This window comes from Rhineura floridana, chromosome 5 (genome assembly GCF_030035675.1).
Source record: "Rhineura floridana isolate rRhiFlo1 chromosome 5, rRhiFlo1.hap2, whole genome shotgun sequence".
Classification (NCBI taxonomy): Eukaryota; Metazoa; Chordata; class Lepidosauria; order Squamata; family Rhineuridae; genus Rhineura; species Rhineura floridana.
In genome coordinates, this window is record NC_084484.1 from 153701237 (window position 1) to 153773325 (window position 72089).

Genomic DNA, 72089 nt, shown 5'->3' on the forward strand with positions numbered 1-72089 from the left:
TTAGTCATCCGAGTAACTAGACGAGCTACTGGCCTCCGGGGTCAAGGCATTTGTAAACTTTACGGTAGTCCCTGGAACAAATTTGAACTGCGTTTTCACCTCTACCGTATTCATCTTAAATATTCTCTGTGCAAAAAAATGCATGATCCATAATCTATTTAAGGCAATGGTTCATGCTTTATGACGACTTGGTACCACTGGAGAAGACCATGTGGAATCATCTTAAATCCTAGCATTTCAGTTTGAGTTTGTGTTCTGACACAGTTTTACTGCTGGTATGTCTATTATATGGATTTTACTTTGTGTTTTTTAAAATAAATGTTGCGTATTTTGTAATTTTTTGTACACCGCCTTGTGAGGGCAATTACCCTGAAAGGTGGTGTGTAAATCTTGTGATAAGTAAAATAGAAACCAACCAAAAAGCAAAGACCTCCCCCACTCCACAGTAAAAAACAAACCAACGAGCAAAACTGAATTCTAACATCACAATGGTTGGGAAATGTTAAAAAACAAAATAGTAAGTGTGACTTATTCGTCCACTCCGGTGCTTACAATGCTTCATATCCTCCTTCTATGGCTATTTAATTGAGATTGTTCTACGGCGTGTTTGATTCGGTTACTACGATCTGGGAACGGAGGAAGAAAAACAAAGACGTTTCTTTTTATTATGAATTTTTGCTTTAAAAAACACCACCACCACAACTTGGTGGTCTCACGATCCAGCCAAAAGGACGTATTTTAACTCCCTTTGATCCCGACGGGAGAGATGTAACGCTACGATCCTAACCCCACTTACCTGGCCGTTAGCTGCGTTAAATTAAGTAAGACTTACTTCTGAGAAGCCGTGATTAGGAATGGGTTAACCTGCAATCTTCTATCTGCCTACGTGAGAGTAAGGCGCTTTGAACTCAATGGAACCTACTTCTGAGTAGCTGCGTATACCTTCACTCTCCCATTGTAACTTAATGTTAAACACCCATTTATCTCTCCCGTTGTGATCGAAGAGATTTAGAAATGCTTCCCTTTGGCCGGATGGTGTCCTTTGCATAGTTTGAAAGGCAGCAGGGACCTGCCGCCTGCCATAAACTAATGCCTCCTGTTGCTCCAACCCCCTTGGAGAAATATACCAAAGTGGGGTATGTTATCGGTGTGACCATTTCATGCACATGTTTAGATTAAGCCACACATAGTGACATCCAATGTCGTTGCTGAAATTAGGCACAAGGGATGAGATATTTGATATCCTTCTGCTTGGATTCAGAATTCTCTTCTGTCCTGGGGAAAATTCAACGTTAGTTCATCTTGATTTGCATGCAGAAGGTTCCAGGTTCAATTCCTGACATCTCCAGGTAGGGTTGGGAGAGACTCCCTGCCTGAAATCCTCTGTGACTTCCTTGTGTGCTTTTGCCTCGCTGTGATGTGTCCTTGCCTGGATGGGAAAGTGTGTGTGTGTGTGCTCTGTTTTTGTATGGCTGGAATGTAGCCTACTGTACTAATGAAAGAATCACATCTATTTCCTTGCCCGCTTTTTCTTTTGGCCCCACCCACCACATGCACGTGGGCTCAATTGACCAATGATGTGACTCAGTCCAAGACCCCTTTGTATGTTCTGGCCCTGAGATGTACCCTGATACATCACCAAGCTACTGAGAATTGGTAAAGCACAGTCAGGCTGGTTAAATTACCCATCTACTGAGGTACGTCAGAGCTGATGGCATAGAGCTGATTTCTGCAGGATGTATGGGTAGATGTCATGCAGTGAGATACATTTGCTTCCTGATGGTAATATTCTGCTAATATATGCTGTCCAAATCTCCAGCTCCTGTAATGTAATGTCAAATGCCCATAGTAATTTCAGTGTGTCATGCTTTGCAGCCTTGGGCTACAATCCTTGGCACAGCAACTTGGGAAATAAACCCCAGTGAACTCAGTGAGACTTACAACTGAGTGCCTTTTACTGATGAATGAAACCATTAACAGAAATCCTGTACAGGTCTACTCAAAAGTCACTAAATTCCACTAAATTCAAAGAGGGTTACTCAAGGCCCAAGTAAGTGGGTGTAGCACTGCATTGTTAGAAAGCAAAGCCAAAGCTCCCTGCCACCCTCATTTCAGTGATACAACAAACCCAGATGGCCTCAGAATGTAAAGTGTGCTTTACTTTTAACTGTCAGGCCCTACTGAAATTAACCTTTCCTGATTAAGCAATTACAAGTATATAAACGGAATGCAGGGATATTTACTTGGAAGTGAAAACCCTCTGACTTGAGTGATACTTACTTCCAAAATGTGCATGACTATTAATTATTATTCATGTATAATGCAGTATCAGTGCACATAACGCCTGGGCTTACATAGACTGACATAGACCACAGATCCCTGCCGCAAGCACCTTACAATCGGAAAGATGTTACCGAAACAGAGGAAGGAAAGAACACAGGCAAATGTAGCTTCAGTTGATTAATCCACTGATTAAACGGATAAAAGTTGACAGCCCAAAAGAGATATAAAACTTATGCATGTACATTTATATATAGATAAAGAAAGATATTATTACTTATGAAGCACCGTATGGTAAACACTAAAAAAAAAGTTCTTGCAGTCCAAGGATCGTGCTGCTTTTCTGAAATATAGGACACATTAAAAAAAATTAAGAAATACAAAGTCAACAAGTGAAAACATAGAAAGTCAAAGCACATTGCCCCACATAAATTCACTCCCTCAGCTCACATTTAAGCCAAGCCAGAATTCTTCTATCTTCCATATATCCCCGAGAAAATATAGAATGGATCTAGTCAGCCTCATCCATAAACCATTTTAGCTGAGATCGAGGGAGGCAGGCAGGTTTGATGTCGTCTGCAATAGAATCGCTTGGAGGAGAGCCCATTTGGTCAAAATGGGCGTCAGAAGGGATTGAGATCCAATTCTGTGTCGCCAGCAGCGATATCGCGGTCTTGCTTTGCTCTTTGGCCTGGGACTCTGCAACCCGACCGGTTCACACTATGATTCCAACTGATAAGTCGTCGGGAGTAGGTTTCATCGGAAGGGGTGATGTTTCATCTTCCAGAGCAACGCGTTTTGGGATCAGAGTGTGAAACCCACAAACGCCAACATCACATTTCCTTCCAGGTAATCTGCATTGAAAACAAACCTCCATGTCAAGATGTGTAGTCAAAGAACCAGTGTTAGGGCGCAAGTGAATGAAAAACAGACGATCAAAGGCAGGGACAAACAAGCCGTCTCTTTTGTGTACTTTTCGTTGCTCCCAGGTTTTTTCATTCTTACTCCAGGGAGCACTTTGGCCACAGGGATGGACGCATATCTGGGCCCTCCCTGCCTTTGCAGATGGTGACAGGACCTTTGTCGCGCAGGACCTTTGGAGTTGGTAAACTTGGTCTACCGTTGCCCGGGAGCTGGTTGTAACTAAAGAGATCTTCCTCCAGGTGGAAGAGAAGTAAAGGAAGAAGAACCAATGACTCCGATAGAATCTTGATCCAGAGCAATGATGATCCAGAATACAATATTTAAACCCAGTTCTGCCCCCAACCAAAAAAAAAAAAAAGGAAAAGGAAAAGGGAAGTAATTAGAGGTGTTGTAGATATCTGGAATCACACTTTTGCGAAAGTCAAGATGGTTTGTTTACTACATATTTATGGAAATTTTTTATCCAACTTTGTTTTCCAGAACTAAATGCTGGATGATTTTAATTGTATTTTTATTAATTCTTTTATTTCCCCCAAATAATCCAGGGAACTGCAGATCAACCCTCACAGAGCTACAGTTCCCAGCATCCTTCACAAACACTTCCCAGGATTCTTGTGTATCTTTGAGGGAAGTCATATGCTTTAAATGTGCTTTAAATGTATGGTGTGGATGTGAGCATCTGTAAGATATATCAGGGGTATGTGTGTATGTGTGGTGGCGGTACAGAGAGAGTCAGAGCCTTTCTTGTGATGGCCCCATCCTGATGGAACACCATTCAGAGGGAAGTAGGCCTGGCTCTTCCCTTCCTAAGTATTTTTAAATGGCCCTTAAAGGTCTGGTTTAACTGTTCCTGATGTTTTCATTTTGATTTGGAACGTTTAATGCTGATGTTTCAGTTAGTTGTATTTTGTGTTTTATGTACATTTAACTGCTTCTTTTTTGTTATCTGTCTTTTTACCTTTAAAGGTGGTATAAAATGTTTTCAATAAAGAAAATTTAGCTTTAAATGCTTTAAAATGCTCTAAATATAAACAAACAAACTCTATGAGTAGCTTAGGCTGACAGAGAAAAAGAGAGTGACTGTCACAAGGCTACCCAGAAGACCTTCAGGGCCTAATGAAGATTTGAACCTGGGTCTCCCAGTCTTAGCTCAACACTCCTACCACTGCACCGTACTGCCTTTCAGTTTCTGAGCATGTCTCCAGATTCTGTCTCTTTTCTGAGGAGTTTTCTCCAGATGGTCTTTTTGTTTGTTGAATTGTTGACTGCTGTTCTGGGAAAGATTTCGTGCATGAAGGGCTCAGCGGTAGGGTATCTACAGCTTAGAAATACAAAGGATTAAGCGGCATATAAATGTCTTCAATAAATAAATAACTGCTTTGTGCGCAGAAGGTCCGAGTTTCAGTCACCTAGATTCAATGGCTAGCTTCTGCAGGTAGGGCTGGGAAAAACTCTTTTCTGAAAGACTGGCAGGAGAGCTGCTGCCAGTCAGTGTTGACAATACTGAGCTAGATGGTCTGACTCAGTAGAAGATAGCTTCCTACGTTCCACTGTTCATATTTTCCATAGTAATCTGAATTTGTACATTGGGACTTGTTGACTCTTTTACATCTGTGGTCGAAATACCGCAATCATATTAAATCATATTAAAGCTCTCCACCCCATCCCATGGGAGGCAAGAACTGAAACCTTCATAGGATTGGCATCCCATCTTAACCACACCTGCAGCCCGATCCTCTGCTTGTTTATTCCGGAGCTAGACAGTCCCGCTGAGAGACTTGCGGGGCAATCCTATGCATGTCTACCAAGTCTCACCGAGTTCAATGGGACTTACTCCCAGCAGGTAAGTGCGTATACTGTTGCAGCTTATACAGTATCTCAAGTCAGATCGCGCGCCTAACATTACTTTTTTTTTTTTGCACCTAGCATTACTTAACCCTTAAATGGAGAGGAAACATGCACAATATCAGATTGTTTCATGCCCAAACCTTTCTTCGCTCTCTATATGGAGGCAAGTAATTAAAAAATACAACAAAACCCAATACACTTGAATGGCGACCCCACGTGCAGTTGCCATAAAGCGTGCGGAGGCCCTTTGAATACAATATGTCCAGATCTCTGTCAGTTTAATGGCCTTGTTTTCCAGTTTATTGCTTCATCAAATGCACATATACCTATAGATCTGCTTTGTTCGTGCTTATCGGGAGAGTCGATTACATTACACGGCTTTCGCGGGTCTGGTGTAAGCCTTTAGTCCTGAGGGAGGTGTAGTGGAGTAAGTGTTTGGTTGGGGGGGGGGCTTTATAAAGAAAGCTCTAAGGCTTCCTCCCCCCGTTCGCCAAAGAAAACGAACAGGCACTTTCGTCGAGAAAGGGAGCATTCTGTACTGATGATCGCCATTCATTTCAATCCCCCCCCGTCTAGGCTGGCTAATTCCAGAGGATCAAGTCCTGCTATGGTGGGACAGTTGAGGTGATCTCTTCAACTGACCTTAGATGCATCCCGATCCTAGGCATGTTGACTTCTTCCTACATTCAGCACGACTTACTCCCAAGTAAGCGTGCATCGGACCGCACGAGTGCAGGGAGACTTGCTCTCGAGTACCACGCTGTAGCGCTGCAGCCTTATTCTGTTAAGTCCACCCCGCTGAAATCAACGGATCTTCCTCGAGTAAAGTTGGAGGCTGATTGTTTTATGGTGGAACCAAGCTTTTTCTGGCAGAACAGAGACTGGGGCAGATAAATATGAAATAATATTAAGAACATAAGAACATAAGAAGAGCCTGCTGGATCAGGCCAGTGGCCCATCTAGTCCAGCATCCTGTTCTCACAGTGGCCAACCAGGTGCCTGGGGGAAGCCCGCAAGCAGGACCCGAGTGCAAGAACACTCTCCCCTCCTGAGGCTTCCAGCAACTGGTTTTCAGAAGCATGCTGCCTCTGACTAGGGTGGCACAGCACAGCCATCATGGCTAGTAGCCATTGATAGCCCTGTCCTCCATGAATTTGTCTAATCTTCTTTTAAAGCCGTCCAAGCTGGTGGCCATTACTTCATCTTGTGGGAGCAAATTCCATAGTTCAACTATGCGCTGAGTAAAGAAGTACTTCCTTTTGTCTGTCCTGAATCTTCCAACATTCAGCTTCTTTGAATGTCCACGAGTTCTAGTATTATGCGAGAGGGAGAAGAACTTTTCTCTATCCACTTTCTCAATGCCATGCATAATTTTATACACTTCTATCATGTCTCCTCTGACCCGCCTTTTCTCTAAACTAAAAAGCCCCAAATGCTGCAACTTTTCCTCGTAAGGGATTACAATTAAATATTAATATTAGAGCACATGGACCTAATATTAAGAACCAGCTTTGCAGTTAGGAAACCTTAGATGCTGCACTTAATGCTCATATGGAGGTCCTTCTCTTTAGATCAGATGTGCGGGACTTTCAGTCCTCCAGATGCTGCTGAACTACAACTCTCATTATCTCTAGCCATTGGCCATGCTTCCTGGGACTGATGGGAGTTGCAGTTCAGCAATGTTTGGAGGGCCAAAGGTTCCCCACACCTGCTAATGCAAATTTCATCAAATTGTGGTCAGTCAGCTCTGCTGTATTTGGGGGTCCTCCTGCTCATTCTGCTAAGTGGAGCCCTAGATGCCTGCCCTAAACGCCTGCCCTGATGGCACTGCTCATAAAAACAATATGGAAGACTGCTTCTCTGGTTGAGGCCCAAGGTCCAGGCAGTTCAGCATTCTCTTTGCAACAGTGACAAGCCATATACTAAGCAGCAGAGGTGGGGGACCTTTTTCAACCTGAGGACCACATTTCTTCTTAGGCAACTTTCCAGAAGCCACACACCAATGGTGGGCGGGGCCAGAGGCAAAAGTGGGTGGAGCAATGAATGCATAGTTTACCTTTGTACAGTCAGCTAGTTTATAGACGTACTCTCACACACCTGTTTATCATCCATCCAGGAAAATATGAGATGTGATCAGAGTTCAAGGACACATTTCAGCCAGGCAAAAACCCTCAAGGCAAAACCCTCCCAAAGTGGTTTATATTAGGACCATAATACATCAGATAACACAGTCTAAGAGATGAGGACATTGAAACACTAGCAATTAAAATAATGCCATGCACTAAAAAGCAGTTTGAATTAAAAAAATTTTTTTTTTAAGTTTCCAGAGTCTGTAGGAGGGAATCACACAAGCAAGGGGCTACTATAGAAAAGGCCCTGTCTCTCTGATGCCTGTCAGTCTAATTTATCTAGATGGCAGCCCACAAGCAAGGCCTCTGAGATGGATTTCAAGGCCCAGGCAGCTTCATATGGATGCATGCGGTCCTTCAAATAATCTGCTCCCATAGGCCAAACCTTATGATGAAAGGTTGAAGAAGTTACCTATGTTTGGCTTGGAGAAGACAGGATTAAGAGGTGATGTGATAGCCATCTCCAAATATTTGAAGGGCCGTACAGAGATGAAGAAACTTTTTTTTCTGTTGCTCCAGAAGGTAGGATCTGAACCAATGCTGTCAAATTACAAGGAAAGGAATTTAGACTAAAGTTTAGAAAGAACCTCCTGACTGTATAAGCTGTTCCAAAGTGGAACAGATTGCCTTAGATAGAAGACAGTGGACTCTTCTTGGTGAGAGATTTTTAAGCAGAGGTTGGATGGTCATCTCCTGTCAGGGTTGCTGTAGTCATGGGTTCCCTGCATTGGTAGGGGGTTGGACTTGAGGACTTTTGAGGTCCCTTTCAGCTCTTATGATTCTACAATTACCACGGACTCTTTGCTGCAGATCAATTTCATATTAAAAATACACGAAAGGATTCAAAAGCTGGCAGTCCTATCTCTTTCCCTCAGCCTTGCCCTACTTTTCCCACATGTTAACTCTGTGAAATGGTTAACAACATCTAGATAAGGACTCTGAGGAGCCATTTCTCCCACTGTGGGCACTTATGCATTTTATACACAGGAACAGAGAACTTGTGGGCCTCCAGAGGTTGTTGGACTCCAACTCACATCAGTCTCAGCCAGCATGGCTCATAGTTGGGGATAATGGGAGACCCACTCCAACAACCTCTGGAGGCCTACAGGTTCCCGATCCCTATTTAACTGTCATAAGTTCTCCCAAGGAACTCTGGGGATTGTCGATTGATGAGTTGTTTATTTTATTTATTTATTTAATTAAGCTTATATACCGCCCGACTAGCAACAGCTCTCTGGGCGGTGAACATTAAAAATACAATAAAAATAACACAAAACTGTACACAAAACTGTACAGTCTAAAATCAAAATATAATAATTTAGAATTAATAGGAATTAAAATGCCTCAGAGAATGTGCTGAACATTCTCTGTTAAGAGAACCCTGGTCATTTCTCCACACAGGAGGAGAATTCCCCAGAAAGAAGCAAATGATTATTAAACCAGTTCTCAGGTGCCATGTTGGTATGTCCTTAAAGCCTTCGTAAATGGTACAATTTTGTTAGAGGGTAACCATGGTGGTTAAACCAGTTTCACTTGGTTTAAATGTATAGTGTGGATGTGCTGTCAAGGTGTGCTCCGTCACTGAACTGCATTATTTGGTGGAATTCTTTTCTCAGGTATCTCCCCTTAACTCTCTTCTCCTCTTATAAATTGGGTGAGCACTCCTTCCCCACATCTTCATTGATCATCTAAGCCAGCCTTTCCCAACCAGTGTGTCTCCAGATGTTGTTGGACCACAACTCTCATCAGCCTCAGCCAACATTGCCAATGGTCAGGAAAGATGGGGATTGTAGTCCAGCAACATCTGGAGGCACACTGGTTGGGAAAGGCTGAAAGCTGTTGCAGTCACTTTACACGAACATAGGAAGCTGCCTTATCCCAAGTCAGACCATCTAGCTCAGTACTGTCCACACTGACTGGCAGCAGCTCTCCAAAGGTCCAGGCAGGGAATCTTTCCCTACTTGGAGGTGCTGGGGATTGAATCTGGCACCTTCTTTATCCTAAGCACATAAGGGCATAAGAAGAGTCTGCTGGATCAGGCCAGCGGCCCATCTAGTCTAGCAGCCTGTTCTCATGGTGGGCAACCAGATATCTGTGGGAAGCCGGCACACATGCTCTGCTGCGGCACTACAGCCCTCCCCCTGAACAGATGGAATGAGATATTTTCCCCATTACAAAAAAACAAACATGTCATTCCATTCCCCCCCCCCCATCAGAATGCCGCTGGAGAGATTGGGGGCTGAAGGGGAAAGGACGGGTCTTCCCTCCACATCAAAAACAGATAAACCCGACCGACATGTAACTAAGTCAAGGGGGAACAGAAGTATGCATTGAGCAGTAAATACATCACTTTAGGAACGGTTATTTGAATCCAGTTTTCATTGGAGTTTCCACCTGCCATCTCAAGAATCTTGGACAGTTGATTCACACCTCTCGATCCCTCCAAAGATGTAAAAGTCTTGTTGGTGTTCTTCATTCAGAAGACTATTTGCAACTCGCCATTCGTTTCCTCCACCACAACCCCGTTGAAATCAATGGAAGCTGTCTGGAGCAAGCAGAGGGTGGACTCTGGTTTTGTGATCTGCATTCAATGTTTGTTTGTTTGTTTGTTTTAAATTGTAGGAAGCATTTATTTCAGCTGGTTAGTTGCCTTTGGTGAAACAGCTGAAAGAGAGACAGTTGATCAAGTTTAAAGCTTGGAATGTATAAAGATACTAGAGATATGCAGGTATAATGATAGGAAGCTGTATATATACAGTGCATAAGTGTACACAGATGGTTAAAGATATGTGCTTTGAACTTTATCTATAACTTTAAAAATCTTAACATGGCTTCCTGTCTTAAAAGCATACAAGCATATCCTTGCAAATCGCTTGCTTGCAAGTAAATCCCATTGAAATCAATGGGGATCTTACTTTGATTTATTTTATGATTTTATTTATTGCTGAAACGCAGATCCTTCTCTTCCTCACAAAGCCCCAGGGCGGGTTACAACACTGGGGGGGGGGAGTGAAAGGTGTGCGTGTTTGTGCATTTGTGCAGTACATTTCCAAATTTACCCATAAAATATTATTCATAAAATATGATTGATTGTGATCTAAAGATTTCTCTACAGCTGCCTTTCTGCCAAAGCATGAGGTTCAAGGCAGTTCACTCCCCCACAAAACAAAAACAAAACAAAAAAAACCGAATGCAACTAATATTACAAGATCTACAACAAAAACAAATAAACAATAAGAAATATGATTTTGAAGAACGTGGCTCACCTCCCCAAAATATTCTACTTATTTTCCGTAAGGCTTATCTTGCATTAGACACATACAGGCTCAGTGATGTACATTTGTGTCGGATTGGGACTTGTGGGACTTAAACGTGAATGAAGCTGGGTCAATGGTGCTGCTCGCTATTGCTAATGTCATTTAGATTCGAACCATACACCAATCCTTAAGTCTTAAGGTTTACATTTGGATAACTTTGGTTGGATCTGCTGCCAGTGTCAAGTCACTATTCCACCTCTATGCGTGAGTGCGTGCGTGCGTGCGTGCGTCATTCCATGCTAGTCCTCCTCAGAGTAGACCCACTGAAGTTAACAGACCCTACTAAGGCCGCAATCCAATACACTCTTACCTGGGAGTAAATCTCATTGAACCCAGTGGAGCTTATTTCTGAGTAGACACGGATTGGATTGCACTGTAACAGGTTTATTCATTTCAATGGGTCAATCTGAGCACGATTTAGTTAAATCCAACCCTATATCTATATAAAACCTCACAAGACTCACCACGGGATCCTATGCCTACTTATGGCTGAAGATACTTGATCCTTAGGCTGCACTCCTTTGCATCTCTGTCTGGGAATCAGCCCTTGCTTACTTGCGAGGAAACACGCAGAAGATTATGTTGCAAGGTTGCAGTCCTGTGACCCTGGGCCTTAGAGAACACAGTGGGACTTCCCAATAAACACGTGCAATAGACAGGACCGAGTTCAATTAGATTTATCGTGGCATAAGCTTTCGAGGTCGAGAGCCCACTTCGTCCACGGAACCAGAGGCCACATTAACAGCGCAATCCTTCATGCAATGAGACTTATTTCTAGTTAAGCGTGCACAAGACTGCTCTCATTTAATAGCACACTCCTCTACATGCCTACTCAATTCAGTGGGACTTTCTCTTAGGCAAGTGAGAATAGGATTTGCAGCCCACAGTGCTACAAGGCTTCTTTTTCCATTTATTTTGGCCGGATCGTGCCCTTTTTTCCTAAGTGCCCCCAAGGGGCTTTCACCTCTATGATCTCCGCTTTTGCCGGTTCGACGCAGACCGCTTTCCTAGCCGGGGTCGCGGAGGAGACGAGGGGGCTGGCGCTTCTGTCAACCAGGCTGCGATGGAAAGGGGAAAAGTTTCCACCGCCACGGGCAGTTTGAGCAAAAGATTTGGTCGCTGTGTGGGTATAAAGGGATGCAAATATCCAGCGCCTCCCTGCATTGTTCCCAGCTCAAGGTGAAAAGTTAAAGCATAAAAGCAATGAGTGAATCTGATAGGGATTGGGGGGGGGAGGGAAAGGGGGTCCCTGTCGCATCTTCAAAGGGCAAACTGTGTCTGCACCACGACGCACTGGAGGGCGAAAGGAGAACGCTCATATCAAAGTGACATTCTGGTATCTGCTTCGCACAGACGCTGCGATCTGGATTGGGCTTAAAATGTGCCCGAAGCCGTTCATGGGGTTAACAAAATAAACCAGGCCAGCGTCACAATGACCCGGAATTTCTCTCTCTCTCTCTCTCTCTCTCTCATATTGGGCCGATTGAAAGTACCACCCTTGGTTTGTGGATGGATGGATGAAAAGACATCTTTTTCTTCCTTTGGTATCGTGGGAAGGTCAACTTCTGCGCCAATTTCACTGGATATCGTTCGAGCGTCAGTCAGTTTTCTACTTAAAATTATACTCTTCTGTAACTCTTCTGTAAAATTCTTCTATAATTCTTCTGTAAAATTATACTGTTCTACACAACAATCCACCCTTCAATATAAGAGCACCAAAATGTATATAGTCAGATAAATCTAGTTAATCCTCACCTAGTAAATTGCTTTAAATGGTCGGAAATTGATCAGCTTTTGATTCTCTTACCGTTTTGCCCCTAGAACACTGATTCTATGCCCCCCTCTCATTCCCCCCCACCCATTCAATCTATCCGACTGGAAATTAAATTGCCTGTCTTTAAAATCTGCCTTGATTTCCGATTGCTTAAAAAACACCGCCACTCTTTCCCTGATCCTTAGTAACTCATCGATTCAGAGAAGTGGGAAACCGATGGAAGTTGATTGGTGAAGTATCGACTCGATAACTTTGTACCGTGGAAAATATATAAAGACAGCCTTCAGGAACTTTTAACTAACAAATAAAATAAAATCGTTTGGTCTATAAAAAAGCCTCAACCCCCCCTCCTCCGCTTTCCTAAATGTGTCCCAGGTTCCACCTTTGACGAAGTGGTGGCGGCTGGACATTTCTTGTCACATAAAACCCCCCTAAAGAAATCAAGGTAATTCTTTGACGTTCTGGATTCACTTTTTGGGTGGTGGGTGGCGCTGGTGTTTTTGTGCCTGCCCGCCTCCTTCTCCGACATTAGGCTGACACTGGGTTATTAATCAGTAAAACGGCTTTAAAACCAGAAGGGAGCCCTGGAACAACAACAACAAAAGTACTTTGGAACCGACAACGGTAGTTTGGGCACTCTCCTTCTAAAGTACCCAGGTCGAAGGCTTTAACCTCTTTACATCCCGATGAGAATGAAACATCTCTCTATATTTATTTAGGCCGACACAGGTCCTGCATTTTAGTCCTTTGGAAGGCCTCTGCCAGTTCTTAGCTCGGTCACCTTCTGAAGTCTTTTTTTATATAAAAAACCCTACACATCAAAGAGAGGTATCATTTCATTTTTATTTTTATTTAAAGGTGCTCTTTGCAGACCGCGCCAGTCCTTCATGTGTGCTTCCACCATCACCTCCCCCCTTTCTCTTTTGCAAGTTCTTCGGATTTCAGTTCTTTGAACCTGTGATTGGAGGTTAAAGTGCACCAGGTTGCAATGGGAGAGAAGGAAGCTCTTAAACAATAAAGGTTTGAATATGTCGCTGTGATCAGCTCGCTGCCCTCTCCCTTATCTTTTTAAATGCAAATCTTCTTCGGAGGGCTAGTAGTCGCTATATTACCCCGGTGCCTCCCTCCCTCCATCCCTCCCTCTCTCCACGTCACCTGCCTCTGGTGGTGGGCCAGGCCAGGCCAGGCCATTCCTAAGAGAGCCTTGTCAACACATCGCTCATCCTTCTGAGCGCAGCGCGGCTGCCTGGCCAACGGCGCCGGCTCCCCTGAGGGACGCCAGCCGGCGCTCTTCGCTTCTCTGAGCCCCGAGGAAGCCTCAGCCGCGGGCTGGGAGCCGACCCTCGCACCACAGCCAGGCACCCCACAGGAACGGGGTGGGAAGCCCATCGCTGGCCCCCTCCCAGCAGCATGTGGAGAAGCGTCGCTCGCCTCTGGCCACCATGTACGTGAGCTACCTGGTGGAGAAAGAGGCCCCCTCCATGTACCCGGGTTCGATGCGCCACGCCGGGGGGCTGAACTTGGCCTCCGCGCAGAACTTCGTGGGCGCCCCGCAGTACCCGGACTACAGCGCCTACCACGTGCCCGCCGGGATTGGGCTGGACAACGCGCAGTCTCCCGGATCGCCCTGGCCAGGCACCTATGGCGGGCCCCTCCGCGATGACTGGAACGGCTACGGGCAGGGGGGTGTCCCGGGGGCGGCAGCCAACGCAGTGCACGGACCCGCTGCGGCAGGCTTAGCCTACAGCCCGGCCGGAGACTACCATCCGCACCTCCACCATCACCACCCTACGCAGGGACCGCCGGCGCCCCCCTGCTCCGGGGTCCACTCTTCCGGAGGGCTGATGCAGTCGCTCAACTCGCCTGAGCAGCTCTCCCCTGGCGGCCAGCGGCGAAACGACTGCGGCTGGATGAGGAAACCTCCGGTGGGGGGACCCGGTAAGAAAGAACGGGCTCGGGGAGGGGAGGGGGGTTCGCTTGCTGAGTGCCCGGAGAGAGGTGTTGGGGCTCAGGCCTGCCGAAGAGGAAATGCGCACACGTGCCTCTTTAATCCAGGCGCCGGGGGGCTATTCAGTGGGGAGCAGGCGACGCAGCGCTCTGTACCAGCTCAGAGGCACGCTTTGCAGGTCTGGGAAGGGGGATACAAGAAGAGAGAGAAAGGGGGAACAACATTGTGAAGCCGGGGGTTGGGATTTCCGTCATCCGGTAGTCGTGCGTGTGCTTGTTTGCTTTTCGCCTCCTGTTCCCTTGTAAACCCGCACCATTAAATCGAATATTTACTGCCAAGGGCGTTAGGAAGCCACAAGCCACGCTACTGCCCATTCCATATAACCTTTCTCGGAAGTAAGTCCATCTGGCAGCCAGGATCCTCCGCCCTTTCACTTTATTTATACCGCTGCCCCGAAGGCATTAGCGCGGACGTTGAGGCTGCAAAGCTTGCTCCAGTTCACGCGGGAGTAAGGTCCAGAGAAAGAAGCAGGACTTCACTCCTGAGTTGACAAGGCCAGGAGACGGCTGAATGCCCCATTCAGTTCTCTGGCACAAACTTGCGCCTTAAATATTGGAGTGTGTGAGGACAGGTGATACGAAACATCGGCTGCCAGTTCACTAATTGAGAGTAGGATGGGAGAGAGAACAACTGGCACATTCATTCTCCCTTTTGGTTCGGATCTGGATGTAAAAGGCTGCGATAAATAAACAAAGCAGGCTGCAATCCACAAAACTAGAATGTTTGAGAGAGACGCCCTGTTGAAATTTTCCCCGGGGTAAAGTTTCCAGACTTCAAGGTGCTCTGCAGAGCTCTTGAAAGCAACGGGTGCTTTGCCCTTCAGTGAAGCATGAGTCTCAAATCCACCCCGTCCGAATGGATTTGTTGACTGGAGGTCCTGTTTTTTTGCATTAGGTGCAGGAGTGAAAATGCGCGTTCACGGTCGAGCTTCCGGGACGCGCTTTTTGGGGCCCTCCAATACCTTTCAACCAGCTCACAGAATGAGCCGGGATTAGCTTGCTGTCATCAGAACATTAACAGGCTACCTTTATGTCAATTTCAGCCTGGTGAGTTCCTCTGGGATTCTCCAGCTGGCTGTGGGAATTTCTAGACTGTACAAAATCTCCAATCTCAGTGGAGACAGGCATCTTTACCGCCCAAGCCAGTTAAACTGAATCATGTGGCTACTAAATCTGCCATTCCAAGCACACACACAAGGAGAGAGAGAGAGATGTCCTGGGGAATCTATCCTGTTGCAATTAATGGAACTTTCCCTTTCATTGCGCTTCTCAACCTCGCGAGGTCAAGCAACATATAAATCCAGACACCGCCGCTGAGCTGAAATTTGTGGCGGGCAGAAACTGTTGCTTCGAAAGGCTGTTGAAATTCCTTACCCCGCCCTTGCTCGCAGGGAGGCCAGTGTTACTTGATGCGCAAAGATCTGTGATCTTAGTAGGCTAGGGTCCCCATCCAGCTCCCTAGGACAGAGACATATATGTACCCTCTTTTGCCGCTGGATTTTGTGACGAAGGGATGAAAAGGAGCGTGTTCCAGATCGGTAGGAGGGCAAGGATGAACGTGAGAGAAGGGATCCCACCCATAGTTAAGCGCGCTGAAAACCCACTTAAAAGCTGTAGCCCTAAACACACTTCCCCACAGAGCAACATCTTATGCATTTTTACTCGGAAGTAACTCCCGCTGCGTATAGGGACTGTAGGCTGAACAGGAAGCTAGTACCATTGAATTCTGTGGGAGTTACTCTGGAGTAAATGTGCTTCGGATCATACCATAAGGGTGGTATGGGAATCTCCGCATGGTATGATAGCCTCCAGGGGGCACGAGAAAATCTACCCCCTCCGAGGAAGGGGGAGCAACAACATACAGCGCCGGCGCCGGCTTGCTGGAGCCAGTGTGCGGATCTCTGCTTCCAGCGCCTTAAATTGTTGGCGTTCTTTAGACAGCTCAGAAAACTCTTCCGGGAGCAAGGACCAAAGCCCTGGAGCTGGAGAGGGCCTGGGCGGACGTCCTCTCTAGTGATATTTGAAGCCCCGGGACTCGATGAGTGTGTGGTTCAGGATCTGAGCACGGCGGCGGGTGCTCCGGCCCAGCGACGCGTAATCATAACAAGCCGAGGATTTTCTGGGATTTTCCCGTTCGTGTGAATCGTTCCAGAGGCCTCTCTGCAGACATGGGTTTCGGGCAGAGTGGAGGAGTCTCCGTTTGGAAACTATGGCGCATTTGAAAAAAAGGGGTGGTGGTAGTGGAGAGCATTTTTTTCCTTATAAAAGCAGACAGTTTATTTGTTTCCCATTCTCAATGTTTAAAAGAAAACCACTAAATAGAGATTGCGAATAACAGGGAAGGCAACGAGCCGCAGTGAAAGCGTTCAAGATGACCTGTTGAGACTCAACGGTGTAACTTTCTTCCAAAGGTTTCAAACTGGGCCGATTCGCACTGGATTGAAGTATTTGCATTTAAGCGTATATGTTTTGGGATTCAGTGGGACTGGGATCGGTTTAAAATTTAAACTCTCCTGCTAATCCGAAACAGCGTTGTGTAGAAGAGGGTTTCATGAAAATCCGTGGGATTTACTCCTGAGTAACGCCTGTAGGATCCGGATTCTATCCTAGGACTGTGGGCTGAGCTAGTAAGTTATACAATTTCCTTGAGCGGTGTTTTGAAGGCTAACTATATTTACCCGTCCAAATCCCGCGGATAAAAGAATCGTTTCTACATTCACTGCAGAAATGTGCTTAAGATGGGGGGGGGTCATTCCCATGAACGGATAAAACAATGCAAGATCGGAGTGCCAGTGGGATACTGAGGCTTTTCTATTCACTTTTTGAAAAATTTCCTTAACCTTACTGGCTTTGAAAGGTCCAGCGTTTGCTTTAGTGGGAATTGGATGTATAAAGTCAGAGATCCAGGAAGTCGCAGCCTTACTTGGGAAGTAATACCCATTTGATTCTAATGGTATTTTGTTCTTCTGTCAACGCGCTGCTTCTAGGTACGGCTCCGATCGTAAGCCAAAACATACTCGGAAGCACCTACACTTGAAACGAACGGTAAACTAGCATCGACGACTGGGAATTTCTCTTGCGCAAGCCCCGTTAAAAGGAATCGGGGTTTGGCAATGGTTCTGCGCAGCTCCCTCTGAAATTTCAACGAGGCTTGCGCAGAAAAACGTCCGGTGATTGTTGTTATGGTGTTTAAAGCTGTAAGGGCAAAAGGACCCGGAACCACATTGGACTCAAAATTCAGTGGGGCTAGACCAGCCGGCCCCATCGTTTTCACTGAGGTGCAAGTCCGCTGCCTGGCTAGCTGGCCTATACCAACTTCGAAATGCGAAATACCGTGATGGAATACTCCTCCATGCAAAAAGCAAATGCCTGCAACACAGAAACCTAGCATGTCGGAAAGAAAGGCTTTGGCCAGCCTTCCCCCTGACCTGCTAGTTTACTTTCGTAAGTTATTTCGTTAGTACAGAGAAGCATGCCACGATGAGGACCCACGCCCGCAGGTTGAAGTGGTACAGCCCAGACACAAGTTTTGTAAGAACTGTCTTAGGCCATAGAGTACAGATGGGGAACCTATGGTCCTCCAAATGCTCTTGGACTACAACTCTCATCACCGGGGGCCATTGGCCATGCTGTCTGGGCCTGATGGGAGCTGGAGTCCAACAAACATCTGGAGGACCACAAGTTCCCAGCTGCTCAAAATCCACATAAGTTTGTAGTGCAGAGATGGGGTCGCGTTCAGCTGAGTCCTACTCAGAGTAGGACCCATTGCAGTTAATGAACCTAATACAGTCAGGTTTATTAACTTCGGTGGGTCTACTCTGAGTAGAACTAGCCGTGCATATCACCCCGCGGGCTCCCCAATTCGCTGAAGCCACCTGGTCTCCTGATGAGGCCCAAGACATCGTTCTTGTATGCACAAGGCTGATCTGGAGACCGTGGGAGGTCAGCTGGATCTAGCACTGTTCCCGGATTGAAAATCCTAAGGGGCGCCCGCCTCCTCTCCCTTCTCCGCGGCGACGCACGCGACGGCTTTCTGGAAAGACCTCGCCTCATCGGCTTCCAGTCGAGCTGCGATCAAGACTTTCTCTTGAGTGGAAGCGATGGCTTTTCCCGCGGCTGCCCGAGGCCCGGTTACAGCCACTTAAAAGATTTGTTTCTTTTTTATAACCAATTACAGTCCTATAAATCATCGGGCGGTGCGCCTGGTTGGCCGTGCATTGGTTTCTGACTCAGTGGGCGCATACCTTTATATTCCCATCTCAGCCAGCTCCTCCGCGTGGCTGATAATCCTCGGCGAGGAGACGCTCCGTGACTGGGAATCTCTTCTCTGCGGCCGGTCAACACGCATCCCCGGCCCCCACTTGGCCAGACGGCCGGATATGAGCGAGAGGGCCCCTTGGTTTACCCAAGAGGGATGGATCCTCTTCAACTCCAAAGCCTGCTTATGCAAAAGGGGCCCCATTCTAAGGAAGGAAGCGGGACTCCAGCTAAGTAGGACTTTCCGTTGCCTCTGACTGTGCCTACTCTAGAGTAAGCACCACTGAAGACAGTGGGACTTGGGGAAGGACCGTGGCTCAGTGGAAGAGCACATGTTTTGCATGCAAAAGTCCTAGGTTCAATCTCTGGCGTTTCCAGGTAGGGCTGGGGAAGATTCAGGTATGGTTCCCTGAAACCCTGGAAAACTGCTTGGGGACGATACTGAGCTAGATGGACCAATGGTCAAGGCAACTTTCTGTGTTCTATATACTTACTTCTGCTTAGGACCGGCATGTTTGCCACTTTCTCTCTCAGCTGCCATCATCCTTAATTATTGGCTGTGGTGGCTGGGGCTGATAGGAGTCACAGGCCATGCAACAACCTCTGGAGAGCCTCAGGTTTCCCTTTCTTGCCTTAGTGAAGCACGTTTGGGTTTCCTTGGTCTCTGCTTCCAGAGGAACAGCCCAGTTAGTATAGGATAGGCTTCTTCGGTTTGAGGGTTTCATGTTGCACTTCGGTAACACTTCCATGGGAGTAAGTCAAAATACAATTTACTTCCAAGTAGACAGGCATTGGATAGCACCATCCTATAGAGATCCAGTGTGGTGTAGTGGTTAGAGTGTTGGACTAGGACCTGGGCGACCAGGGTTCAAATTCCCACTCAGCCATGGAGCTCACTGGGTGACCTTCATCAGTCTCACCCTATCCTACTTCACAGGGTTGTTGTGAGGATTAAATAAGGAGGGGGAGAACCATGTAAGCCCCCTTGAGCTCCAAGGTAGGATATAAATGCAATAAACAAACAAGCATATCCCTGCCTAATTCTCCAAACCAAAGAGCTTCCCTGTGACTGGATCATGCCCCTGAAATGCTCTGGGGCTGCAATCCTATATCTGCCTACCTAGGAGGAAGCCCCACTGAACTCACTGAGACTTACTTCTGAGCAGACATCCCCTGCCCCAAGTGTGTGTGCATATGTGTCTAGTCTGCACCAGAATCTAAGCAGGTTGGAATTCAAATCCATTAGTGTCACCTAGTTCACATACATCTCACCTCTGCCATGTACTTACAAACCCAACTTTTGCAATGTGGGAATGCATTTTAACATGGACAATAGTACTGGTTGACGTTGTAGGCCTACATTATTCCTGCCATATATGGAGGGTGTGTGTGAGTGGGAAAGTATGTGTTGTTCGGTGCTGTATAAATGAATTCCTGGGCTGATGGGAGTTTAGTCCACAACACCTGGAGGGCACCAGGTTGGTGAAGCCTGACCCACAGCATGCCCTTATACGTGGCGATTAAGAACGCCCTACTGAATTCAACGCGATTTGCTCTTTAAGAAATGTCCTCAGGATAGCAACCAGCTCGGATCCGAATGCCCTTCAGAAAGGTCGCCAACCAGAAGAGGGTCCTCTAGGCTCCCCTTTGCCCTTTACACCCTTGTGATGTTAATATCGTTCCCCAGGGCCCGCGTCGCTCGCTCTCTTTTCCCTTTCGCAGACCCTCATCTGCCATGAGGAGGGGGCTTGAAACCTGTCTCACTTTGATATCTACCTTCCTCGCTATTGTTTCAGTTTTTTCTTTCTACCCTCCCCCATCCTCCCCTCACCGGAAAAGAAGAGAAAGGAGGAGGAGGGGGCAGAACTTTCGCAGTCAATATTGAAATCTGCCATTCCCTTTCTCTTTCCTGGGCGGGGGAAGGGGGGCGGTGGCAGAATGGGAACAGGCCTTTGGGGAGATTGCAAAAGTCTCCAGAGCAGATCAGCGGAAAAATATCTCTCTTCCCCTCCCCCACCGCCCACTTCTCCCCCAAACAACCCAATCGGCTGATTTTCTGTAGACCTCTCTAGGAGGTATAACGGGCCCTTAGGTGGCTCCCACATGGAGATCACAGAACTGAGAAAATATATGTATATATTTATATATACACACACAAACACACACTTTAACTACCTATTTACATAATAAAATACAAAATCTTTTTTTTCTCACAATGCAGTCTTTCATGGTCTACACATAAGTAATCCCCACTAAATTCAGTGGGATTTTTTCTCAGATAAATGGATATTTATTTATTAGAGGAATGCAATGGTAAACCCCCTCTGAATACCGCTTACCATGAAAATCCTATTCATAGGGTCGCCATAGGAATCGACTTGCAGACTGTCCATTTCCATTTTTCAAATGGGTGTAGGATTGCAGTCTGTTTTTTTAGATTAACACTTACCTGGGAGTAAGCCTTGCTGAATTCAATAGGACTTAATAGGAATTCAATAGGATTTACTCCTGAGCAGACATGGTTAGGATTGTAGTTACGATGCTAGTCATACTTAAAGCTAACCCAATGGAATCAGTTGAGTAAAGTAACTCAGTCCATTGATTCTAATGGGTCTATTCTGAGTGTGACTAACATTAGATACCCTTAATATATATATATATTTGGTTCACTAAGTGCATAAATGTCAATCCAGTCAGGAAGAAGTTATTAAGGTTCTTCTGTCTTGAGAATCTATCAAAATATTTGAAAACGGTTGACACATCTCCATTACCACATAATCCTGGAAAACTTTCCAGTGGATAGGGCCCATTATTTTCTCTTCCTTATGCTCTACCGAGTTCCTAAAGGCTGAGGTTCCTCCTCGCTTACTCCCCCTGCACACAAGCAGAAACGCGAGGCAAAATCCTCCCCCTGAGGAAAATGGCTCGGTCTCTTCAATTTTGGCATGCCATGCCCCAGGTGTTAAAAAAGCATAAAGACTTGGGGTTAAAAACAACAACAACTCAAACAAGTAAACAAAAACGTGGCAATTCTGCCAGTTCATTCTGCTTTAATCTCACCGTCAGTCAAGGCATTTTTTAAAAGTAATAGTTGTGTGTCCAAACGGACACCCACTGAACACGAATGGACACATTAAACGTAATCAATGAGGCAAGAGCACAAATTCAGATCGGATTCTAAATAGATGGGGGGGAAGAGAAAATCTGCTTTGCAGAAAGCTAAAGCATTGCTCTTTTACTGCCAAATATAAAAAGGGAATAAAAATACTTTCTTTTATGTCTTCTGTGATTCAATGGTTTTAGTTTTTGTTTTCATTGCAGTTTTTTTAAAAAAAAAACACCTTTAAGTTACTGCAAAAATAAAAATAAAAACAATCCTTATCTATTTGTTTATAATACCAGAACAATAACCAATTTTATAACCAATTTTTCTAAGTTCTGAAATTAGAGATTTAGAGGCGGTGGTGGCGGCGATGATGATTTTGCTCGTCAATTCACACGTTTACGGGTGGGTGGGTGGGTGGGTGGGCAGGCTAGTAAGAATCTTGCTGGGCTAGTAACGTGTGTAAATGCATTTGCAAGGCTGTATCCCCTCCCTTTTTAAGTCCATAAACTACTTGCAACTCAGTCCAAGGGTCCTGGCTTGTACATGGTAGAGAAGCTACCCCACGCGAGCCATTTGGATGGGGGAGGGGGAATGGACACCCACGGGAACAATTCCTTTCAAAATGCCCTGCCTTCAGTTAGCACGATCCTGGGAGGGATTCACTGCGAAGAGCCAAATTAATGAACGCTCTCTAGTATCAGCCTTCGCCAACCCGGCACCTTTTGAACTACAACTCCCATCCGGACTGAAATTGAGGGTGGGGGAGTCGAGGTCTGGGGCTTGTAGCTTTTATGAGAAGCCCCCCCACCCCCACCTCCACCTCCAATTCCAATTCGCATTAAAGGCGCACAACCTCTTTCTAACCCCTTTCTTCCCACGGACTCTCTCCCGCGCCTTCCTTTCCCGCAGTGGGGAGGGGAAAGGCGCTGGATGTCTCCATTCAAATGCTGCCCTAGGAGCTCGCCGGGGCTCTTATGCTCATATGCACCGCGGAGGGGGGCGGGCAGGGGGAATGAAAGCGCCTGCCGCCCGTTTGTTCCGGAGGGAGACAAGGCAAACAGGCTGGGCTTGTGATCCAGGGGCGTTCCGGAGGCTCTTCGCTTTGATAAGATCGCCTTGTAGGCCATTGTTGGCGCTCGTGTTTTCCATTCAGCGGCTCCGGGGAGTTTTCTCTGATCAGCCCTGTCTTCGTCCCAGGGAAGCTTTTGTCTGGGGGCTGCGCGCGACCCCTCCTTGTTTCACTTAACCCACGTCAGCGCCTGCTGGCCCTTACAGGCAGAAGAAGCTCCTATCTGTTGGGCGTGTGGGGAATGTTTAAGAAGAAAACCAGTTAAGCGAGGAGCCGGAGAAAAGCCCAAAGGCTCGGCGCCAACAGAAGCCCTGCAGCCCGGCTGGCAGTGAATTTGGAGCGGGGATTTAAGATGATCACCGCGCGATTGCTCCTCCTGGTTTGGCCACCTGAACTGGGAATGGATTCCCCAATGAACCGCACAGTCACTTTTTTAGGAGGAGAAAAATGTAAAAAACCTTGTTGGCTTAACTAGGCATGGCTTAGTTATGCATGGCTGAACTATAGAGAGGCGTCGCTACTGAAAGAAGCGCTTGCAAATAGATGATGGTGGTGATGACGAATTGGCAAGTTCTTGCGTTAGCGTTTTTGAAACGAGGATGATTTTTTAAAAGGTGTATCTCAAATTCACCAGTCAAACGGAATTGAAATTTAGAAATGGTTGAAATCATATATATATTTTGCCAAAATGTGCATTTGTTTATGTATCTCTACTTGAAATTGGCCTGGCCTAAATGACTGTGCCTAGGGCCATACTACCCGGAACACACCAGATCCCGTCTGATCCCAGAAGCTAAGCAGGGTCGGGCCTGGTTAGTACTTGGATGGAAGACCGCTTGGGAATACCGGGTGCCCTAGGCTTAGAGGAAGGCAATGGTAAACCACCTCTGAATACCTCTCACCATGAAAACCCTATGTACGCTAATGCTAGGAGCCTGGATGGGAGAACTGCTTGGTCTTAGAGAAGAGCATTGATATAGTGAGCATAACGGAGACCTGGTGGAATGGAGAAAACCAGTGGGATACGGTTATCCCTGGATATAAACTATATCGGAAGGACAGGGAAGGACGTATTGGTGGCGGAGTCGCTCTACACGTGAAAGAAGGCATTGAATCCAGCAAGCTGGAAACCCCAAAAGAGGCAGACTCCTCCACAGAATCGTTGTGGGTGGTGATACCATGCCCCAGGAGGGACTTAATACTGGGAACGATCTATCGTCCCCCTGATCAAAATGCTCAGGGAGACCTTGAGATGAGATATGAAATTGAGGAAGCATCCAAACTAGGAAATGTGGTAGTAATGGGTGACTTCAACTACCCGGACATAGACTGGCTGCATATGTGTTCCAGTCATGACAAAGAAGCAAAGTTTCTAGATATTCTAAATGACTATTCCCTAGACCAGTTGGTCATGGAACCGACCAGAGGGACGGCAACCCTGGACTTAATCCTCAGTGGGGACCGGGACCTGGTGCAAAATGTAAGTGTTGTTGAACCGATTGGGAGCAGTGACCACAGTGCTATTAAATTAAACATACATGTAACTGGCCAATTGCCAAGAAAATCCAACACGGTCACATTTGACTTCAAAAGAGGAAACTTCACAAAAATGAGGGGATTGGTAAAAAGAAAGCTGAAAAACAAAGTCCAGAGGGTCACATCACTCGAAAATGCTTGGAAGTTGTTTAAAAACACTATATTAGAAGCTCAACTGGAGTGCATACCACAGATCAGAAAAGGTACCGCCAGGGCCAAGAAGATGCCAGCATGGTTAACGAGCAAAGTCAAGGAAGCTCTTAGAGGCAAAAAGTCTTCCTTCAAAAAATGGAAGTCTTGTCCAAATGAAGAAAATAAAAAAGAACACAAACTCTGGCAAAAGAAATGCAAGAAGACAATAAGGGATGCTAAAAAAGAATTTGAGGAGCACATTGCTAAGAACATAAAAACCAACAACAAAAAATTCTATAAATACTTTCAAAGCAGGAGACCATCTAGGGAGACGATTGGACCCTTGGATGATAAGGGAGTCAAAGGTGTACTAAAGAACGATAAGGAGATTGCAGAGAAGCTAAATGAATTCTTTCCATCTGTCTTCACAGTGGAAGATATAGGGCAGATCCCTGAACCTGAACTAACATTTGCAGGAAGGGATTCTGAGGAACTGAGACAAATAGTGGTAACGAGAGAGGAAGTTCTAAGCTTAATGGACAATATAAAAACTGACAAATCACCGGGCCCGGATGGTATTCACCTGAGAGTTCTCAAAGAACTCAAAGGTGAAATTGCTGATCTGCTAACTAAAATATGTAACTTGTCCCTTGGGTCCTCCTCCGTGCCTGAGGACTGGAAAGTGGCAAATGTAACGCCAATCTTCAAAAAGGGATCCAGAGGGGATCCCGGAAATTACAGGCCAGTTAGCTTAACTTCTGTCCCTGGAAAACTGGTAGAAAGTATTATTAAAGCTAGATTAACTAAGCACATAGAAGAACAAGCCTTGCTGAAGCAGAGCCAGCATGGCTTCTGCAAGGGAAAGTCCTGTCTCAGTAACCTATTCGAATTCTTTGAGAGTGTCAACAAGCATATAGATAGAGGTGATCCAGTGGACATAGTGTACTTAGACTTTCAAAAAGCGTTTGACAAGGTACCTCACCAAAGGCTTCTGAGGAAGCTTAGCAGTCATGGAATAAGAGGAGAGGTCCTCTTGTGGATAAGAAATTGGTTAAGAAGCAGAAAGCAGAGAGTAGGAATAAACGGACAGTTCTCCCAATGGAGGGCTGTAGAAAGTGGAGTCCCTCAAGGATCGGTATTGGGACCTGTGCTTTTCAACTTGTTCATTAATGACCTAGAATTAGGAGTGAGCAGTGAAGTGGCCAAGTTTGCTGACGACACTAAATTGTTCAGGGTTGTTAAAACAAAAAGGGATTGTGAAGAGCTCCAAAAAGACCTCTCCAAATTGAGTGAATGGGCGGAAAAATGGCAAATGCAATTCAATATAAACAAGTGTAAAATTATGCATATTGGAGCAAAAAATCTGAATTTCACATATACGCTCATGGGGTCTGAACTGGCGGTGACCGACCAGGAGAGAGACCTCGGGGTTGTAGTGGACAGCACGATGAAAATGTCGACCCAGTGTGCGGCAGCTGTGAAAAAGGCAAATTCCATGCTAGCGATAATTAGGAAAGGTATTGAAAATAAAACAGCCGATATCATAATGCCGTTGTATAAATCTATGGTGCGGCCGCATTTGGAATACTGTGTACAGTTCTGGTCGCCTCATCTCAAAAAGGATATTATAGAGTTGGAAAAGGTTCAGAAGAGGGCAACCAGAATGATCAAGGGGATGGAGCGACTCCCTTACGAGGAAAGGTTGCAGCATTTGGGGCTTTTTAGTTTAGAGAAAAGGCGGGTCAGAGGAGACATGATAGAAGTGTATAAAATTATGCATGGCATTGAGAAAGTGGATAGAGAAAAGTTCTTCTCCCTCTCTCATAATACTAGAACTCGTGGACATTCAAAGAAGCTGAATGTTGGAAGATTCAGGACAGACAAAAGGAAGTACTTCTTTACTCAGCGCATAGTTAAACTATGGAATTTGCTCCCACAAGATGCAGTAATGGCCACCAGCTTGGACAGCTTTAAAAGAAGATTAGACAAATTCATGGAGGACAGGGCTATCAATGGCTACTAGCCGTGATGGCTGTGCTCTGCCACCCTAGTCAGAGGCAGCATGCTTCTGAAAACCAGTTGCTGGAAGCCTCAGGAGGGGAGAGTGTTCTTGCACTCAGGTCCTGCTTGCGGGCTTCCCCCAGGCACCTGGTTGGCCACTGTGAGAACAGGATGCTGGACTAGATGGGCCACTGGCCTGATCCAGCAGGCTCTTCTTATGTTCTTATGTTCTTATGAATATATCAAAAAAGATTCATAGGGTTGCCATAAATCGTAATCGACTTGAAGGCATGTAACAACAACAACAGAGTGTAGATCCCTACATTTGTCGCAGATTTGACTTTGTGGATTGCCTTGTTTATATAGCCAATGCAAAACGCTCTGACATCTCCACACAAAACTTGAAATAAGAGATACTGGTGTAAATTAATCTTACTTCCCAAATGGGCTTTGGGATGCCTTCTTAGTAAATCCCACTGGACTTTATTCTAGATTAGAGCAGGTACTTACTGATCCACCAGCCTGCAAGTGTATATATAGGTTCTCCTCATTATGAAATTAAGTGAAGCTATTTTGAAGTGAGGGTGAGATACCTTATGGTTTAGAAAGGCAGATGTGCCTGCCTGGATTTCTAAATTGATTCAGTCTTTTTGTTGTGAATGGCATTGATGCCTCCATTGTAATCATGTGTATTTGGAAGGAAGTCCTATAGATTTAGGTGGATTTCTATCAAAAAGGAAGAGCCCTTTTTCTGCAGCACCATAAATCATTTTGCATATTTTATTATCTTAAGATAATTATTAATAAAAACAAATCACACCTTTCAGTTAAAAAAATCAGGACATCTTACTTGACATGAAATTAAAATAACAATACAAAGAACTACAATTATAAAATAAAGCATAGAACGCGCACACACACACACAAATATGTAAGTGCCTCGGAAGGAAGATCTGGAAGAATCCTTACTGGAATTGTTGAGACTTAATTCCAAGTTTAAAAAATCCCATTCCATAGTTGGGGTGCCACCATCAAGAAGGCTTTCTTTCCTGGTTGCCATCCATGCATCTTCTTTAATGGAGGCATCTGCAGAAGAGCTTCCAATGATTATGACCTTAGTGTATGGACAGGTTGGTGTGGAGATAGGAGGTCCTTCAAGGGCCCTGATCCCAATCTGTGAAATGCTTTAAGAGTCAAAGCCAAATCTGTGAATTGTGCCCAGCAATGGACTAGGGTCCAGTGCAGGTATTCAAAAACTGGTGTGATGTGCCTCTAATGCCCACTTACTTATTTAAAACATTTTGTACCACCCTTCATATTATTTAGAAATCAAGGGGTAATGTACAAGCAATTAAATGAAATAAAAAATTTAACAACAGTGAAAACCCTTAAATCGTACACAAGATTCATATGCCTGGGTGAGCAAATATGTCTCGGGCTGCAGTCCTAACTCCACTTACCAGAAAATAAGCCCCACTGAATTCAGTAGGACTTACTTATGAGTAGATATGGTTTAAATTGCTTGTTAGCACCAAAAAGATTGCAAAGTGAGTGCCTGGTGAGCCCCTCTAAAGGAAAAACATTCCATAAATATTCTGTTTAGCTGTCATAGAACTCTATTCTGAAGTAACTGTGGTTTCTTCAAAGGCAGCCTCACTTACAATGCACTACCATCACTTTAATCTAAAGGTCATCAGAGCATAGATTTCCATGGCAATGCTGTCTCTGTCCAAAAGGGGTCATATTTAATTGGGATTTGTATTGGATTGCTAGAAACAACATAGGAATCTGAGTCAGACCACTGGTGCATCTAGCTCAGTAATAACTACACTTACTGGCAGTGGCTGTCCAGGATTTCAGACAGGATTCTCTCCTAGCCCCACCTGGAAATGCCAGAGATTGGACCTGGGACTTTCTGCATGCAGGACAGATGCTCTACTACTGAGCTATGACCCTCCCCCCATGCTCATAGATAAGAAAGTACTTGGATGTGAAGTTTAAATTTGGTTGTGGATTCAGTTTCAGAGGCATTACCTTCAAGGATCAGTCAACTACTTTCTTTTTCTGAAAGGAGCTGCTTCACAGTTTATATACTGCGAAACGAGTAACAGTCTCTGCTTACTCACTTTGTGGTGCAAAGGCTATCAGAGAACAGGGCAACACAATTTCCAGAGGGGTAACCATGCTAGTCTGTTTCAGCAAAAACCAACAGGCTTATGGCTCCTGAAAGATAAGCTGATTTACTGCAGGTAAGTGTTGTGGAAGATACCTTTTTGGCAATGGTCACTGTACTTATCTTTATATACACTTGATCTTTGCATAGAAACGTCACAGACTATTATGCTTCTTGCGTTTCATGGCCTTTGGCCCCATTGTTTAAATCCCTCCCCTCTGTACCCATGTATACACATGCTAATCAAGGATAATACATCATACATCTGATGAAGTGGATTCTAATCCATAGGAAATCCATGATGTATCCATCCATACCTTGGTGTGTCTGTGTATTATTTTTTAAATCTGTGTTTTCTTTCCATTAGAAGAGATGTACAATCCAGTTCATGTGTGACTCTCCCTCACAAAACTATAAAACTGTATCTTCATATCTTAATAGATAGTCCTTCTCTAATGAGGAGTTCTGGAACAATGTGGCATGTGTGATATTATGTGTAATAATAAAATAAAGCATTTAGGCCAAGGGGAACATTTTGCTCCTCTACCAGCAAACAGTATTACTTACCGATCTTGCTATAAATTGCATATTATATAAACTGCACATCTACACACAATTTGGTGTTGGTGCTTTATATTAAAAAAATGAAGACATGTTGATTTCAATGGAAGCAACAGATGTACTCTTGAGGGCAACACATGCTTAACTGTCTCCCTTGAAATAAATGGGGATTAAAGTGGCCAAACAGTTAGTTGGATCATGACTTAAGGCTGCATTGCTTAACATAGTACTGAATCAGTGCAGCACAAAGGCTTGAGTGTCAGATTTCAAAAAGGGGGTTCTGGGTTCAAATCCTCACTTGTACAAATGTGACTTGGAAGTCTTACTGAAATGGGATTTAATTCCCTGTTTAAAAATGTTTAGTGTTGGGATGTAAATTCAGTACAATTTCAGTTATTGTCACTTTGTCCCCCAATGTTATTTCCAAGTAATATGTTTGGGGAAAAGGTAAAACTGTTAACAGGTGAACACTTACAAAAAATATGTGCTACTGAGGCTTAATTCAGTGCTGTGGTACATGATCCAGTGAGACTGTGCACAAGCCACATTGAAATAAACTGTTGTGCTATTGTGTGCATCCCACATTCATTTCAAGGGGGTTTATGTATACAGGAAAATTTTCTACTGGATTGTGCCTCATGAGCATGATCTAGTCAGACTCAAGCACACTGAAAATAACAGGACTTAAATGGGAAAATTAAACATGTGAATCAAATCTCTTCCATTGAAATCAAAGGGACTTGGAAGTACCTATTTGTCTGGACTACGTATATCCTCCATACAAAAGGGTGTGGATCTGAAGCACATTTACCTGGAGAAATTGATTCTGTTGAAATCTTGGGACTTAATTCCAAGTGAACATTTGTAGAAGTGCCACCCATAATAGGCCAAGTTACAGAGTGCCAAATAATAATATATAGGAACAAATCAAGGTGCATTTCTCCCACACACACACAACACACATGCATGCATTGGTTTGTGTGTGTGTGTTTGGCTTGGGGAGCCATAAATCCAGCAGCTTTTTACAAGCGTGCATTGTTTGAAAATCACTTCCTCTTCAAACCAGACGTTTGAGAGCTTATAATTTAAACTAGCAGGAAGAAGAGGGAGCCCTTCAAACCTGTTTTTTGGGGGATGGGGTGGAAATAATCCACAGCTGAGTTTTGAACACTGGCTGCTAAAATCTGAAAAGGCCAGGGTTATCAGAAGCCCTTGAATGAATATGCCAAGCAGGGATATTTGGGGAGGGGGTTGTTCCACTGTCTTCAGAAGCTCTGATTGCAAGAGACTAGTGGGCATTTTTCATAAGGACTATGCTCTTGCTAAAACCAAATGGAGCAATTCCCCAACTACATTGTCAAAAGAATTCACTAAAGAAATGATGCTGTCAACGCACTTCCTTTAACTGACCTGCATCTCTCTCCTCAGTGAAAACCAGGACGAAAGACAAGTATCGCGTGGTCTACACGGATCACCAGCGGCTGGAGCTGGAGAAGGAGTTTCACTACAGCCGTTACATCACCATTCGGAGGAAAGCCGAACTGGCAGCCAATCTGGGATTGTCAGAGAGACAGGTGTGACTTCGGCTAGTTTTTTTTTTGATCTATAAGATGTCGGGGGCTCTTGAGTCCCTCTCCAGTCTGCCAGCCAATTCTGTTTATCATGGTGCTTTAGTTTTGGTTCCTAACCATTAGTACAATAATCCCTTAACTAGCCAGGCCAAGGTGCTTGCATTAAGCAAGCCTCGAGTCTTTTAAAAGTATGTCAGCTAATGTCCTTCCAAGAACCTTGCTGCCCTTGGCTCCTACTGGGAGGAAGGGTAGGATATACATCTAATAAGTAAATAATGAATAAACCAAAAGTATGGGACTTCTCACACATTGTGCTTCAAGAAGAGAGGAAGCTGCCTTCTGGTCTACCTAGCTCAGCTCAGGTTACACTGACTGGCAACAGCTCCCCAGGCTTTTGGACAGGAATGTTTTCCAGGCAGGAATTGAGCCTGGGACCAATTGCGTGTCAAGCACATTCTCTTCTGCTAAGCTCTGGCCTTTCTTTCTAGATACATGTGTAAGACAAAAACAGGTTCACTATACAGATATACTTGCCAGAGAGCCAGGAATTGGCTGCAGCTCCTTGTTGCTTATATACTAGGTGACAAAGCTGAATAGGAGAAATCACTTGGCTTAAGGGGATTGTGAGCCACATCATTCACCTTCACATGGGAGGCATAAATCTAACTTTAAAATGTATTTTTGTAATCTTCTGTGTGCTGCATCTGCCTTATGGAAGAAAAGTGGCATAAAAGCAAACTTCCAACTAACTACAGTTGCTTTTTTTTTTTAACCCCTGTAATACTAACTCTACATAATATTTTAGTGTAGGAATGGAAAACCTGTGGCCCTCCAGATGGTTTAGGACTACAGTTCCCATCAGGGGCAGCCCAAAACATTTTGCTACAAATAAAAATAAAAAGTGTGTAGTACCCAAGGCCAGCTAAGCTATTTGGGAACCCAAGGCAAGAAAATCTTGCAAGTGTCTTTCTGCCCCTCTGTCCTCTGACAGTAAAAAAAATAGTAATAATACATTAAATAACTAACCATTTTCTGCCTTTTTATGACACCCAAAACCTGCTGCCTGTGTCAGCTGTGTAATGATAGGGTTGGCCTTAGTTCCCATCACTCCTGACCACTGAACATGCTGGGTGGGGCTGATGGGAGTTGGAACCTAACAACATCTGTAGGGCTGCAGGCTCCCCACCCCTGATTTAGGGCCTGCATTTGAATTCAACATGGCTTTCTAATCTGCATCAAAAACATCTACATGCGTTTACAAACATAGGGTGGCATTAAACTAAGCTTTGCTCACAGTAGACCCTTTGAAATTCATGAACATGATGAGCAGAGCAATCCATGGTGGAAGGGGCACTGGCAGAGGAGGAGCCAGCAGGATGGTCCACGGCATCCATTTGCCGTTTGGGAGTTGCCAGGCCGGGAGCTGCACAATGAGCGGAAAAGAAAAAGCCGGCTCTCACGAATACCCTCACCGGCTAGTAAGCACTCCCCGTTGACTTCCATTATAATTATTTCTTTAGACCATCCTTTTTCTTGGCGTAACTTTGACCCAGATTGTGACCCACAGGAGTGTTCCAAATGGGAGCTGGATGTTTCAAAGTCTCCCCCAGCCCCTCCTCCGACATGCCCCTGGAACACCTCTTTTTCGGGCCTTCCCTGGCCGATCCCTGGCTGAGCTGGCAGAGTCCCAGCTTTGCCACAGCTGAGCTGGGGTGAGGGGCTTCTGCCAGCTCAGCTAGGGATCCACCACATTCATCTCCCCTCAGCCCAGTGCAAATATGAGTTGGATTGCACCCTAAGTTATGTCCATTAATTTCATTGGGGAGATGGGGGAAATTTATTCACAGGGATATCTCACCCTGAGGAACTCAAAGAATTGTACCAGGCTCTGCCTCTTCCCATTTTTATCCTCACAAAGACCCTATGAGGTTGGTTAGGCTTAGTGGAAAAGATTGGCCCCAGTTCCCCTAGTGAGTTTCATGGCTGAATGGCGATTTCAACCTGCCTCTTCCCAATCCTAGTTGAACATCCCCATCACTACAGCACCACACTCTAGTGTATACAGTAATTTACTCCAGGGCCAACCTACTAAAATCAGAGGAAGTGTTTTGGAGCAAATCAATTATTTTGTTGTTCTGCTCTATTGTAATTATTATACGATTTCCCTGATCATATTTCTCCAAGAGGATGTCACAATCTAGGACAAGTGTCCTGGTGTCAAATTTGGGTTGCTGGACTGAGCTTCTCGCCCTGTAGATGTTCAGACATCACACCATGTTTTTCATTAACAATGTCAACTCCGCATGAATTTAGATGGCAAACCATCCATTCCACCTGAATTAGGCACAATCCCCTCCCTTGTATTTTTTTAAAATAAGCATCTCTGCCCTTTAGTTTGGCAAGGTATTTGTTCTTTTAATAAATGTCATCAGTATGATAACAAAAAGTTATTGTGCACACATGTATTTGCCTTGTTGTGTCCTGAGCAAAGTAGTCCTTGTCCCCCTAAAGCCAACTTCCCAAAGAAGGGTATGATTGAGCACCCATTCCAAACAAGCCAGCCCGGAAGATGGTTCCATAAATGTATGTGGGAGATTATTGGGAGTGTTACAAGCTGCACTGCAGACTCTTGAAGGACTTATAAGGCTCCCAAACCTGATGTTTGATGCCTGTAATCAAGCCAAATAGTTTTTTTAAATGAAACAAAAAGACAAATAATGAAGTGTGCATTTTTAACCAAAATTTCAAGCACGGGCCTTGGCTGGCCCAGAACCTATTTCTAATGCTGGGTGTTGGCTGTGGAACAGAAGAAGTCAATCACGATAAAATGGCCTTTAAGCATATGCAGAGTTACTTTCCCTCACTACCCACTATTCACAGGCATCACCACTTTCACCTCAGCAGATCTGGTTTCTGGGCAAAACATAAAATGAGTGGAGGGGGGAGAGAGAGTACTGTTTGTAATTGTAATCAGTAATGTATTTTTTTCTGCTCTGGAATACTCCCATTTTCATTGGTTGGGCTTTCTCCAGAGTGCATTGGTACTTTAATTACTGCGGAAGGGGAGGGACAAGGCCCTTAATGAAATCTACAGGCTCCATTCCCTGACTTTCCCCTATTTTAGCCAAATTGCATCCCCTGTGTCTTTCCAAATACAGCAGGTAAATACACAAATGGGAAGGGAGCTGTACTGGAATGGCTTGAAGATTACACTTTGCTTCATTCAAATAGTGATTTATCTGATCACCATCCGCAAAATAACTTATTCCAAAATAGTTTTGAGGCAAGGATGGGGATCCTATGGCTCTCTAGATGTTGCCCATAGGCTTTGCTGGGTGAGGCTGATGGGAGGTGACATCCAACATCTGGAGGAGCCATAGGTTCCCCACTCCTAGTTTTAAGGGAACTTCAGGCACTGCACTTAAATAAGTGGCTTGTGGCTCAACCAAGGAGGCCATCAGGCTTTGTTCTAGAAACAGATGAAATCTAGCACTTGGAATAAAACCGTTCACAGAGTGTGACCAATTTCACTGACTTTAGATCCCCCTCCCAATTTTGTGCAAGATGGAGATTGAAAGCACCTGTGATCTAAAATGCTTTTCCTGCAATCAATTCATGTGGGCAATTGATTGTGGTTACTTACTCAGTACTGAGAAGATACGTTCTGTATATGCTCAGAGGCATTCTGACCAGTAAGTCCAGGGCCTAAAATGATCTAGCTGAACTACTGAGAACTTGTTTAACTTCTTTTGGTCTCTGTGGCGTCTTGGCATGCCTTCACAGTGCCCTTGACTGCATTTTGGTTTGTGGTGAAAGTGGCTTTAAGTCCAAGTCTGCTCGTTCATCCAGTTTGCATGTTGAGTTACGGGTTGGCTTTGTATATAAACACATTCAGGAGTGGAGGGTTTGTTTATCCCATTCCAATAATCAGAGGAGACATTCTAGATAGTCTACCAATTGCTGTCTTCGCGGTTATTGCGAAAGGCCCACACCTTAGCTCTCAAAGTCCAAGAGAGTTGCATTTCTAACGTTTTGCATACCGCCCGTTCCAGATGTCCTTGAGTTTCTGGAAATGTGTTAGCTCTGAGTCAGGCTCCCATGTGAATAATGGCTTGGCTTTTCCCCCTGTCACTTGTATAAGGGCTGGTATTTTGATTATTGCTGCACTGATTTCTAGAATCCCTGTTTGGTCATGAAAGCTATAAGAAATTAGCTAGCCTCTAATGTGCGCTTTCAGTACTGTGGATGTATTTTGGATATAAACCCATGATTAGCCCCCTTCCCCTCCTCCTGTGCTGAGCTTTCCATTAGTCTTTCCCCTCTTTAATTCATATGCCTTTAAAAAGAACCCCAAAAACAACTATTACTACTTAACTAATTTGACAGAATAGTGCCCCATGAGTAAACCATTCTAAATAGAAACTAATGTACAGCTTGTCCTAACAATTTCCAATCCTAAATATAGGAAGGCTCATCCTGATCCTCTTTGTAATCCCGCTTCCTAAAGTAATTTGTGTGATGATATATATATATATAGTATTCCTGCTAAATGGTAGGCTTATTATGTGTGTGTTATATGCCTTCAAGTCGGTTATGACATGGCGACCCTATGAATCAGCGACCTCCAATAGCATCTGTTATAAACCACCCTGTTCAGATCTTGTAAGTTCAGGTCTGTGGCTTCCTTTATGGAATCAATCCATCTCTTGTTTGATCTTCTTCTTTTTCTACTCCCTTCTGTTTTTCTCAGCATTATTGTCTTTTCTAGTGAATCATGTCTTCTCATGATGTGTCCAAAGTATGATAACCTCAGTTTCATCATTTTAGCTTCTAGTGATAGTTCTAGTTTAATTTGTTCTAACCCCCAATAATTTGTCTTTTTTGTGGTCTGATTTAAAAATAGAAAACTATAAGAAGAAGAGCAGGGGCTTTGAAGTTGCCAGTCAACAGTAAGCACTTGAACACCAGACTGAGCAGGCGCACAGATCACCTAGTACAAGTCCTACCCACTATGGGGAGCAAATGTGGTGTAATGGTTAGGGTGATGGGCTATAACCTGGGAGACCTTGGTTTAATCTCCACTCAGCAATAAAGCTCACTGGGTGACCTTGGGCCAGTCATTGTCTCTCAGCCTCACCTACCTCACAGGGTTGTTGTGAGGATAAAATGAGGAGGGGAGAACCATGTACACCACCTTGAGCTCCTTCAAGGAAAGGTAGAATATAAATACATGAAATAAAGAAGTAAAACAAATACATTGTCATTCTATTTAAATTATAGCAATTATTTCTAAATTTGTATCTATGCACATAAATTAGCATACACCAAGTTTATGCAAATCTGCTCCTTCTTTGTTCTCTTTTTTGATGTGGACACCCTATATGCAGGCCAATATAAGAAAAGTTTTTTGTTCACTATGATGCCCAGCACTTGAAACTTGATATTTACTGAGGGGTGGCAAGCAATATATGACTACTGTCAAGCCTGGCCCTACCGTTAGGCAGGCTAAAGTGGCCATCTCAAGCAGCTGATCTGGGGTGTCATAAAAGAGTAGCAAATTGTTTCTCTTTAGGTTTATTATTACATTTTTACACCCAAGAAGAGGAGCATGTAGGATTTATTGGTTCAGGTGCCAAAATAACTTTGCTGGCCTTGAGTACTATATATCTAGAGTGGGTACTGGGGTGAGGAGCCTTGCTATCTATTGACTAGTATTGTGCCACTTTTTGCTATGTCTGTGATGCAATTAAGACATTTTGTGCCACTGTGTTCCACATTTTGCAATGGGTGTACAAACATTTTTTTTTTGCAGTGGCTATACTGAAAGTAAGATAATGTGCCCCCCCCCGAATGAACCATACCAAGTGTTTGAATCCCCCCTCCTTATTCACTCTCAGTCAAGCACAAAAAAACACAATGTATTGTTGATAGGCTGCTTTCAGCTTGCTTGGTGAGTCCTAAATCATGCCGGCCTGAATTTAAGTTACAATTTTGTCACTCATATAAGTCCTTATGCATGTTTACTCTGAAATAAGTCCTGCTGAATTTGTGGCAGTTATTTCCAGGTAAGTGTGCAAAGGATTGCAGTTCTAATGTTATAGATTAGGGTTGGGGATCTTTGACTAGAAAGAGGCTGTAGAGCACCTGATTTGCATCCACTGGTTCAGTTCCTCATCATCTCTGGGGAGGACTGGGAAAAGCTCCGGTCTGAAACCCTGAATGGCTGCCAGTCAATGTAGACAGTACTGAGCTAGATGGACCAATGTTCTGACTCAGCATAAGGCAGCATTCTATGTTTACATGTTACAGCTCCTTCCCACAAGATGGGTGACACTTATGTGGGAAGAAGGTGTGTCCTATAAAGCAGCTTCCCATGCTTTTCCATGGAACAGTTAAGGACATGCTAAGGATGTGTACAGATAATAATAATAAATAATAAATAATAATAAATTTAATTTTTGTGTCGCCTATCTGGCCGAAGCCACTCTAGGTGACGTACATATTAAAATTCAATAAAATACAATATAAAATACAGAATAAAATACAATGCAGTCAACACTAATGCAGCCGTAAAACTAAGTAGGGCAATCAGTAAACAATTATCACAGAAACAATAAACAATCACAGAAAAATTAGCCCACCCCGGAGATCCCAAAGGCCTGTCCAAAGAGCCAAGTTTTTAAGGCTCGGCGAAATGTATCCAGGGAAGGGGCATGGCGGAGATCAAACGGGAGGGAGTTCCAGAGAGTGGGGACCGCCACTGAAAATGCCCTCTCTCTAGTCTCCACCAACCTAGCTGTTTTCGTTGGTGGGACTGAGAGAAGGCCCTGCGTGGCTGATCTAGTCGGGTGGCTTAATTGGTAGTACTGGAGGTGCTCCTTCAGGTAAACTGGGCCGAGACCGTATAGGGATTTAAAGGTTAACACCAACACCTTGAATTGGGCCCGGAAAACAACTGGAAGCCAACGCAGATGAAATAACACTGGTGTGATGTGATCGCGGCGGCGGCTGTTTGTAAGCAACTGAGCCGCCGCATTCTGCACCAGTTGTAGTTTCCGGACTGTTTTCAAGGGTAACCCCACATAGAGCGCATTGCAGTAGTCTAATCGAGAGGTGACCAGGGCAAGTACTACCAGTGGGAGCTGATGAATAGGGAGGTAGGGTTGCAGCCTCCGTATGAGGTGTAGTTGATACCAAGCTGCCCGGCTCACTGCCGAAATCTGAGCCTCCATGGACAGCTTGGAATCAAGAACAACCCCGAGGCTGCGGACCTGATCCTTCAAAGGTAAACTCACCCCATTAAGCTTCAGGTCAACAACACCCAACCTTCCCCTGTCACCCACAAGTAGCACCTTGGTCTTATCAGAGTTGAGCTTCAGCCTACATTTCTAGATGTATCTAGAAATAGGAGTTGGTACATCTTGAGCCTGTCCCCCTCATTTTTGCCCCATAATTGGTGTTGCCTACACCCTGAATCATGCTTGCCCTTCCATTGTGCTTTGGGAGCAATGTGCCTTTATTTTTAATATTTAAAAGCACCCCTCATTTATATTATTACAAATTAACTGAAATATTTATTTATTATAAACTTTAATCATTTTTTAAAGTTGCAAAACTGCTCTGAGAGAGGAGAGGAGTGGAGTAAGATTATACCCATGAGCCAATGTGCTCTGTAAACAAATGGCTTCTCCTTTCAGCCTACAGAGCCAGTTTTCCCTGAGCTCAACTTTCCTTTAGACAGTTTTCTGTGCCTGCCATCATATATGACATCGTGCCCCACAAAAGACAGGTGTGGTTAGCCCAAAATGACCTGATCTGCTACTTTCTGAGACCTGGGTGGACACAATTTAGGCCTGTGGGCTATAGGTACCTCACAATGTGCGGAGTGCAATTCCAGAGTGTAGACACAGAAATGCTTTAGGTATGTCTGAATGTACTCTTAACACTCTTCCACGCTGAAATAAACAGGACTCAGAATTGTATCACTTTGGCCAGATTGTGCCTGTTACATGTTGGTTGAGACATTTGATATTGGCACAGTACAGAAAGCGATTTACTTGTCTTATAATCTTATAAACTATTATCCCCTGATGAAGGCCTGTAGATAACAGGCTGAAACACGTTGGGTTTTATCAAAAATTAAAAAGTTCCTATTTTCCAGCATCTTGGTCTTTGACCCCTTTTTTGAATTCCCATTTACTTAATGGACATGACTAACATGAATGAGATTTAGTTGACCACAACCTATGGATATGATGTTCACTCTCCATTACAAGACAAGTTTGTTCATTTTCTCTCTCCCTCTTCCTGAAAACATGTTATCTTTCTGCTTTGAAAAGGAAAGCTTAGATTCTCAGGAATTTATGAGGAGCCCACCCTCTTTCAACACATTCTCTACTCCCTGTCCTTTTCTGAGGGGGGGTTGAGGAGGAAGAATTTTTGCGCATGCAGCCAGGTCCTCTGAATATTTACTTGAAGTAAGTCCCACTGTATTTGTAGGCCTCATTCATAGGTAAGCATGTATAGGAATCCGTAATGCACAGGCTTGGAACCAGTCTCATTGACACATGATAAATGGGATTAATCCAGAGGAGTATCGGGCATCAGTTATGAGGAGAGCCTGGCTGGGAGTCCAGAGTCTGTGAGTTCAAATCCCCGTTCATGTCTCCTGGGTGAAAAGAGCCAGCTAAAGATCACCCCCACAGTGAGTGGCTTAGGGGTGACGTGCCCTGCCACCTGTGCAGCCATGGGCAAGATGTATAGTTCCAAGGAGCCCAGTTGCCCCCCAGCTTGCAGTTGCGGACAAGGAAGGGGCTGGTTTGTGCAACTATGGCAAGCTGAGCAGGCCCTAGCCAGCTGGGGAGGACTAGCCTCAGAGGGACGCAATGGTAAACCCCCTTTGCATATCTCTTACCATGAAATCCCTATTCATAGGGTCGCCATAAGTCGGGATCGACTTGAAGGTGGTCCATTTCCATTTCCATAGTACTCTTAATTTACCCTCTCTTATTTTGTCGTCTTCTACCCCCAGGTAAAAATCTGGTTTCAGAACAGGCGGGCAAAGGAAAGGAAAATCAACAAGAAGAAGTTGCAGCAATCTCAGCCAGGGGTTGTGCACAGTGGATCAGAACCCATGAGCCCAGTGTCCTCCATGCAGCCAGGGACAACTGGCTCTGGCCCCAATGGAGGAGGAGTGTTGGGTGCTCCTGGTTTAGTGCCACCCACTGCACAGTGAGAACTGCTGGAACTAAAAGACTGAGCAGCTGGAGACTTCCTGCTCTCCTTATTTGAAGGGGAGGAACATATGCACACCTGGTGAGAAAGGCCACTGGTCCATCAGTGAAATTGATGATGTGACACTGTAGCTCTGCTTCCCATCTGGACTTCTTCACACGGGAGGGACTTCTCTACACAGCATCACACTCCAGCTTTTGTTGTTGTTGTTGTTGTTGTCCTGCACATTTGTACAAAATGTACTGTTCGCAACCCAAGTTGTGTGGGGTTGGGGGGGGAAGGGAGTTGATCCCTTCCCTGTAATTTGCTTCATTTTGTTTCCACGCTCGTGGTAGGTGCCACGTAACTGACACTTCTCTTCACAATGAAAAACAGTTTCTCAGGGAATTGGGCCTGGAATGCCTTTTGCTGTTTGTTTCTTCTTGTTGTCATTCTTGTGTTTTATCACCAATGTTGTTGGGCGAATGATAAATTTTAATGGGAAAAAGAAGGAAAAAAGGGGGGAATATTAAAGCATGTTTTACTTTTGTTTTTCTGGTACTCTAAATATACCAAAAGAAGGACTGCTTTATCTTACAGCTTGCAGGAAAGATTGGGAAAAGCTGTGGTTGAAATGCCCCAGAGCAAGTTGCTTGATATGAATCTCTTGTACAAGACATCATAAGATTGGCACTGATGGCTATCCTTTCAGATTTATGCTTCGATATAGGAAGCGGCCTTACACTGAGTCAAACCACTGACCCATCTAGCTCAGTATTGTCTACACTGACTGGCAGTGTCTCTCCAGGGTTTCAGAGAGGGTTCTCCTCCAACCCAACCTGAAGATGCCAGAGACTGAGTCTGGCATCTTCTGCATGCAGAACAGATGCTCTACTACTGAGCTATGACTATGCTGTGGAAAGAAGCAAATCCATTTTGATCAGGAAGTGGTACTCAAACAGCAAATGTTTTGAAGAAAACATTTGTAAAAAGACATTCATGCTGAGGGCATTTAGCACCTCAGTCCTTAATACAGGTTTGGAAGGGAGTCTCGTTCATCCTGATAGGACTATACTTTTTCATAAGGAACAGGTCCTATTGATCTTATTGGACTTTATTGCTTCATAAGCAAGAGGTGTAGTCCAGAGATCATAAGCTGCCCAATCTTCTGTGCCTGTTTATGAAGAAACACATCCCACGCAGTTCAATGGGACATATTTCTGAGTCACATTGGTGTGTATAGAATCAAACTGTGTAGTAAATTTAGGGCTGCAATCCCTAGAACATTTACTTGAAAGTAGGTTATTAACTGGCCCAATCTACATCTTTCCTACTCTGAAGTATTCCTACTTCAGGTGGGTAGTGGTAATTGAGGCTATCCAATGGAGCTGAGTGCTGGAAGATACAGGACACACAAAAGAAAGTACTTCATCACACATTGCATAGTGACATTTCCTCCTAGATGATGTAGCGATGCTCAACAATTTGAATGGGTTTGAAAGAGGATCAAACAAAAGTTCATGGAGAATAAGTCTATCCATGGCTACTAACCATGATGGCTATGTTCGGTCAGAAGCAGAATCCCTCTGAATACCAGATGCTGGGAAGCACTAACTGGCAGAAAGTGATGTTGCACTGAGATCCTGCTTGCAGGCTTCCCATAGATATCTGGTTGGCCACTGTGAGAACAGGATGCTAGACTATCAAGCTGGTTCTTAGTTTGGTATTTATCACTGTCCTTTTTATTTTACATGTTTAAACTGTCTTTCCAACCAGAAAGGACTTGAGGCAATTTATAAGAAAAAGAACAAGAACATGGTCTAGGGCAGACTTTCCCAACCAGTGTGCGTCCAGATGTTGTTGGACCACAACTCCCATCAGCCTCAGCCAGTATTGCCAATGGTCAGGAAAGATGGGAGTTGTGGTCCAACAACATTTGGAGGCACACTGGTTGGGAAAGGCTGGTCTAGGGGGAAAGTGTTTTGCTCAAGCCCATTGAAGTGAATGAGTGGTGCAGGAGCGTAGTTACTTGTCCTCTGTTTAGTTTCCACTAATTTTGGTGGGCTGCTTGCAGGGTAACTTTGCTAGATTGTATCTCAAGTCCATTCAAGATCTCACACACACACAGCCCAAAAATGGTGTATGGCTGAGAGAATACTTGCATATTGAATTGTTGTGTTTATAATATATGTATATATTTATTCATGATTTGATTGACTTTAAAATAAATTCAGTTATCCATGGGAAACCTCTACTGAGGAAAAGCACCAACTCTGATAAGTGTCTGCAGGGATTTGTTGAAGATCTCATGAGAAGTCCTCTTTCTCCTCCTTTAACTTGTCTTGAAAATGTCGATTATGTGGCAGCTACTTTGTCTCCCAATTCAGTGATGGAGTTAAGACAAAGTGCCAGAGTTCTGAATTGTGATCTGGCAATCTGTGCATTTTTTTTCTTCTGGATGTGCCCATTTTGTGTGTGTTTGGGGTAGGAAGCATTACAAAACTAGGGATGCACCCCCAGGGCTAAATTAAGATAGGCTGAAATTGAAAATAATAGACATGACTGACTTAGGTCCATCATTTTCAATAGGTCTGCTCTGAGCAGAATGCGTCGGATACAACCCTGAGGCATCGCAGTACATTTCAAAGCTAAGCTTCTTTGGTGAATTAAACGAAAGTGCAAATAATCATATGAAATAAATAGCCTGGTTTCCAAAATTCTTCATTACATTGGATCCAACAGTTTTGGCTTTAGTTTTGGTTCTGTTCTGGGGTCAATTTTAACCCAATTCAATTTTAACCCCAACCTATAAGGCTGGTAGAAATTCTAGTCTGGTGGAATACAGAGGCATTTTTAACTGGCAGGTTTTCATGAGATGAAAGCATTGCATCTTACTTCCTAAATACTGAGGGGAAGCCAATTCAACCCTTCCCAATGTACGTGCATCAGATTTGCTTTCCATTTCATAGAAATTTTCCAGCATTGTCATCAGTGCTTTCATAGCCTCCAGTGGGTCCTTGGTGGTTAAAATAGTCTGGATCTAAAGCCCCAGTAGAAAACTACTGGAGGTTTTGGAAACTCATTCCAGTTGATAAGCCTGTAGCCTGTTCCTTACCAGCAGAGATGGGGAACCTGTGTCCCTCCAGATGCTGTTGGACTAAAACTCCCGTAGTTCCTAACTACTGGCCATGCTGGCTGGAGCTGATGTGAGTTGTAGTCCAGCAAAATCTAGAGGGCCACAGGTTCTCCACTCTTGGTTTACAACTATCAGTCAAAGTGATTTCCCCTCTCCCCCAGAAGAATAGCAGCTATCTGTGTGCTCTAGAAAGGTGATAAAAAGGTTCCAACTAGTCTAATCTGTACTATAGCTATTTCCACAGGCCAAATGAGATTCTTACTCAGGTGCTTTACACACGAGTCCCCTGCTCAGTCCTGGGTAGTAGTCAACTAAATCCTACTCATGAGTAGACCCACCAAAATCAATGAACCTAAGTTAGCCATGTTTATTAACTTCAATGGGTCTTACTCTGAGTAGGACTAGCACTGAATACCACACAAAGCCTATAGTTCAGGTCACTCACCACACCTCAGAAAGGTTAGTGTACAGCCGGAAAAGGTGAAGAAAAGGGCAACCCGAATGAGGAAACGTTATGTTTAAGGCTTTTTTAATTTAGAAAAAAATGCAAGTAAGATGGGAAGGAATGACAGAGGTGTATGAAACAGTGAATGCTGTGGAGAAGGGAGACAGTGAGAAGTTTGCTGGAACCCAGAGCCATCCAATGAAGCTGAATGCTGGAAGATTCAAGATAGTCAAAATAAAGTGCTTTACACAGGGCATAGCTGCAATTCGTTCCCACAAGAGGTGGTAACAGCCACCAACTTGGATGGCTTTAAAAGGGGATTAGCCACATTAATGAAAGATAAAGTAATCAATGGTTACTAGTCATGATGGTTACATTGTCTCCAATATCCGAGGCAGCATGCCTCTCGACACCAGTTGCTGGAGAACTTGAACAGGAGAATGTGGTTGCTCTCTGTCATGCTTCTGAGCTTCCTATAGGCATCTGGTTTGCCACTCTGGGAAGAACATGATGGGCTAGATGGACTGTTGGTCTGATCCTGCAGGGGTCTTCAGGTTCAGTGTATTTTTTTACATTTGTACCCCACACATCCTCAAAGGAGCACTTAATGGCATGTCTTGAGGCTTTTGCCATTCTATCTTCAGAACAATCCTGTGAAGTAGGTTTAGGCTGCCTTGATAGTGACTGGCCCAAAATCACCCAGAGCACTGTGGCTCAGCAAGGCTTTGGACCCAGGCTGTGTCTTCATCAGGTGAAGAGCTCTTCCAAATTGGGAAGGTGGCATTAATTAACTCCAGTAATTCAGAAGTATACAAACAGCATAAATTTAAAAAATCAACTTGTCGGTCAAATAAAATATATTGTTTTGTATATTGTACTGAAAAGGAAGTGATTTGTGGCTTAAACCCAGTTACCTGCCTACTAGATGTAATCTGTATTAAAAGTTCAGCCCTGGAATGAAAAAAGAAAATATTTCCTCTAAGTATGTGCAGAGTGCCACATCTCCCCTACCGAGTGCCGTATGATCCCTGACATCACCCACCTGCAGTAGTACTGACATTTCCCCTGCTCCTACAGTGTGACAAGCTAGAATACAACAGGTGGGACTTCTCTCAATACTGCCAGAGGAGAAACCTTCACCTGTTGAATTTCTGTCTCTACACATCCCTTAAAAGAAGACCTGTGGGGTGGAGTGGGGGCAGGGAGGGGACACAATGACCTGAATAGGATGAAAGTACAAAGCTGGAAAAACAAGCCGCATTTGTTTCTTTTTCCCGGCAAGCTGGAGCCCCGGTACCTCTTTAAAAATGTATTAATAACCGCCTAATAGCTGTGGAGGGCGCAAAGGGCAGGCCTAGTTAGAGTTCTCCCAGTTGAATCCATCCTGCTCAGCAGCTCTGGAAGCCGCTGCAGCCACACCCGGAGCCCAGGCACGCTGGCGACGAAGGAAGTCTCGTGTGCCTCCGTTGCTATGGAAAGCCTGTCAATAAAGCGTGTTTGGATTGTGGAGGGAAGCACAAGGTCTGTTTGCTTAGTGGTTAGAGGTGCAAAAGTCGGCATTGTCCCACTGGCAGCAGAGCAGGGGGGAGGGGAGGAAGAAACCTCCGCAGAAGCTCAAGGGTTATGACCCGCACTTCTTGCCCCAGAGCCAGAGATCATGACAGCAAGCACGGGCGGGCGCAAGAGACGCTTAAGGTTCCCCGTCAGCGTGATTTGGAGCCCGGAAAAAGCAGGCCGGCAGTTGAAGAGCGCAAAATCAGGCCTGTGCGAAAAGGTTCCTGGGACATAGAACTTGACCTGGGATTTTCCTCACTTGAGGGGGGGTATGAGTATTTCAAATCAATCCGCAAGAGGGTTGCTTGCTGGGTATCTGACCTGAAATTTCAAGGAGCGAGGGGGTGGGGTTAGGCTCTTTTTCAGGGTCTCCACGGCGGGGGACATCTCAGGAAGAGGAGGGGAAATCCCAAGGGGCCTCTCCAAGTCCGTAACTGGCGGCCTTAGTTTTCAGGGTGAGGACCTAAGAAATTTTGGGAACCGTCATCAGTAATGTGATTTAAATTGAAAAGGGGTTACGAAACAGAAAGCTGCAGCTCAACGCACATTTTATCGGGGAATAAGCAACTGAACTCATTTGGACTTCCTTCTTAAGTAAACATGCACATGATTGGGCTTGAAACAATTGACTTGAAAGCAAGCGGTTTCATTAAAGGACCTCGTGCGGCGTGATCTAAGCGTGTTTACTCAGAAATATGGCCCACTGAGTCTCATGGGCCTTACTCTGCAGTAAATAGCAGGTGCATAGAACTATAGCTTTAGTGTCTTCCTTAGGCTCTTTGACCGTGTGTGAATGCAGTTTTCAACCAACAGCCGTTAGGCTGGCCACTTAAGCATTGCCAAAAAAAGAGGAGATGCATCACTAAGAAAAGATAAAGAGGGAGCAGAATTGCATAAAATTTGCTTATGCTTATATATGTGTATATGCAGATAAAGAAATAATGGTTAAAATTTAAGTAGAAATACAACACATCTGTTCATAGTGGGGAACAAGACAGGGACTTGTGTGCCTGCCTGATCAGCCTACAGGTCAGATGTTCACAGCTGGACTGGAGAGCCCTATCTTCAAATAGAGGGCTGTCCTCTAAAGTAGAACACACTGCCACCCTAATAGACATTCACTGAGGGCCATGCAGGAAGGTGAAATGAGAACCTTTCCAGAAGTTGCTTGTTGCACAAGGAATGTGCAGATGTTGCAGAAGATCAGAACTTCTTTGCTCAAGCTCACCTTGGGTTGTTGCTAGGGTCAATACGATACTTCTCCATCCTCTGTAGCTAGTGTTACTTTAGTGCTATTTTGAGTGCTAACAGATTTGGGGTATATGTATGTGCTTTTTCTATTATTTCCAAGGTCCCTGACATTTCCATTCCTAGCCTTTTTGTGTTACCTGGAAACCAATGTGCTTTATTAGTCCACTGTCCATAGTTACAACACCAGAGCTGTATACATTCATTCTGGACTAGGCAAAGAGAGAAGTATTCTGTCCTGTGTACGCAAGCCCTTGGGCAGAAGGAAATGCCTCACTTCTGAATCTTCATGGGGTCACCTATTTTCCATTTTAACCCAGTCATTGCTCTTGTATCTGTTACAGCAGTATGATCTTAGGACATTAGGTGAAAATGCTTGTCTCCATGTTGCAAAATTATTTGCATGTTGATTTTTTTAAAAAATGAACATACTATTTGTTTTTAAAAAATCAGTACATGATTTAATATTTGCTGATTTAACAAAACAATCAGCACATAGGTAAAATGCTAACAGACTAAAACCTTAGTAGACCTCTCCCAACAGCCCATTTCTCACCCCATCCATTCACACCCTTCCTTCAACCCATCTATCCTCTTTCCGTGACATAATTAAGATTCTGCCAATGCCACAATACACAATGTTTTCATATATATATTTAAAAGCATCTCTGCTTAATATTTCAAAGTCTTAAGCGGTATACAAAAATACAAGAAAAATAAAAGAACAGCATCAAAAACAGGCACTAATAGTGAAACAGTATTATACACAAACATAGGAACCTGCCTTATACTGAGTTAAACTACTGGCCTGTCTAGCTCAGTATTGCCTACACTGACTGGCAGCAGCTTTCCAGGGTTTCAGAGAGGAAGTCTCTCTCAGCTGTACCTGGAGATGCCAGGGATTGAACTTGGAGACTTCTGCATGCAAAGCAGATGCTCTAATGTTGAGCTACGGCTCTTCCCCTCAGAGAAACCAAAACAGAGAAGAGTGAGAAGCAAAGTCTGGGTGACATGAAAAATCCTACTTTTCAGCTAGTTGCCATGTATACATCCATAGAATCACGGATTTATAGAGAAAGAAGGGAGTTGGAGGTCAACTACTATGAGCATTTCCCAAGAAAGCAAGTGGGTGGTTTTTCCTGTTCAGAGGTGCATGTGCGACTGTTGACAATTGTAATGGAATGTTAACAGTCTCCACATTGTAAATGTTCACTGTAAGATACAGACAGCAGCATTTGTGTAATATTCATTAATAGTAATAATAATTCCATAGGTCTTTTATTTACTTAGTTTTAAAAAATCACTTAATATAATAAAAATGTCTAAGCGCTTTACATAAATAATGAAAGTACAAACAGTACCATTCAATAAGATCCCTAAAATCGAAGTAAAAATAGAACAGAAGTATATATCACTGCTAAAACGGAGCAATGTGCAAAAGAGAGCATTAAATATTATGAGTCAAGAGTCCAGGAAAGCTTGGGTCAACATATATACATAAAGAGGCTAACAGCACAATCCTGTATGTGTCTACTCAGAAGTAAGCTCCATTGAGTTCATTGGGGCTTGCTTCCAGGTAGCTGGGTATAGAATTGCAGCTTCATTACGGAAATTCCTTGAGAAGCAAGTGGGTTGAAAAGGTTTACAGATCTGTTTATGAAATGCACTCCAAATGAGATGAAAATGTTCATAAAACTTTTTCACTGTAGCTACAACCAATGTATCGAACACTGATGTACACTGTTCCACCCATGCAGTTCTTGGAGAGGGCCTATCTCTGTGTGGGTCCAGTATAAGGCCCCACCTCATGCCCTTTAATCTTGCCCTGGATGGTTATCCATTACAGATAATTCCTAATCCTATCTGCAATGGAAGTGACCCATCCATTCAATTCTTCTTAATTAACAGAAGTGACTTCCCCTTCTTTAGAAGTGCCCTTCTCCCTCCAGCTGGCCATTTACAATCTATTGACCCCTAGTCCTGGAAACAATTAGTGTCACAGCATATATATATCATCTGACACAATTAGCACACTCTCGGAGCTCCTTTACCCCAATACAGAAAGCAGACGAAATAACAAGCAAGTATCCAATCACTTAACAGGCCTTCCTACAGGAGGGTGGGAGGAAGCAACATTGAAGGGGGAAAGGTCAGGCAATCAGAGGAAGGACACACGCAACAGCAAATACGGTTAGCATAGAAAACCCAAGGGCCTCGTTCCCTGCAAGCATTCTAGGCCCCTTTGTCATCCTCCAGGTGCTCTTTGATGTCAGAGGCCATTGTGAGCTCTCCTGGTCCTTGCCTTTGGGCTGGGCCTTCTTCCTTTTGCTTTGCCTCTCTCCTAACTTCAAAGGGGCCCCAGTCCAAGCTTTTCTGGATATTTGGTTATGTTTGAAGGTTGGCAAAGAATGGCTCAGGGAAACTTTGCTTTATAGAGGGCACACTACTCTGCTTACTATTCCCTTGGAAGAGGGCTCAGATGCACTCTTTCTTGTAGTTATTCAGACACTCCCTTCCACCCTCCTCAGTCCATATGTCCATGGCTTTTCAGCTTATAAAGCACTGGATCCTCATCAATCTGCAGGGCAGATGGAACCTATGGCAGGACTAATATAGACTGTACTCTTTCCGCACAATTCAAGCTGTGGATGTCAGGGTGAGGCTGGGTTGACTCCACATGCCACATCATGCTTGGTGTTGGTGATGATGTTGAATTGCTCCAAATGAGAAGGGACATAGCTTGGTGGCAGAGCATCTGCTTTGCCTGCAGAAGGTCCCAAGTTCAATCCCCCAGCAGGTATGGATGAGAGGGACCCCTATCTGAAACCCTGGAGAGCCACTGCCAGTCAGTGTGTAGACCAGCCTTTCCCAACCAGTGTGCCTTCAGATGTTGTTGGACCACAACTCCCATCTTTCCTGACCATTGGCAATGCTGGCTGAGGCTGATGGGAGTTGTGGTCCAACAACATCTGGAGGCACAGTGGTTGGGAAAGGCTGGTGTAGACAATACTGAGCAAAATGGGCCACTGGGCTGACTCAGTATCAGACAGCTTTCTATGTTCCTGTCTTCCAGCTTAAAATAAAGGCCCCTTTCCTGATGAAATTACAGGGCTGGGAGCTGCTGTACTGTATACCTCTCTGGTAGCATTAGAAAATCTGGGCCATGGGGGAAATTGAAGCTCAGTAGCAGAGCTTGGAAAAGTTACTTTTTTTGAACTACAACTCCCATCAGCCCCAGCCAGCATGGCCACTGGATTGGGCTAATGGAAGTTAAAGTTCAAAAAAGTAATTTTTCCAAGCTCTACTCAGTGGTAGAGTCCATGCTTTGCATGCAGAAGATCCCAAGTTCAATACTTTTATTATTATTATTATTATTATTATTACATTTTATTTATACCCCGCCTTTTGGCCAAAGGCCCTCAAGGCGGCTTACAAAGAAAAATAAACACAGGTATAAAAATACAATATAAAAATACAATAAAAATACAATAAAAGCAATACAATTTACAATAATTAAATTAAATAACAATTAACTATAATAACAAATAAAATTAAATAACAAATAACATCATTATTGGCACCGCCAAGAAAGAGGAGGTGATGTTAGCGGGGGTGGCAGCTCCCAAGAGGCAGAAGGGCGACAGACATTTGTTACAGCAAAGCTGTTTGCTGTTTCAACGTTGCCTTCCTCTCCATGTCCTCAGGCTCACTCAGCTGCTGCTCCCCGGGCTTCTGCTGCTGCTGGTGGTGATGGTATGTTTGTTTTTAACACTGAATTTTAAACTGTTGTAACCAGTGGCAGCTGGTGGCTCCTATGTCAGTGAGGGCAGTGAATCCGTTCTTTGTTTTAGTCCAAACTTGGACAGCTCCTTGAAAGTTTGGACTGAATCCTGGTGCAGATTCCATTTCCCCACTGATATGGAGCCACCAGCTGCCATTGTTTGCAACCTGCCCTGGGACCTGCTGGTGAACTGTGGGTAATAAATGTAACCACACCACAACCACCACCATCATCTCCAGGTAGGAGTGAGGGTCAGTGTAGACAATATTGAAATACAGGGATGGGTAACTTTTTGAGCCTGTGAGGGTATGGAGAGAGTGACCAAGCAGGATTGAACTCCTCATCTATTAGCTAGTGGGTGGGGAGTTCAATCCTCCTTTCTGCAGGGATAGGCTGCACCTATTCTGCAAGGATAGGCTGTTCTGTGGGGAACTCACTTGCACAGCTGAACCATGCAAGATTAGCTCCCTGACCATCACCTTTCTGCAGAGATTACCTGCTAACGTGAGCACATATCTCTGTCTGCCCCACATCTAATGTCACCGGTGATTGTGGTTTGGGGGAAATGGCCTTGCAGGCTAAGTGGGGACGCCTGGCAGACTAATTGTGTGGTCTGGAGGTTGTCCATCCCAGCTGAAATAGATAGACCACAGGTCTAACTCAGTATAAGGCAGCTCAGTATAAGGCAGCTTCCTGTGCTTGTGTGATACAAACCCTTCCCAACAAGAATATTGCCCCAGTTCTCTGGAAGGGTGTGGGAAGGACGTGTGTCGTAGGCTCCTGTTACACTGAGTGAGATCATACAGAGACGTCGAGTGGGGCACCTTCCAGCTCCATTTCTCTTTCCATCTCACTCAAGGGAGGCAATGATGAGTGCTGAACTGGTGTCTCGGACTAGGGAGGTACTCCAGATATGCTGCATGGACAGCTGGTGTAGGTGCAAGGCAAATGACAGGATGCTGAAGCAAATGGGTGGGAGGAGCTTTGGCAGACTTTTCCCCACTGCACCTGGCTTTTGAAGGTGTGCAACCAGTGTGTGGGTTGCAAAATCATAAGAGCCCTTACGTAAGCTTGTGAATTACTCAGGGCTGGCTCAAGACATTTTGCTACCTGGGGCAAAGGACAAAATGGTTCTCCTCTCCTCCATTCCACATACTGAAGCCAATTGGACTGGAAGTTGATTTTTTTCTTCAGCGCAAGTGATGGGATGCCCATCACTAGCTCAAGGGTAGGGTTGCCAGGTTCTTGGCCTGAGACTGATCCTGTTTCTTTAGGAGAAGAGAAAGTCAGCCAAATGCAGGTGTTCTTGCAACTCTATAATGGGAAAAACCACAAGGTGAAATACTCCCTTCCTCCTGCACAACTTTTAAAGATACAGAAGACTTCTTGGTTGCCAGACCCTGCCTCCAAAAGGTCTTCTGTATCTTTAAAAGTTGTGGAGGGGGGAGGGAGAATTCCACCTTGTGGTTTTTCCCATTGCAGAGTTGCAAGAACACCTGCACTTGGCTGACCTTCTCTTCTCCTAAAGATACAGGATCAGTCTCAGGCCACGGACCTGGCAACCCTACTCAGGGGGCACCAAACAAGCTGCATGGCATGCAAAGGTCTGTCCTCCACCAGAGGGGAATGGTTGGGGATCTCAGAAGGAATGGCAAGGGGCTGCTATTGCTACCCACTCACCCACATAACCCATCACCTTCTTCCTAAGGCTTCCACTTAACTCTTCCTGTTGATGGGGCTGGGCCTGAGATTACTGCAATGGTGTGGGATGAGCACACCCTACCGTAGCTCCCATGCTGATGAGGGGATTTGGGAAGAGGCTCCAGGATAGGGATAGCAAACCTGGTGCTCTCCAGATGTTTTGAATGATATTTCCCATCATCTATCACTATTGGCCATGCTAGCTAGGGCTCAATAACAGGCTCAGGTTACAGGAAGCCAGAATATCAGCAAAAACCTCCTATTTGGTAGAGCGGTACAACAATGGAACCAATTACCTAGGGAGATAGTGGGCTCTCCAATCCTGGAGGCATTCAAGAAGCAGCTGGACAGCCATCTGTCAGGTATGCTTAGGTTAGATTCCTGCAAGCAGGGGGTTGGACTCGATGACCTCAGAGGCCCCTTCCAACTCTACTATTCTATGTTTCTATGATGGGAGCTGTAGTCCCAGCTGAAAGTTATGGTACAGCAAACCAGCAAATGGTGGCGCTGTAAGGGTAAGCTTGTTGGGCTCTGGTTCTGAAGACATGGGTTCACATCCCTGATCAACAATGATGTTCAGTGGGTGACCTTGAGCCAGGTACTGTCTGAGCATCCCGTTCCTAACCAAGGGATCAGGTGCTCAGGTCAGACCTGTCCTGTAACACCCCTCCTTCCAAACACATGGCAAATAAGGCTCCAGCAGATGCCATCATAGCTCCTGCTGTGGAAAAAAAAACACTAGAGCTCTGCTCACTGCCTTCCTCCTCTACCTGCTTCAGGATTTCTGTGCCTGAACAGGGCTCTGTGGTTTCTGTGTTCTGCTGTGGAGAAATTAAGACAGAGGAGCTTCTCTGCAATGTTCCTTACAATGCTTGGACAGGCAAAATGAACATGGTGCCTTATAGCCTTGCTGCTTGAAAAAGGGCAATTGCTTGTGAGAATACACAAGGGGAGGCACCCTAGCTTGCTGTTTTATGAATGGAGCAGGAACATAGAAAGCTGCCTTAAACTGAATCAAACCGCTGGTCCATTTAGCTCAGTACTGTTTACACTGACTGGCAGCAGCTCTCAAGGGTTTCAGACAACAGACATTCCCAGCCATGCTAGGAGATACCCTGGATCAAACCTGGGTCCTTCTGCATGAAAGGCAGATGCCCTACCACCAAGTACCACTATGTACATCTACATAGAAATGGCAAGCTGGAGTCCTTCCTGCGCTGGTGTTGGTTCTGCTTCTGAAGAAGGGTTCCAACCTGACATATTCTGAAGTAGGTTGTTGGAACCCTTCAGCCCCCACCAGTAGATCTACTCATGAGGAGGTACTAATGAATAAGTGCCCCATCCTTTCACATGACCCTGCATGAATTGGTGCATGCTGCCCAATTGTAGCCATATTTATTCAGAAGTGGATCCAGTTGATTTTAGTGATATTTACTCTAAAGTAGTTGTGCTTTGAATTCCACCTTTAGGCTTAGAACTAGCGCCTTCTAGTGTCATAAAAGTGAGAATGCCAATAACTGATGATGTGTAAAATATTGTTCTCTGCCTTTGACTTACTGTGCAAAATTTAGCAAGTTCTCTTAGTGACCATCTTTATACTGTATTGTTTTTCACATAACCAAATATACCTTGTTATTAAATTACTGCGATTATTATATCTTAATTCATTTACGTTACACTTTAAAATTACAAAGTACTTATTGTCTTTACTTTTCATATTTTCACAATAGTCCTGTAATGTAGGTCAGTGATTTTTTTTCATTTTCATTTCCTTTTTTTTATTTTTAAAAAATCAAGGGTGATAAAGAGCAGGACCCACAGAAACCTTCAGTCAGCCCTGAAATGTACTCTGTTAAGTTTTCCATTAATTTCAGGTTCTTATGGGGTGTTAACTGAAAACTCCTAATCCAGGTTTTTTTTAAAAGTCGGTGGAAAGTCTCCAGTTTACTTACCTTGAAATTGGACATTGCTCTTTAACTCTTCTAAAGACTTTAATTGATTACATAGGGCTTTGTAGCTTGGAATGACGCATTAGAAAATACCAGGATACACAGATTGTTGGAGCAATTATATTTATTTCTTCTGGTGTGCAAACCTTCCTAAATAAGGGATCATACTTTTTTTAGGAGCTCAGCACAATTCTCATGACCAGAAATGTATTTTCAGAAAACAAAACCCACAGATTAGTTCCCGTGGGGCAGAGTAAGGAACTATGACCATTTTCCATATTAGTTGTACTGATGATGTCATATTATACAACATGCTTCCAAAATATGCTTGCCAAGGGTTAGATATGAATGCTTAAGATTTATTGATTGACTGACTCACTTCTAGGCTACTTACCAAAATAGTTATAGTACTTATCCATCAGCATGGAAGCTGAAAATTGGCACATATTTTTCCAAGATGCTCTGTTTAGTAGAAAAGTAGTCTGAAAATGAGACATTTGAATCTCTCTCTCAAAATTGGAGACATGAAACATTTTCAGGCTTTTCTCGTTATCAGGGTGTCTTGGATTACATATGAATCCATTTCAGAGTGATGTGTGATCTACATTTTCTTCAGCAAAATGAATTGTTTTAAAAAAGATGTGGGGAACCTTTGGCCCTCCAGGTGTTGCTGAATTACAACCCCCATCATCCCTTGTCATAGGCCATGCTTGCTGGGGCTGATGGGAATTGTAGTTTAGCAACATCTGAAGGGCCAAAGGTTCTCCACTTGTGTTTTAAAATAATGACAGTTGGAGGCCCTTCCCTGGAAGAACCCTCTATCTTTACAAGTATTGATGGGCATTCAGCATTTCTCTGAGTGAAAACAAGGACAAAGTGTCATCTCTCTGACCTGCTGCAAAAGCTTGGGCCATGATGTGGAGACCCAAATTTGCCCAAGTTCTCTCTTGTTTCCCAGGGGAAATCCAAAGGCAGGGCAACCATCAGTACATCTGGAGTTAACATGGTTGCAAGGGTTTGCCTGAAAAGGTTTGTGGACTGTTTGCCTCAAGTAGTCCCACACTAGTTGTTTTAGGGGGAAAAAATCAGGGGGAACTCTTTAGGATTGATTCACAAGATGCTCTGCAGGAGAGAGGGCCTCCAACAGATACCATTGCATCAGGAGTTCTGTTCCACATAATGAAGGAATCAGGTCTTCAGTGTGACAGCACCTACCCTTTATATATCAGACAGACGACCTCTCTATTACCTTCTGGTACCTACTACAGACATTCCTCTTTCAGCAAATCTTTTAAGTGGCGTTGTTTCTTAATCCCAGTCTCTATCTGTATTGGACTTGCAATTGTTTTCATATATGTTTTTTCTTGGTGATGTTTTTCTTGTTAAATTGCTTTGGGATGTTTTATGGGATGTGATTCACACATTTAAAAAGGGGGGTAAGAAAAGTAGTTGGGTTATTAACAGCAGTCTGCACTAGCCGTTTCAGAATGCCATCATGACTTTATGGAGAGATGCCCATGGTGCCATGCAGCTCCACCACATTCAAGGAGAGCAAGAAGGACACAGGTGGAGACTATCTCAGGGTCTGCTGTAGCTGGACTTTACTTTCCCCTATTCTCATCTACAAGGCTTTTTAAACCACCAGTTGCCATGTGGGAAGGACCCTGATAACCTTTTAATAGGTTAATGGTGTTTACTGTGTTTTAAAAATATATAATTTCATGTTACTTGGAAGGATTTGTAACCTGAAAAGTATGGTGATGATGATAGTCCTTTGAAATGGAAATGGACTGACTTCAAGTCGATCCCGACTTATGGTGACCCTATGAATAGGGTTTTCATGGTAAGCGGTATTAGCATGAGGATAATCATGCTCTGACATCTCTCGAAGGTGGTGACTTTGGTACAAGGCATCCTATGTACCTTGTGGTCCAAAACAGAGATGATACAAAGTTATTGTCCACGCGGGGACCACTCGCCAATTTCTAGTGGGCTACCTCATGAAGGGGTGAAGAACCTTTTTCAGCTTGGGGGCCACATTCCACCATGGGGAACCCACTGAAGGCCACGTGGCAGTGGTAAGTGGGGCCAGAGACAAAGAGGGGTGAGGCAATGGATGTGACTGACTCTTTGCACGGTTGGGTACATTCTAGCTACACAAAAGCCAGAGGTTTCTACACACACACACACACACACACACCCCTCTCAATCCTCCATCCAGGCAAGGAATAAGCCTGATTTGAGGAGGGGGCAAGCAGGGCCTGTGAGGGATGTGGCCTGGGGAGGGGGCATGACTGAAGCAGAGTCCCAAGGGCCAGACAGAGAGGCCTGGAAGGCCACATTTGACTCCAAGGTATGAGGTTCCCTAGTGTTTGCTTAGTATATGCTGGCTGCTGGGATTCTTTGAAGAATGTTAATTAGGTGGAGGCTGGCATGATCCAACCAGTAATGACTTTCTTACGTTCTTAAGCAAGACTGTAAATTTAGGATCACTTAGTTAGGCTTGAACTCTTCCTTTGTACATTTAAAACAGTGGGCCACTGAGATTCTGGGGTGGGGAACACCCAAAGCAACCCACGCAAACCTGAAGTTAGCCCACAGCAGAATAGTCTCTGAATGCCATAAGTGTTATTTTCCAGAGCAGCAGTTTGCATGACAAATGATTATTCAAATACTGGCTGTGGTGAGAAAAAACCACTAGGTGGCAGTGTTGGCTCTTACTTCAAAGCAGGGACAAAGAGAATGAATGAAAAGATCAAATTGGACAGAAGGCATCACCAGGCAGTGTGAATGTAGCTTTCCCCAGTAGTTGTCAGTAGTAGAGCTGAAATATGATTTTTAACAACACTGAACATCTGGCATGACGTGTTTGTCATCTCTACCTTGGATCTGCCATCTTTCCATGAATCTCTGAAAAGGAAGCCAGATTATGAAAATGTCAGCCAGCTGTACGGACATTCTGAAGAATAAATGACAGGGAAAGTTGTGGCCTGCACTGCTCAACCAAAAGCAGAATGGTGAAACTGAGTCCTTATGTTTGATTCATTTGGGGGAAGGTCAGAGCTCAGTGGCAGAGCAGCTGCTTAGCAGGCAGAAGTTCCCAGATTCAATTCCTGGCATTTCCAGATAGGGCTAGGAATGTCCCCTGTCTGGAACTCTGGAGAGCTGCTGCCAGTCAGTGTAGACAATACTGAGCTAGATGGACCAATGATCTGACTCAGTGTAATGCAGCTTGCTATGTTCCTATGTATTCCCTAAAAATTATCTCACCACATTTTGTCTCTGAAGGCTGATTCACACGCAAAGAAGCCTGGATAACACATCTCCTTGAATGTGTGAATGAAGACAAATTGCTTGTGGTGGTGCAAGCAACTGAAATTTCTGTCTGTGGAGACTATTTGGGGCATTGAAATCATTGCTTGATATTGCAGTCAGCCAGCAATGAATATGCTTGCATGTCTGAACCCATCCTGACAGTGGCATAATCACACACTCAGATTTTGTACTCTCTGGTGCCATGTACTCTTAGGCTGGCCATGGTGCATTTTCCAATTTCCACTGTATTTAGTTCAAATTTTAACCAAATTCCAGCTCCAGAAAATGGAAATAAACAACTGAGGATATTGATCACCTATAGCATCGCTTCCTGCAGTTCATATACATTCCTCCACTCGAATTAAATTCAGTTTAATTCTTTTTTTTTTAATCATTGATTTTTATTCAAATTTTCAAAGACAAAACAAAACAAACAAAACAAATTAATAACTATTACAATAAAAACTATTGACTTCCGATTTGTCGTAGATTAGCTATAGGTCTATGATATATAACAAACCTGTCTCTTAATAAAATTATACAATCACTTCCTCCAGTGGTTATCTTAATTGGTATCAAATCTCATTAACATCATTTTATTCTTTCCCCAAAAAGTCAAAGAGAAGTTACTAATCCTTGAGATATATATCCATCAATTTTTCTCCAAATAGACATGTCAATTAATCCATCTCTTCAGGTCTACTAAGTCCAGTAATTTCAATAGCTCTTCTCCCATTATCAATATTGATTCCATTTTCCATCTTTGCACACCCAATAATCTTGCTGTCATAATGATTCCATCTTCCATCTTCCATCTTTGCACACCCAATAATCTTGCTGCCATAGTCATATAATAAGAGTCTGATAGGAATTTCTTTCATCACAAATATTTCCTTGCCATCAATTCTGAATGTGTTACTGAAATGTTGTTGTAAAGTTGTGTCTCTGTTCCTCTTCTTTACAGAATGCACCAGCACATCTCTTGAGAGTTTTTCCATTGTCACATATCTGGAATTAATTCTATAAACTTTCTCTATTTCAAGTTCCATCAAATCCTTCCAATCCAGGAATTTTTTTGTGCCATTGATATATTTATCTCTAATCTCTTCACCAATTCCTTCAGGGACAGCGCTGAATTCCAAACAGTAATATTTGTCTTTAGGATCCATCACAACCATAAAATCCAAATCTTTTTCCAGGTCCATATTTAATAAATCTATTCCAGTCTCCAGGGCTTGAGCCTTCCCTTTGATCTTTCTTTCATCTTCTTTTTCTTGTCCAGTTATAGAATCCTGAATTTCTTTCAGCTCCTGTCTCATTTTGCCAAATCCAATTTTCATCTCTTGCCTGTTCTGTCCCAGCTCTTGTTTCGTTAGCTTGATCTCATTCATTATTTTCTAAAACATATTTAGAGAGAGAACCCCTTCCTGAACATCCAGGGTCTCAGCTGCCTTCTTGATTGTCATTCTTAAAACCAAAAGAACAAACCCCCTTCAATTCCAATATAGTCACTGTACTCAAGCAAAGAACAGTTTATTTCTTTTTTTCAGCCACAAATGAGTTAATCTTCCAAGCCAGATGACATCACCCTCTAGACAGCACGAACTGTCTTATCTCTTATATGTCCAAAACAAATTTAGTTCACAGCGTCCAAATGGTTAGTAGCATAAAGAATAAGCAGATTCGCCAAAAAAAAAAGTAGACCAGAAAAAATAGTCCCAGACATATAATACTCAAATGTCAAATAAATCAAATGTTCTCTTCAAATTAGTTGCCTCTCATCCGTTTATATCTTTAAAATGCTCAATTCCATGCCAGCTTTTTGCAATAAAAACAAAGATAAGCTATTTTGATTTTCTTCCTCCTTAATTCCGTGTGTAAAAGAGAAAGTTATAACTCACCCAGGGCTTCTTTGTTGCTAACTCTTTGACAAATCTCTTTTGCAGTAACGATAACAAAATGATGATAATAGACAGGAGGATGCTTGCCTGTTAATTTCCGTTTTTCTTTAAAGAAAAAAAAAGTCTCGCTTAATCAGTTAGAGCCTGTTTGTAATCCCTGGCTCCGTCCGACGTTGCTCGTGCCTTCCTTCATAGGCAATTCCAATGAATTCCAGTCCAACAAACAAAACGAAGCTTTCTGTGGATAATCTCTTCGTTTCTCCCTTACCTGGGAGAAAATTTTTTCCAGTCAAAAAATCTTCTGACTAGTTTTATAACTGAAAAAGCTTCCTCTGAGACGGGAGCTCGTCTCAGAGGCTGCACAGGCGGAGCAATTCCTCCTGGGAAGTCAAATTCTGTTTAATTCTTGAAGAGTTCTGAGCCCTGAAGTCTTCTAATATTTTGTTTATTGATTTCAGTCCATCTTCTGAAACTTGACAATATGAAAATTAATGTTTGAGACTATTCATATCTATTAATTATCTATTATCATTGTCCTTCCACAAAGAGCATAAATGTTATAAATGAATGGATGGATGAATGATGATTTATTACATTTATATCCCACCTTTCCCCTAAAGAGGTCAAGGTGGTGTACAAACATGGTTCACCTCCCCTTGATTTTATCCTCACAACAACCCTGTGAGGTAGGTTAGGCTGAGAGAGTGTCCGGGCCAATGTTCCCCAGTGAGCTTCATGGCTGAGCAGGAATTTGAATCTTGGTCTCCCAAATCCCAGTCTGACAATCAAACCATTGCACCACACTGACTCTCTAATAAGAGCATGAGAAGCTGCGTTATATTGAATTGGATCATTTGTCATAGAATCATAGGATCATAGAGTTGGAAGGGGCCTATAAGGCCATTATATCCAATCCACTGTTCAATGCAGGAATCCAACTTCAAGCATACCTGACAGGTGGCTGTCCAGCTGCCTCTTGAAGGCCTCCAGTGCTGGAGAGCCCACCACCTCTCTAGATAATTGGTTCCATTATTGTACCACTCTCACAGTTAAGAAGTTTTTCCTAATGCTCAGTTGAAATCTGGCTTCCTGTAACTTGAGCCCATTATACCATGCCCTGCACTCTGGCATGATTGTGAAGAGATCCTGGCCCTCTGTGTGGCAACCTTTCAAGTACTTGAAGAGTGCTATCATATCGCCCCTCAGTCTTCTCTTCTCCAGGCTAAACATGCCCTGTTCTTTCAGTCTCTCCTCACAGGGCTTTGTTTCCAGTCCCCTGATCATCCTCGTTGCCTTCCTCTGAACCAGTTCCAGTCTGTCTGCATCCTTCTTGAAGTGCGGAGACCAGAACTGGACACAGTACTCAAGATGAGGCGTAATCAGTGCCAAGTAGAGGGGAACCAACACTTCACGCAATTTGGAAACTATCTTGTTCAATACTATCTATGCTGACTGGCAGTCGAACTCCAGAGTTTCAGGCATGAGACATTCCCAGTTCTACCATCGGCATGCAAGGTGTATGCCCTGCCACTGAATACCACTATGTATGGCAGATGCTCTAAGCTGAACCATGGTTCTGAACAGCAGGAGACCATCTAGGGAGGCGATTGGACCCTTGGATGATAAGGGAGTCAAAGGTGTACTAAAGAACGATAAGGAGATTGCAGAGAAGCTAAATGAATTCTTTGCATCTGTCTTCACAGTGGAAGATATAGGGCAGATCCCTGAACCTGAACTAACATTTGCAGGAAGGGATTCTGAGGAACTGAGACAAATAGTGGTAACGAGAGAGGAAGTTCTAGGCTTAATGGACAATATAAAAACTGACAAATCACCGGGCCTGGATGGCATCCACCTGAGAGTTCTCAAAGAACTCAAATGTGAAATTGCTGATCTGCTAACTAAAATATGTAACTTGTCCCTTGGGTCCTCCTCCGTGCCTGAGGACTGGAAAGTGGCAAATGTAACGCCAATCTTCAAAAAGGGATCCAGAGGGGATCCCGGAAATTACAGGCCAGTTAGCTTAACTTCTGTCCCTGGAAAACTGGTAGAAAGTATTATTAAAGCTAGATTAACTAAGCACATAGAAGAACAAGCCTTGCTGAGGCAGAGCCAGCATGGCTTCTGCAGGGGAAAGTCCTGTCTCAGTAACCTATTCGAATTCTTTGAGAGTGTCAACAAGCATATAGATAGAGGTGATCCAGTGGACATAGTGTACTTAGACTTTCAAAAAGCGTTTGACAAGGTACCTCACCAAAGACTTCTGAGGAAGCTTAGCAGTCATGGAATAAGAGGAGAGGTCCTCTTGTGGATAAGGAATTGGTTAAGAAGCAGAAGGCAGAGAGTAGGAATCAACAGACAATTCTCCCAATGGAGGGCTGTAGAAAGTGGAGTCCCTCAAGGATCGGTATTGGGACCTGTACTTTTCAACTTGTTCATTAATGACCTAGAATTAGGAGTGAGCAGTGAAGTGGCCAAGTTTGCTGACGACACTAAATTGTTCAGGGTTGTTAAAACAAAAAGGGATTGCGAAGAGCTCCAAAAAGACCTCTCCAAACTGAGTGAATGGGCGGGAAAATGGCAAATGCAATTCAATATAAACAAGTGTAAAATTATGCATATTGGAGCAAAAAATCTTAATTTCACATAGACGCTCATGGGGTCTGAACTGGCGGTGACTGACCAGGAGAGAGACCTCGGGGTTGTAGTGGACAGCACAATGAAAATGTCGACCCAATGTGCGGCAGCTGTGAAAAAGGCAAATTCCATGCTAGCGATAATTAGGAAAGGTATTGAAAATAAAACAGCCGATATCATAATGCCGTTGTATAAATCTATGGTGCGGCCGCATTTGGAATACTGTGTACAGTTCTGGTCGCCTCATCTCAAAAAGGATATTATAGAGTTGGAAAAGGTTCAGAAGAGGGCAACCAGAATGATCAAGGGGATGGAGCGACTCCCTTACGAGGAAAGGTTGCAGCATTTGGGGCTTTTTAGTTTAGAGAAAAGGCGGGTCAGAGGAGACATGATAGAAGTGTATAAAATTATGCATGGCATTGAGAAAGTGGATAGAGAAAAGTTCTTCTCCCTCATAATACTAGAACTCGTGGACATTCAAAGAAGCTGAATGTTGGAAGATTCAGGACAGACAAAAGGAAGTACTTCTTTACTCAGCGCATAGTTAAACTATGGAATTTGCTCCCACAAGATGCAGTAATGGCCACCAGCTTGGATGGCTTTAAAAGAAGATTAGACAAGTTCATGGAGGACAGGGCTATCAATGGCTACTAGCCGTGATGGCTGTGCTGTGCCACCCTAGTCAGAGGCAGCATGCTTCTGAAAACCAGTTGCCGGAAGCCTCAGGAGGGGAGAGTGTTCTTGCACTCGGGTCCTGCTTGTGGGCTTCCCCCAGGCACCTGGTTGGCCACTGTGAGAACAGGATGCTGGACTAGATGGGCCACTGGCCTGATCCAGCAGGCTCTTCTTATGTTATTATGTTCTTATTAATACCTCAAACGGACACTTTAGGGATAGGCGAGCTGTGACAGGGATAGGTCAAGGAACAGAAACTGAATGGGAAGATAACTCAAGAGGTAAAGAAATGTATGAAGGGGAGAGGCAGTGTAGCTTAGTGGACAGTGAAAAACAGGAACCAGAGGAAAAGGTAGGTCAATGACAAAAAAAAAAAAATCCAGGAGACAACAGGGTGCAGTTGAAGAAAGGAAAAGAAAATAAGAGTGGGTGCTTTGAAAAAACAACAACACAAGCATCAAGAGGTAATGAGGCTACGTAAGGACTGGATTTCAAATATTGCTTTGAATTAACCAGCAAATTCCTTAGTTGTGTAAATTTGTATATTTGTTAGCAGAGAATGGCAACGGTCTGAAATGCATGTGTGCCAGTGTGTGCATTTACCTAAGTAGCAGGCTTTTATCCTGCATTGAGATCACTGAGACTTAAGACTTAGTAAAACAAAGTAAAACTTTATTTATAGAAATACATAATAGATAGAAAGGCATACCTAGGTCTAACTAACTAAGTTGGAGGCACAACGCCTAGGCTTGGGAGTTGCCCTAATGGCTCAGGAGAGAGAGAGCAGAGACAACAATTGAAGAAGAGAAGAGAGGGAAGGGGCAGAAGGAGGAGGGGCAGATAAGTTTCCCTAAGGACTGAAGGAAGTCAGTCAGAGCATCACAAGTAAAGGTAGTCAAGCCTATCCATCTGGAGGACCCTAACTCTATCTCCCTTCTGGAACATAAACAAAAAAACAAAACAGGAGTTTCTCTTGCCCCATTTCCAACAAGTTGGAGGATTCTTGTCACTTAATATTCCTCCTACTTCTAGTCTTTGAATTACCTACACAGGAGAAGCATAAAAGGGGATCAGGATTATAAGAACTTTTGAAACTGGGATGAGGAAAGGGAGACTCTTGAAATCCGTATTTGGCAGAAGACAAAGAAGTTGCACTCATAAGAGCTCAGGAGGAGGTCTGATTCTGCTGTTAGGCAGAGTGAGGCAACCACCTCAGCTGGCAGATGCTGGGGTGCAACTGCAGAAGACTCCTGGCTGTCCCTTCTGAATCCCCCAGTCATTCTTCTCTGTTGTAGAATAAAGTTGGGTACACCACATGTACTGTCCAGTTATACTAGCCTGTTGCCTCAGGTGTGGTGGAAGACACTCTCCCACTGCCTGTGTTAAACTAAGATTCAGTTGCCCCAGTCCACTCCACTTCTGTTCCTGGAATGGGGAGGGGCACCATCTTGTCCTGCCCTTCGGCCATAGCAACATGGGAAGCTGCCGTATCTGGAGTCACACCAGTGGTCTATTTAGCTCAGTACTATCTACACTGACTGCCAGTGGTTCTCTGGAGTTTCAGGCAGGAGTCTTTCCAAGCCCCACCTGGAGACAGGAGACCCGGCCTCCAAGAGGTCTTCTGCATCTTTAAAAGTTGTGCAGGGGGAAGGGAGAATTCCATCTTGTGGTTTTTCTCATTACAGGGTTGCAAGAACACCTACACTTGGCTGACTTTCTCTTCTCCTAAAGATACAGGATCAATCTCAGGCCAGGAACCTGTCAACCCTACCTGAGGGATTAAACTTGGAACCTTCTGCATGCAAAGCAGATGCTCTACTACTGAGCTACGGCCCTTCCTCTGACTGCAAATACAGGGCAAAATTTGGAGGAATCAGCTAGGAAACATGCACCAATCTTTGTACTATATTGAGCTCATCAGACCAAATTGCCTTACATAAAAATACTGGGTTAGCAGTACAATCCCCTGTGTGATTACTTGGAAGTAAGATTAACTGTGTTCAGTGGGGCTCACTTTCCAGTAAGGTTCCAACCCTAGACACTGTTGGAATATGTGGTTCAACTCCAACTTGTAGGTTGAGGCTGCATGGGGTTACAAAGGGTAGCTAGAGAGGAGACCTTCTGATTGCTAGAGTAATACCTATCCTTTGATCTCCTGCTGACTCTCCCTTCCTGCTAGACTGATATGCATAGGATGTTTACCACAACTCCTTCCTCCTTCTTTCTCTTGAGAGGAAGAGCAGACATCTTCTCTTTGTCTCTCCCTCTCCTCCAAGCATGAGGGCAAACACTAGGCTTAGTGTTTGCATCCCCAACTTGGCTAGTTTGCTAGATGTAGAACTCTTTCCTCTCAAGTGTGTACTTCCAGAATAAAGTAATTATTTCTTATTTTAAAGCTTAAAGTCTCAGTCTGACTTATTTGCAGGGAAGGTGTAATCTTTAGCAAAGATTCAAACACATAAAGGCTCACTCAGTCTCTCCATTCCCAATTTCGCCACCCTGCAACAGACACACTGATCTGGGAGGAAACCCCAGTTAACTCAATGTGACCTACTTCTGGGTAGACATGAATAGGATTGCTCTGCTCATGTATTTATTGCAGCCACCTTAACCACTTTATGGAATGACATGGCAGAAACACACCCAGGAAGAAGGTGGGATCCATGAATATGTGCAACCACAAGCTGTTGCTTCTATATGGTAACAAGGGTGATTTGTTACCAGTTTTGATCAGCACTGCAAAACCACATTCTAGTATAAACCCGCTTTGCAGTGGAGACTGGTGGCTCTGATGTCAGTGGGGCAGTGAATCCACTCTAGGTTTTAGTCCAAACTTTCAAAAAGTTCAGACTAAAACCTGGAGTGGATTCACTGCCCCACTGACATCGGAGCCACCTGTCTCCACTGCCTCTTTGAACTGGGGACAAGGATTCCCATGGGACTAACACATCAGTACTGGCCAGATAAGAAAAGGATGAGCAAAGAACAGCCATTTGTTCGATGCTTTTTAACTGCTTCTATATTCCTCGTATGTTTGAGTGAAACAAACAAACAAAAATGAATAGAAAACAAAAACACAAAAAGTTTTACCAACCCCTGTTAAAAAGAAAAAGCAATACTCTGAGCATGTGCAGTTTTGCATTTTAAGCTCACTTAAATCACAGCACCACCATAACTGTGAGAATAAAATGGGGCTTGCTTCTGCTGCCCTGATGGAAAAAAATTTACTTGGGAATAAGCACTGTTTTGTTGTAGAAATGGATAATTTAAAGTTAAAAATAACAAAATGAGGATCAGGTATATGCCCAGCTGACTACCACAATTATACTGAGAAGAGGAAGAGGAAGAAGAAGAAGAAGAAGAAGAAGAAGAAGAAGAAGAAGAAGAAAGGAGACTGTGGTGACCAGCACCATTCCCACTGGGCCCTGGCATGCCCATGATGGCCCAGGTGCTGATGCCAGGCCTGTTTGCAGCTGCCCCCATAATCCTCTTCTGGTCTGTGGGTTGTCATTGGTGGGGGGGCAGCAGTGTAGTAGCACGTTCAGAAGTGCAGGTTCCCTTCATGGTAGTCACAGCCATGCCCCCTTGTAAAATATACAGCCTTCTAAAATGATAGAATAATCTGGCCGGCCTTGAATACTGCTTTCTGCTTCTCTGTTATTGTTACCATTTGACTGTCCTTTCTCACTGTCAGAGGTATTGCTTGAATTACTGAATTCAGTGTCTTCACATTTATGTCCTACTGCCACCAAGCTGTTTGATGATATACTGTAGATGGGATGCTATTGTCAGGATTCACTGTCTCTTCTGCATGACGAGATGCAAAAGAGGGAAGGCTTCTGCACCTTTAACAGTGGTGTAATTCCTGCTTCTATATAACTTTTGAAGGTGCAGGAACTCCATCCTCTTTTTCATCTGGCCACTGTACTATTATCATGTCTGCTGAACAATATTGTTATGTGTTGGCCCCTTGCAGCCTAATCCTATGCAAGTTTACATCAAAATAATTTTCATTAAGTTCAGTATGGCTTCCTCCCTAGTAATTCTGGATAGGATTGCAGTCCAACCCTTACTCCTGAGGAAGAAGCTGACCTCGACCACTTCCAATATTGATTCCTTTATAAATCAATATGCTTAGTCAAGCTCTTTATGCTCACATTTTTGTTTGCAAGTTGCTAAGTTGCATAGGAAGTGGGGAAACGTACATTGTGTACTGACTAGCTGGCATAAAGCAGAAGTTGTGGTCAGGAGAGATTTTGCATCTGGGAGTGTGCAGTTGGAACAGGAACAGGTTGGAGTGAGGAACTGCATATTAAGTAAAGACGTATATTCATCACACATACTGAGACCCCTCCTCATCTATTATGTTATGCATCATATATGGTAATATATGTATTATATATGCCTGTATTATCATGGGTATAAAAGCTGTGTTCTATCTGGGGCAAGGGAGAGAGATTTGCTGATTGTCACTAGGCACTCTTTCCTGATGGCTGTCAGTATCTTTGCATTGCAATAAACTTCTGTCCATCTGGCTTTCAAAACTTGAGTGGCCTAAAGAGTTTTTCTTCCACACTCCCATATAAAGTGTGTATAGAATTGCACACACTTACATTTGAGCTCAATGGGATGTGGTTTTAATTACAGGATTGCAGGAAGTGTCTTTGGAGTATGCAATTTTAAATTGTTTTCTTGATTGTGCCAGGCCGTTCAAATATGGACCATGCTTTGGTGCTCCAACACCTTGTTAGCAAATATAAGGGAGGAACCAGGACTGCACTATTCACTGCATTTATAGACCTAAAAACAGCCTTCGATTCTATATCGAGAGAAAGGCTCTGAAACAAGCTGAGCAATTCCAATTTTGATATTCACCTGTTATCATTAATCCGGGGTCTATATGATAATACATATCTGCGCGTAAGGTGTAATAACATAGGTCAGTTAACAAACCCCATTCCCACCTATAAAGGGGTCAAACAAGGCTGTATCTTGGCCCCGTTATTATTTAATATCTACATAAATTCAGTTGTTTTTAGGTTGTCATCAATTATATTACACCCCCCACAACTAGCAGATATTCCTAGACCTATTTTGATGTATGCAGATGATATTGTGCTAATTTCAAGAACTCCTGTAGGCCTGAAAAGACTGTTAACTGCGCTAGCTAAGTTCTGTTCTGAAGAATCTTTAAAGATTAATTATGAAAAAACCAAAGTAATGAATTTTACTAACGGAAGAACTGAACACATTTGGAGGATAAATGGCCATCCAATTGATCAAGTCAGAGCATTTAAATATTTGGGACTAACTTTCCAAGCCACTGGTACATGGACATTACACACGAAACTGGCTGTTTTAAATGCTAAAAGAACTATGAAAGCTTTATTATCTTTTTATTATAACAAAGGAGGCCAAATTCCCATTGCAGCCATTAAAGTCTTCAGAGCAAAAATAATTCCTCAACTGCTATACGGCTCACAAGTAACAACTTGTGAGAAGTTTGCACCTGTGGAAGCAGTCCAAAATATGTTCCTCACAGTCCCAAATTGTGTTCCTAGTTTTATGTTAAGAATGGAAGTGGGATTACCTTCAATAGAAGCTAGAATTTGGTGCCTTAGAATTAACACCTGGCTTAAGTTAATATTCAGCCCCATTGGATTACCCTCCCACATACTGCAGGATAAATTCCACTCACCGTGGAAAAAAATGATTATTGATAAAATAACGAATTTGGGGTTTTCAATTCCTGCAATTATATCAATGGGTTTCATAAATGCCAAAGAGCATATTTCCCAACGAGTCAAAGATGTGGATCTCCAGCAACATTTGATGCTGGTAAAAAAACATATCTATAATAGAAATCCTCAGCTCTCTATGCCTTATTTATCAAATTTATCGCTACCTAAATATCGTAAGGCATTTACGCTGGCAAGATTAAACTGCTTACCATCTGCGGTACTGGAAGGCAGATTTAAAAAAATACCCTACAGTGATAGAAAATGCCCCTGTGGTGATGGTGAGATAGAGTCCATAACTCAAGTCTTACTCTATTGTTCATATTACCGTGAGGCTAGATATCAGCTGATCAGTCCTCTAATTAGTCATCTCCCTGGAAGAAGCGATGTCTTCTATGTAGAGTACCTCCTTGCTGATCAAATAGTATACGTAACCGAAGCTGTTGCTAAATATTGTGCCGTTGCTATTGCCTCTAGGAAAACTCTAACCTCAGTTGCCTAAACTTTCAGTAATTTTGTACTATGTTTTTAAATCTATGTTGTATTTGTATATATTTGTACTATTTGCTTTGGTCAATGACTGTAATAAATCTGACTTGACTTGATTGTGCTTTTACACTGTTTATATTCGTTCATTTATTTAATAAACTTATATCCCAGCCTTCCTCCCAGAAGGAGCCCAGGGCAGTTCACAGAAAAGTGACTAATGAATTTATTATTGACTAATGGATTATTTCTAATGAATAATGAACAACCATTTCATTCTGCCCAGAGAAAAGAGAAAAGTTAATACAATGATCTGGGTCAGTGGGTTATTTCCTTGTTTTACCAATTTGAAGGGGAAGGGCACTTGAAGGGGAAGTGTACTAGCTTAGGGACAGAGCACATGCTTTGCATGCAGAGGGTCCCAGGATGAGTCCCTGGCATCTCCAGGTCAGGCTGGGAAAGACCATGCCTCTAACTCTGGAGGGCCAGTGTCCAGTTCATATGAAGACAGTACTGAGCTAGGTGGGCCAATGATCTGGCTCAGTATAAGGCATTTTCCTATGTTCCTATTTATTTAGATGAATGAACCAATATTGTATTTTCAGCTACTGTATGTAAAACAGGAGCAGAAAAGGCTGAGAGATGACTGCTGGTTTAAAGGTGATGCTGTGACTGTATTTTATCATCATCTGAATAGTTTCTTGCAGTGCCAGAGTAGGCAAAAGACCCATCATTCCAAATAGATGAATTTACTGGGCGGAATATCTGCAAGGATGAGTTCTGTTGGAAATCTTATTCCAAGGCAGAACCTATCAGGAGTGTTTCTGCACCACAAACAGGGAGAAATAATTGCCATCCTTGAGATGTAAAGGATGCAGTTGTTCTCCCTAACCTTGCACATGTGCTTTCTCTTTTATTTTGGTTTTCAATGCAAAGGACCTCTTGGATACTGACTGGTTTTGAAACTGGTCTTCAAAGAGGATATCAGGGGAAAGCAAAGCAACAAGACGTGTACAGCCCAATCCTATACACTGGAGCAAATAGGCTGCAATGGCAGAGCTGTACCTGATGGTAGAACACATGCTATGGATACAGAAGGTCCCAGGACCAATCCCTGGAGTCTCCATGTAGGGTTAGGAAAGACCCCTGTCTGAAATGCTGTCGCCAGTCACTGTAGAATCTTAGAATAGTAGAGTTGGAATCACCCTATAAGGCCATCGAGTCCAACCCCTGCTCGATGCAGGAACCCAATTCAAAGCATACCTGGCAGTAGCTGTCCAGCTGCCTCTTGAATACCTCCAGTGTTGGAGAGCCCACCACCTCCCTAAGTAATTTGTTCCATTGTTGCACCACTGTAACAGTTATGAAGTTTCTCCTGATGTTCAGCAGAAATCTGGCTTCCTGCAACTTGAGCCCATTATTCCTGTGTCCTGTCGTGTGTGACAACTTCTCAAGTACTTGAAGAGTGTTATCATATCTTCCCTCAGCCTTCTCTTCTCCAGGCTAAACATGCCCAGTTCTTTCAGTCTCTCCTCATAGGGCTTTGTTTCCACTCCCCTGATCATCCTTGTTGCCCTCCTCTGAACCAGTAGACAGTATTGAGCTAGACAGAGGAATGGTCTGACTCAGTATAAGGAAGTTTCATATGTAGTTTGTTTTCAAGTTCTAGGAATGAATAAAAATTGTCCCACACAAGTTCCACATCAGTAGAAATTGCCCCACACAAGTTTAACATGAAAGCTCTGGGTTAACATTCACTTTATACATTTGGGGGCCGAACCATAATGAAAATGCCTGGAACCGTACAATCTTATACTTGCCTACTCAGAATTAAGTCCCTATGACTTAAATGCGGCTGACTCCCAAGTAGACACATATAGAGTTGATTCACTAGTCCCCTTGAGTTCAAACCCTATGCCTGTCTACTCAGAAGTAAGCCCCATTGTGTTCAATAGGACTTACTCTTAGGAAGTGACCATAGGACTGCAGCGTTAAATATAAGTGCTCCCATATTTTAATTCAATGGGAGAAAGAAGAATGGCTTAATTGTACCCCAAGTGTCTTATGTAAATTCTCATTTGAAACAAAAACAAAAACAAAAACTCCGATCTGTCTGCTTCTTTAATAAAATGGACCATCCTGCCTATGTCCTCACCTGTAACAGATCTGACAGAATGCACAATTTGTTTCACCTGTAGGCAATAATGAACTAGATGGACCAGATTCCTGTGTGTATCAAATACAAAAAACCCAATGGTGGCAGTGGAGGCTGGTGGATCTGAAGTCAGTGGGCAATGAATCCGTTCCATGTTTTAGTATGAACTTTTGAGCAGCTGTCCAAAGTCATCCACTCACTGGTGGTGCTCTTTTCTAAGCAAAGGCCTTATGCTTGAATGGGAACTGTGGGAAGAGCTCCCATTCATCTCAACGGACGTTGAGCATGGCAACTTCCAGTGAATTGTACCCTGTTCCCTATCTCAAATAGATAAAGGGGGGGGTTTGGACCAAAAAGAGTGTTGTAAAAATTGGGCCAGAAAGTTTTGTTGTAATAGGTGAAGGGGAAGATTCTGCAATTCTAAACGCTGCCTGTATCAACCTTGCCTTGGTATCATTTCCACTCCTTAATGGCACTCTCTCTGATCAGTTAGATCTCCTACCTTTCAAGGTGATGGTTCCTTTGGCTCAACGAGACCAGGAGGAAAAAGTGACCATTAAAATACAAGAGTTTGAGCCAGCCAAACCTAAGCAGGATCCTGTGCATGTTCATTCAATTCTACTTTCCATGGGGTGGACTCCCAAGTAAGTTTGATTGAAGTCCAAGGTAATAACCCTATGCATAGTTCCTTGGGAGTAAGTATCACTGAACTCGGGGGGGGTTACTCTGAGATAAACTCACATAGAAGCATGCTCTGCAAAGTTGCAGTCTTGGAAATACGTTTGGTAGTGTCCCTTTCTCCAAAGTACCATGCAACAGGATTGGGCTCTTAGAAAATACTACCTGCAGGGTCAGAGGCAGGCACCATGTTGGAATATGTGGTTCAACTTGAACTGGTGGGTTGAGGCTGCATGGGGTTAAAAAGGGTAGATAGAGAGGAAACCTCCTGATTGCTAGGCTATACCTATCCTTTGATCTCCTGCTGACTCTTCCTTCCTGTTAGACTGATATTCTCAGGATGTTGACCACATCTTCCTGCTTCTTCTTTGTTCTCTTGAGAGGGAGAGCAGACTTCTCTTTGTCTCTCTCCTCCCAGCATGAGGGCAAACTTAGCGAGTTAGCTAGATGTAGAACTCTTTCCAATCAAGTATGTACCTCTAGAATAAAGTAGTTGTTTCTTATTTTGAAGCATAAAGTCTGTCTGACTAATTCCAGGGAAGGTGTAATCTTTAGCAAGGATTCAAACACATAAAGCTCACTCAGAGGCTCTCTAATTTCGCTACTCTGCAACAGTTGCTGGGGAGAGGCTGTTGTATACATGCCCTGCTTGTCGGCTTCACAGAGGTGTCTAGTTAGCTACTCTGGTATACAGGATGCTGGACTAGATAGGCCAATGAGACCTTATGCTCTTATTTATTTATTACATTTACATCCCTCTTTTCCTCCAAAGAGCTCAAGATGGCCAATATG

The 72089-nt window shown here is 43.9% G+C and overlaps 1 protein-coding gene and 1 non-coding gene across 2 annotated transcripts; both read left to right on the top strand.

Annotated features, from left to right (window-relative positions):
• The first annotated feature begins 13336 nt into the window (after window positions 1–13336).
• Window positions 13337–40417, top strand: CDX2 (caudal type homeobox 2). The gene is made up of 3 exons (XM_061628506.1): window positions 13337–14210; window positions 30543–30688; window positions 39717–40417. Exons 1-3 carry the CDS (start codon window positions 13715–13717, stop codon window positions 39918–39920), a joined length of 846 nt encoding a protein of 281 aa, XP_061484490.1. The 5' UTR covers window positions 13337–13714; the 3' UTR covers window positions 39921–40417.
• On the top strand, window positions 23454–23572 carry LOC133386414 (5S ribosomal RNA). Its single transcript, XR_009763160.1, has one exon. It is a non-coding gene; the product is annotated as a 5S ribosomal RNA (ribosomal RNA).
• Window positions 40418–72089: the final 31672 nt, after the last annotated feature.

Excerpts from the sequence above, each read along its gene's own strand:
- CDX2 (XM_061628506.1), top strand. The coding sequence starts at position 13,715 with ATGTACGTGAGCTACCTGGTGGAGAAAGAGGCCCCCTCCATGTACCCG. Across the intron at positions 14,211-30,542 it reads ACCTCCGGTGGGGGGACCCG|TGAAAACCAGGACGAAAGAC; the intron begins GTAAGAAAGAAC and ends CTCTCTCCTCAG. Across the intron at positions 30,689-39,716 it reads TGGGATTGTCAGAGAGACAG|GTAAAAATCTGGTTTCAGAA; the intron begins GTGTGACTTCGG and ends TTCTACCCCCAG.